Raw genomic sequence first — 72,089 nt, 5'->3', positions numbered from 1 at the left:
AAAATAGTCACTGAATTATATAGAAAATAAATTTCTGGAAACACAATCCTAAGGGCTGACTCATGCCATCCAGCTCACACGACAAAATCCATACCTAAGGGACAACTAAAAAGAATTAGGAGGATATGTACCAAAGATAGTGATTATCTAGACCATTCATTAAACCTAGTTCAAAGGCTTACCAATAGGGGATACGACAGAAACAAGCTTATGACAGCTAGAGCTGAAATAGCAAAAATCAAGAGACAAGACCTAATCAATAAAACTGATAAAAAAGCCTCTAAAGCTCTCACAAATTGGAAAAGTGACAATATAGTCTGTGTTACACAATACAGTAAACAATGTAATCAGATTAAAAATATAGTTAACAACAATTTAAAAATTCTTAAACTAGATGAAAAACTAGATAAATGCCTAAATAATGGGATTAAATTTGTATCAAGGAAAGCTCCAACAATTGGAAGTAAAGTTATCCAATATGTATACAATAATTCCACTATAAGATCTAAAGAAACATGGCTCTCTAAGAAAGGTTTTTTCAAATGTGGTAAACACCCTTGTAATGTATGCCAACATTGTCACCTTGCAAATACGTTTACATCCTCATCAAACAATACTATTTATAATATTAAGTACAGACTAACCTGCTGTTCTAAATATGTAGTGTACTTAATAACTTATCAAATTTGTAGACAACAATATACAGGTTGTACCAGTCGATTTCTGAAGGACAGAATACGTGAACATCTGACATCACTAGAGAAAGATCCACCCAAAACACCAGTAGCTAAACATTATGCGAACCATCGAGTAAATATTGAAGAAAGCAAAAAAGCATTCAAATTCCAAGCTATTGACTTCATCCCAGCCAATAAGAGAGGAGGGGACAGATTTAGGAAATTGTTGGATAGAGAGGCGAAGTGGATATTTAAACTAGCAACCAAAGAACCAAAAGGAATAAACTCTAGATGGGATCTAGATCTATATCAAGGGAACTAAAATATCACAATATAATACAATATAAATAAAATCAAATAATAATAAAAAATTGTAACAACATCAGATAATTTGAAGAAATGTATATATTCCCTAACAATCCGTTTTATTCATTCCTCATTTTCTATACCCATATCTCCTATAGCTATGAATTAAAATATCACTACTAAGATGAATGAACACAACTCAGGTTTGTAAGTTCATTATCTTATATACAAAAATAAGCTCTTAGAAATCTAACGTAGTGAAACAAATATTTAAAGAAATTTAATACTAAAGAATGAAGGTAGTAAATTAAACAAAATAATTTATTAATCAGGTGTAAAGTTTAAAAACTGTTTTTTCACACTAAATAAACAACTTTTAATATTGTAACATTTTAGTGTTGATATGAACCATCGGCTCAAAAAAACTTAGTTAACCCAGTCATGTAATAACAAAAGCTATTCTGAATTAAGAATGTATAACGCAATAATTCTAAACAGTGATGAAGGGGTTAATCATAGGTTTGGAAAGATTTCAGACAAACAAGGAGTCTAAAATAGTCTGAAAGCCTATATAGCAAGAGCAAAGAATTCATAAATATGAAGAAACAATAATATATATCCATGTACTATAAAACAATAATAGTTACTAAAAAAGTACCATTACAGTGAAAATTTAACAGAAGTAATGCATTACAATTTAACTGCTAAAAGTTTTCAGTCTCTTGCCATAGGATATGAACATCTAAGAGCCGTATAGTTTCATAGTTTACTGAGTTTTAATTCAATATTAATTCACATGAACTAATACACGTAATTTCCACGTTTATAAATATATACTTTTTTAACACTTTTTTAACACATTTTATCACACAAAATGTATTTAGTTAATTTTGAAAACACAGTCTGTTACTGTGACATCACATCAAGGGAGGAGTTTTTCAGGTAACCATTTAAAAGTATGCCAATTACACACACCTCCACATCTTTGACAAAGAGCCAGAAGGGCGTGAAATGCATCAGATAACGTCACACTCCACACACCTGTGTCTCCTGGTAGTCACACCGCTATTGTATGCTGAGTGTTTGTCCGACATGCCACAATAAAGGTATGATTGAATCACTTTACTTCGACTTATGTGCCTGTGTTGTGCCTTAAACAGTGGACATTTTATTTGGTCTGGGAGCATACTATAGGGGATATTCTTCTTTGTTTATATGTATATATATATATATATATATATTTATATATATATTATATATATATATATATACTCTATATATATCCTGTATTAGGCTACAATGTGTGATTTTGTAAAATTTTGGGATGGTGGTGTGCCACAGGATTTTTTAATGTAAAAAAGTGTGCCACAGCAAAAAAAAGGTTCACTGGGATAGAAGATACAGAGAAAGACGAGCAGAAAAACAACCTCCTGAGCAATATCCAAAGAGATATCATACCACACAACCTGAGAAAAGTCCTTCAAGTCCTATACCAATGGAAATAGGAACAATAAAAGGTTCGTTGTCTCAGGAAGAAAAGCTACGAAGACGAATCTTGAATTTATGCATGTATTGTGGGAACAAGGAGCATGCTGTCTCTACTATTTTGAATCGCCAAAAAAGGGGTAAGATTTTTATTGTTAACCCACAAAGTAACTTTACTCTAAAATCTCACCTTACCATTTCATTGTCTTTACAGTGGGATCAACATCATCTCAGGAATGAGGCAATGGTCGATTCAGGGGCTTTCGGAATGTTTTTGGACCAAAGTTATGTAACTAAAAATAAAATACCTAGGCCTAGATTTAGAGTTCGGCGGTAAAAGGGCTGTTAACGCTCCGCGGGCTTTTTTCTGGCCGCACCATAAATTTAACTCTGGTATCGAGAGTTAAAACAAATGCTGCGTTAGGCTCCAAAAAAGGAGCGTAGGGCATTTTTACCGCAAATGCAACTCTCGATACCAGAGTTGCTTACGGACGCGGCCGGCATCAAAAACGTGCTCGTGCACGATTCTCCCATAGGAAACAATGGGGCTGTTTGAGCTGAAAAAAAACCTAACACCTGCAAAAAAGCAGCGTTCAGCTCCTAACGCAGCCCCATTGTTTCCTATGGGGAAACACTTCCTACGTCTGCACCTAACACTCTAACATGTACCCCGAGTCTAAACACCCCTAACCTTACACTTATTAACCCCTAATCTGCCACCCCCGCTATCGCTGACCCCTGCATTACACTTTTAACCCCTAATCTGCCGCTCCGTAAACCGCCGCCACCTACGTTATCCCTATGTACCCCTAATCTGCTGCCCTAACATCGCCGACCCCTATGTTATATTTATTAACCCCTAATCTGCCCCCCACAACGTCGCCGACACCTACCTACACTTATTAACCCCTAATCTGCCGAGCGGACCTGAGCGCTACTATAATAAAGTTATTAACCCCTAATCCGCCTCACTAACCCTTTCATAAATAGTATTAACCCCTAATCTGCCCTCCCTAACATCGCCGACACCTACCTTCAATTATTAACCCCTAATCTGCCGACCGGAGCTCACCGCTATTCTAATAAATGTATTAACCCCTAAAGCTAAGTCTAACCCTAACACTAACACCCCCCTAAGTTAAATATAATTTTTATCTAACGAAATAAATTAACTCTTATTAAATAAATGATTCCTATTTAAAGCTAAATACTTACCTGTAAAATAAATCCTAATATAGCTACAATATAAATTATAATTATATTATAGCTATTTTAGGATTAATATTTATTTTACAGGCAACTTTGTAATTATTTTAACCAGGTACAATAGCTATTAAATAGTTAAGAACTATTTAATAGTTACCTAGTTAAAATAATAACAAATTTACCTGTAAAATAAATCCTAACCTAAGATATAATTAAACCTAACACTACCCTATCAATAAAATAATTAAATAAACTACCTACAATTACCTACAATTAACCTAACACTACACTATCAATAAATTAATTAAACACAATTGCTACAAATAAATACAATTAAATAAACTATCTAAAGTACAAAAAATAAAAAAGAACTAAGTTACAGAAAATAAAAAAATATTTACAAACATAAGAAAAATATTACAACAATTTTAAACTAATTACACCTACTCTAAGCCCCCTAATAAAATAACAAAGACCCCCAAAATAAAAAATTCCCTACCCTATTCTAAAATACAAAAATTACAAGCTCTTTTACCTTACCAGCCCTGAACAGGGCCCTTTGCGGGGCATGCCCCAAGAATTGCAGCTCTTTTGCCTGTAAAAAAAACATACAATACCCCCCCCCCAACATTACAACCCACCACCCACATACCCCTAATCTAACCCAAACCCCCTTAAATAAACCTAACACTAATCCCCTGAAGATCTTCCTACCTTGTCTTCACCATCCAGGTATCACCGATCCGTCCTGGCTCCAAGATCTTCATCCAACCCAAGCGGGGGTTGGCGATCCATAATCCGGTGCTCCAAAGTCTTCCTCCTATCCGGCAAGAAGAGGACATCCGGACCGGCAAACATCTTCTCCAAGCGGCATCTTCTATGTTCTTCCATCCGATGACGACCGGCTCCATCTTGAAGACCTCCAGCGCGGATCCATCCTCTTCTTCCGACGACTAGACGACGAATGACGGTTCCTTTAAGGGACGTCATCCAAGATGGCGTCCCTCGAATTCCGATTGGCTGATAGGATTCTATCAGCCAATCGGAATTAAGGTAGGAATATTCTGATTGGCTGATGGAATCAGCCAATCAGAATCAAGTTCAATCCGATTGGCTGATCCAATCAGCCAATCAGATTGAGCTCGCATTCTATTGGCTGTTCCGATCAGCCAATAGAATGCGAGCTCAATCTGATTGGCTGATTGGATCAGCCAATCGGATTGAACTTGATTCTGATTGGCTGATTCCATCAGCAAATCAGAATATTCCTACCTTAATTCCGATTGGCTGATAGAATCCTATCAGCCAATCGGAATTCGAGGGACGCCATCTTGGATGACGTCCCTTAAAGGAACCGTCATTCGTCGTCTAGTCGTCGGAAGAAGAGGATGGATCCGCGCTGGAGGTCTTCAAGATGGAGCCGGTCGTCATCGGATGGAAGAACATAGAAGATGCCGCTTGGAGAAGATGTTTGCCGGTCCGGATGTCCTCTTCTTGCCGGATAGGAGGAAGACTTTGGAGCACCGGATTATGGATCGCCAACCCCCGCTTGGGTTGGATGAAGATCTTGGAGCCAGGACGGATCGGTGATACCTGGATGGTGAAGACAAGGTAGGAAGATCTTCAGGGGATTAGTGTTAGGTTTATTTAAGGGGGTTTGGGTTAGATTAGGGGTATGTGGGTGGTGGGTTGTAATGTTGGGGGGGGGTATTGTATGTTTTTTTTTACAGGCAAAAGAGCTGAAATTCTTGGGGCATGCCCCGCAAAGGGCCCTGTTCAGGGCTGGTAAGGTAAAAGAGCTTGTAATTTTTGTATTTTAGAATAGGGTAGGGAATTTTTTATTTTGGGGGTCTTTGTTATTTTATTAGGGGGCTTAGAGTAGGTGTAATTAGTTTAAAATTGTTGTAATATTTTTCTTATGTTTGTAAATATTTTTTTATTTTCTGTAACTTAGTTCTTTTTTATTTTTTGTACTTTAGATAGTTTATTTAATTGTATTTATTTGTAGCAATTGTGTTTAATTAATTTATTGATAGTGTAGTGTTAGGTTAATTGTAGGTAATTGTAGGTAGTTTATTTAATTATTTTATTGATAGGGTAGTGTTAGGTTTAATTATATCTTAGGTTAGGATTTATTTTACAGGTAAATTTGTTATTATTTTAACTAGGTAACTATTAAATAGTTCTTAACTATTTAATAGCTATTGTACCTGGTTAAAATAATTACAAAGTTGCCTGTAAAATAAATATTAATCCTAAAATAGCTATAATATAAATGTAATTTATATTGTAGCTATATTAGGATTTATTTTACAGGTAAGTATTTAGCTTTAAATAGGAATCATTTATTTAATAAGAGTTAATTTATTTCGTTAGATAAAAATTATATTTAACTTAGGGGGGTGTTAGTGTTAGGGTTAGACTTAGCTTTAGGGGTTAATACATTTATTAGAATAGCGGTGAGCTCCGGTCGGCAGATTAGGGGTTAATAATTGAAGGTAGGTGTTGGCGATGTTAGGGAGGGCAGATTAGGGGTTAATACTGTTTATGATAGGGTTAGTGAGGCGGATTAGGGGTTAATAACTTTATTATAGTAGCGCTCAGGTCCGCTCGGCAGATTAGGGGTTAATAAGTGTAGGTAGGTGTCGGCGACGTTGTGGGGGGCAGATTAGGGGTTAATAAATATAACATAGGGGTCGGCGATGTTAGGGGCAGCAGATTAGGGGTACATAGGGATAACGTAGGTGGCGGCGATTTGCGGTCGGAAGATTAGGGGTTAATTATTTTAAGTAGCTTGCGGCGACGTTGTGGGGGGCAAGTTAGGGGTTAATAAATATAATATAGGGGTCGGCGGGGTTAGGGGCAGCAGATTAGGGGTACATAAGTATAACGTAGGTGGCGGTCGGCAGATTAGGGGTTAAAAATTTTAATCGAGTTGCGGCGATGTGGGGGGACCTCGGTTTAGGGGTACATAGGTAGTTTATGGGTGTTAGTGTACTTTAGGGTACAGTAGTTAAGAGCTTTAGAAACCGGCGTTAGCCAGAAAGCTCTTAACTCCTGCTTTTTTCAGGCGGCTGGAATCTTGTCGTTAGAGCTCTAACGCTCACTGCAGAAACGACTCTAAATACCAGTGTTAGAAAGATCCCATTGAAAAGATAGGCTACGCAAATGGCGTAGGGGGATCTGCGGTATGGAAAAGTCGCGGCTGAAAAGTGAGCGTTAGACTCTTTAATCACTGACTCCAAATACCAGCGGGCGCCCAAAACCAGCGTTAGGAGCCTCTAACGCTGGTTTTGACGGCTACCGCCGAACTCTAAATCTAGGCCCTAGTGTGCTTAAGCAATTTCCTGTGCATGCAAAAGTTATTGATGGGTCTACCTATCTAAAAGGACCAATAACCCACCACACCATACCTTTGCTAGTTACCTCTGGAAAAGGGCATACAGAATACATTACATTCGACATTCTTCCTAATTCTTTACACCCCATTATACTAGGTTTCCCTTGGTTACATAAACACAACCCAGCAATAGATTGACCTCAGAACACTATTCAATTTGGTTCTACTTATTGTACCTCCACTTGTTTTCCTTACATTCCTAAAAAGCATATACAAGCTCAAATACCTCCAGAATACACTGAATTATCCGATGTGTTTGATCTCAAAGAGGCAGAAAACCTTCCCCCTCACAGGCCATTTGATTGCCCAATAGATACAAAGCTGGCATAACAATCCCATTTGGGAGAATTTATCCCTTGTCTAAAAAAGAGTTACAACACCTCCGAGAATACCTTGATGAAAACCTCAGAAAAGGTTTTATTTCTACTTCCACTTCTCCAGCAGCTGCTGGAATGTTTTTTGTCACCAATAAAGATGGCACTTTACACCCAATCATTGATTACAGGGGTCTTAATGCTATAACTATCAAAAACAGGTACCCCCTCCCACTCATCCCCGAACTCCTTGAAAGATTGACAGATGCATGCATCTTCACAAAACTCGATTTAAAAGGTGCATACAATCTGATTCGTATGAGAAAGGGCGATGAGTGGAAGACAGCATTTAGAACACGTTATGGCCTATTTCAGTATATTTGACAAATGCACCAACAACATTTCAGTTTTTATTAATGCGATATTTAAATATTTAATGGACGTGTGCGTAGTAATTTATCTGGATGATATCTTGATTTACTCAAAATCTATGACAGAACACATCAAACATGTAAGATGGGTATTAATGAGGTTAAGAGAACATCAACTGTTTGCCAAATCTGAGAAGTGTGAATTCCATGTAAAGACAATTAAATTTCTGGGTTATATCATCACCCCAAATGGTATACACATGGATCCTGATAAGGTAAAAGCTGTCTTAAAATGGCCAACACCTACTTCTTTAAAGACTCTTCAGAAATTTTTAGGCTTCTCCAATTTTTATAGGAGGTTCATACAAGGATTTTCTTCTATTGTTCAACCATTAACCAAACTAACAGGCAAACAGAGGTTTGTATGGACAAACAAAGCACAACAAGCTTTCGATCACCTAAAAAGAAGCTTCACCACAGCACCCATTCTGCAACTCCCAGATCCTGATGCAGATTTCATTCTTGAGGTGGATGCTTCGAACATTGGTGTTGGAGCTATACTATCACAACAACGGATAGGGTCACGTAATCGCCATCCCATTGCTTATTTCTCAAGACTTCTGACACCAAAAGGAATTACTCAGTTGGTGACCTTGATATGCTGGCTATTAAAACCGCTCTGGAACACTGGAGGCACCTATTAGAAGGAACTGTCAAACCCTTCTTGGTTCTAACGGATCATAAAAACCTACAATACTTCAAGAAAAATAAAACTTAATCATCACAACAGGTGCGTTGGTCACTTTTCTTTGATCATTTTAACTTTCTAATACACTACAGACCTGGATCCAAAAACATGCAAGCTGATGCTTTATCAAGAACCTTCGATACAGTTCCAGAACGAGAAGAAGCACAACACATTATCCCTTCTCATAAATTCTTAGCTTCAGCTACATCTTTTCAATCAGATCTTTTAGCTGCTCAAAGCACAGATTCAACTGTCCCATCTACTTGCAACAAAGATCTGAACTCTGGGCTATTTTATTATGGAACTCACATTAATGTTCCTCCATCACTTAGAAAAGAGCTACTCCATCATTATCATAATTCACCTTTTTCTGGACACCCGGGTATTACCAAGACACATGAACTACTGAATAGAGAATACTGGTGGCCAAGGATGAAACAGGATGTCTATGAATATGTTAGAGACTGCCAAACCTGTGCCCGAAATAAAAAGGTTCATCATAAACCTTTTGGATTACTGAATCCTCTACCCGTTCCAGATACACCATGGCAAATGATTGCTATGGACTTCATAGTGGATTTACCACCTTCCAACAATCTCACATGCATACTAGTTGTTGTAGATCATCTCACACGCATGGGCCACTTCATCCCACTAAAAAAGGTACCCAATGCTACCACAACTGCTAACATTTTTTTTTCTCATATTGTCAAACTACATGCTCTCCCAGTCTTGATTGTAACAGATCGTGGAACACAGTTCACTTCCAGATTCTGGAGAGAACTGTGTCGTTTGTTAAAAATCTCCCCCAGATTGTCAACAGCCTTTCACCATCAATCGAATGGTTTAACAGAATGCCTTAACCAAACTTTGGAGCAGTACCTCAGATGCTATATATCACAGTTACAGGAAGATTGGTCTGACTGGCTACCTATGGCGGAATTCGCTTATAATAGTTCAATCAACACCTCTACTAAAATTTCCCCTTTTTATGCCTCCTATGGTTATCATCCAATAACGATACCCACCTCTGTAACCACTTCTTCATCACCATATGCTGTTGAATACTTCACTGAAATAAAAAAATCCTTGGCTTTGTTGAAAAGCCATCTGGAGAGTGCAAAGACGAAACAAAAGCTTTACTTTGATAAGAAACATGCATCCCCTCCTCAGTACAGACCTGGCGATCAAGTCTGGTTGTCCACAACAAATCTCAAACTTAAGGTTCCTTGTAAAAAGTTAGCTAACCAGTTTATTGGTTCTTTCAAAATAAAGAAAATGATCAATTCTAATGCTGTTGTTCTGCATCTACCGCCAACTTTAAGAATCCATCCATCATTTCATGTCTCCCTCTTGAAACCATACTCAGGGCACACTGACCCGAACCTTGGAGAACATGATTCCTCCATTACATTAGTGGCTGATCAGTCTGAGTATGAGGTAGAGAAGATTCTGGATTCCCGCATTTGTTGGAGGAGGTTGGAATATCTTGTTCGATGGACAGGATATGGACCTGAAGAAGACTCCTGGATACCTCTTCTTGATATACACGCTCCTGAACTGCTTTGTGACTTTCATACGCAATTCCCCTCCAAACCAGGGTTGGTGATCCCGGGTGGGTCACCTTGAGAAGGGGGATCTGTCATGTTTCACTGTACCTTTAAATCTATAGTAATCGCCTCTTTCTCTTTCCCTATAAATCAGTATCAGCAAGACCTGTGAGTTGCTTGATTATTACAATCTGTTAGCTGATGCTGGTATCCTTCGCTTCAACTCTGAATTGATTCTCAAGCCTATTATCCTCCAAATTCTGCAAAGCCTTATTACAGCTATTCCTTGAGCCTCCTTCACTCTGTTTCATGTAATCACGGAACCTGTTTTTCACCAAATATCTCTTCACGCTCATAAACTGGAACTCCTGACGTCATTTTCATACGACTCACAGCTGATCGTCTCTGCATTCACCGCCGGACGCTGTAAGTAGTTTTTTGTATCGGACTACGCTGTTATCCGCTCAAGTCTCCCTCTGCAGTAGCTCCTTGTCACAGACTGAACCCATCTAACTCTAAGCAACTTCAGAGATCAGCACACTCGTCCTAAGCTGAACCATCAAGTAAGTTACACTAACGGCTCTCCCTGCTTTCTAGCTCTGAGTCATGGATTGCATATTACTGAAAACACCTCCAGTTAAAGAAACGGATAATACGATACCAGACTATACTGCATGTAAGTCAATTTATCTCTCCTTTGAATTACCTAAAACTTTATATACTAACAACGAACTTGTATACCTTCATAAAGTAAATAACGGTTTACAATGATATCCAAGTAATCATTCATTCTAACTTTTGGGCAAGAGTTAACTCTATCTTTGCATTACAAATTATTGTATATATCAAGGAAACTACCTAGAAGCATTTAGAGTTTAACCCTGTACTCTATTCACTGTGATAAATACTAAAAGTATCAAGTGAAGTAAACTGACACTTTGTTTTTCATATGAACTGCTATTCTTTCGCAGCTTCTGCTCATTAACTCCATATGAGCTGGAATTAAGTGAATAGCTACAAAAACCATATAACTTGAATTCAACAGCTCATGATACTGTGTTGTAGGTTAGTTTGAATTTTACCATGGGATGTACATTGTTTAGTTCACCGAACCATTCTTGAAGGTCTTCCTCTGTTACCCTCCACAGCAGAAATCTATGTCATCTATGTACCTACGAAATAGTGCGATCCTACTGTCTTGGAACAAATAAGTGCCCATGGTTTCCAATTCAGCCATGAACAGATTTGCGTGGGCTTGGGCCACATTGGACCCAATAGCCGTCCCAGCAATCTGTAAGTAGTATACTCTTTCAAATCGAAAGTAATTTAATTCCAAATATGCCCTGAGAAGTTCAATCAAGGCATCCAATGGTGGTCCTATGTAAGGATACCCCGTCAATTGATTTCTTACCGCTGTTAAGCCCTCATACTGGGGGATGACCGTATAAAGGGATGTAACGTCCAGGGTCACTAGAATAGTCTCCTCATGTAATTCTGGTTATTCAAGTAGCAGTTGGATCATGCTTGTAGAATCCAGTAGGAATGAGCTGGTGTTACGTACCATTGACTGCAGTATGCTGTCTATCTATGTAGTCCTTGAGGTGGCAGGCCATTGAAATAGTATATCGCCCAAAACGATGAGGAGACAGAATTAAGGAATTAAATCACAGAGAGACCTTTTGGATTTTTAAATTGGGAACAAGATATCCTAGGGGCTTTAATTCTGTTTATGATATTATAAATCATTGGGAACAGTAACTGCATTGCATTTATATACATATTTTTCTTTACCCTTGATATATCAATTTAAGTCTTTAATATCTATCCTTTTTGATCTATATATTTTTCTTACTTAAATTCCTCATTTAGTTAGAAATAAATTGTCCCATCAGTCTATGTTGTTATTTTGCAGGTCCAATAAATGTGCTTTGTTGCTTGCTATTGGAAAATCTAGTTAACTATATAGCATAAAGATATGTTGTTAATGCAATAACTATATAGCATTAAGATACTATGTTACTGATTTTTCTATAACATTTGTCTTGTGTGTTTTTGATTTATAGGATATGTTTCTGTTTCCTCTATGGACCAATAGTCAATTCATATTGTTTGATTTATTTAGATGTTGAGTATTCATTTAGGTAAGATTGATTTTCATTTTTCATGCATAAATATTCAGCTCCCTTATTGTAAATGTATGCCCAGTAGAGCCGAATAATATCCTCCTTGGTAATGTTTAGCATGTATTCATCTTGGTAAGACTTGTTTTCATATTTCATGTATAAATGTGCAACTTTCTAACTGTAAACTGTATACCTAGTGGAGCTGATTAATAATATCAGAATGTTTAGCATGTACTTATAAAGTCTAACGGCTAGATTACGAGTTCGGCATTAGCTTTGAAAAGCAGCGTTAAGGGGTCCTAACACTGCTTTTTAATGCCCGCTGGTATTACAAGTCTGGCAAGTACAGGTGTACCGCTCACTTTTTTTCCGTGACTTCCCCTTACGTCAATTTCGTATCCTATCTTTTTATTCCAAGTTCTTTTTTATTGAAATAGTTTCAGCAAACATAATACAAGGATTAGTCAAGATATCAAAAATACAACATTCTTGAATTTAACATAATGACCGTTTACGTTTAACAACATTAACCAATCACTTAATGGTCAAAAGAATAATTTGAAACTAAACTAAACGGGGAATGGCCTTAACGGCCAGAGAAAGGGAAGGGGAGAACAAAAAGAAAATGAGAGAATTCAAGTAAAACAAAATGCAATACAATTGAGTTAAATTGGATTGAGTTGAAATGTACCAGCTGAAATAGTAAGAAGGAGTAGGTAATCTCTTATATGGGTAACAATATGAGAATTGTTATATTCACAGGGAAATAACTACTTTTGCAGGGGTAATTCACTGACTGATTTTACTGATTTCATATATTGTGTCCACATATCTTGGGCAATGAGAAATATGTCTCTGGAATCTAGCCTAAATGATCTATACTCTTCCAATTCTATAAGGTCAGTGACTTTGTGTCTCCATAGTATTAAATTTGGTGGATCCTGTGATTTCCAGGATTTAGCGATGAGGGATTTGGCGCTATTTGTAAGTATGCGGAACAAGATGCTGTGGGCTTTAGAGGGGAGCTTACTATGTTTGTTTAAGAGAAATACTAGTGGGTCTAGTGGTAATGTAAACTTGAAGATTTTTTCAATTTCCCCTATGAGGGCTCTCCAATATAAGTTTATGTTGTTGCACCACCACCACATGTGGCCCATGCCACTACCAACGTGGCCACAGTGCCAGCAACGGTTACTTGTTGTGGGGTACAATTTATGCAAACGTCTGGGGGTGAGGTACCAGTTATGGAGGATTTTATAGTTCATCTCCAGCAGAGCTGCTGAAGATGAGGAAGATTTGGTGTTTATAAAAATAGAAGTTGCTGTATGAGGTAGGATGATGACTCCTAGTTCCCTCTCCCAGGACTCAATAGTCCCCGGTAAGTTGCCAGGGGGAGGATGGGTTAGTATAGAGTATATTTTGGACAGGGTATGATTCAAGGAGATAGGGGATGACAATATCGTCTCCAGCTTAGTCATAGGTCTGAGCATATTGTAAGAATGTTTATGTGATGTGATATAATGGTGCAATCTCCTGTAATTAAACCAGTTATGGGCCCAGTTATAGTTTAATTCTTGTAGTTTTGCCTGAGAGTGTAGGTGATCTTTATCAGAGAGGTGGTGAACGGCCACATCAGGAGAGGGATCAATATGTGAGGAGTGGGTTCTTAGCTCGGTCAAAGAGAACTCTGGGTTGTGTAGTAACGAGGTGAGCGGGGAAGGCCTGGAAGAAAGGTATGGGTTGGTTCCGTTTGCCCTCTCCCATTGAATTAGGGTTTCCTTAGTGATAGGATTATCTATATTTTTAACGCTGGAAGCAGACCGGGGGGACCAGCAAATGGAGTGTAAGTGTGAGTCTTTATGGAAGTGTTCCTCAAGCGAGATCCACCTCTTCTGAATCTTATGAACCCTCCAGTCAAGAATTCGCTGGATAAATATAGCAGATCTATAGAGATGCGTATCCTATCTTTTTAATGGGATTTGCCTAACGCCGGTATTACAAGTCTTGGAAGAAGTGAGCGGTACAGCCTCTACCTCCAAGACTCCTACCGCATATAAAAGTCAGTAGTTAAGAGTTTTATGTGCTAACGCCGGAACATAAAGCTCTTAACTACAGTGCTACAAATTACACTAACACCCATAAACTACCTATTAACCCCTAAACTGAGGCCCCCCCACATCGCAAACACTAGAATACATTTTTTTAACCCCTAATCTGCCGACCGGACATCTCCGCCACCTACATTATACCTATGAACCCCTAATCTGGTACCCCTAACATCGCCAACACCTACATTATATTTATTAACCCCTAATCTGCCACCCCAACTTTGCACCACCTACCTACAATTATTAACCCCTAATCTCCCGCCCCCAATGTCGCCGCTACTGTAATAAAGTTATTAACCTCTAAACCTAAGTCTAACCCTAACACCCCCTAAGTTAAATATAATTTAAATAGATCTAAATAAAATCACTATAATTAAATAAATTAATCCTATTTAAAACTAAATATTTACCTATGACTTCCGGTGGGCGGGACTGCTGGGTGGAAGCAAGTGCTGGGAGCTCTGCATGTCGGAGCTACAAATAACGTTTATTTCTCACTTTTACACCGCCATCCAGCTCCCCACATTAAGTGTCTTGCTAGGAGACTTGGAAACTGTCATCGCTAGCCGACTTTTCGAAAGTGCAGGGCATTACACCGGCCCTAGCCCCCGGGAGCAACTCAAGAAACCCTCGTGGTCCGCCATGTTGGCGCATCAGTTCAGCTGAATCGGACACTGTTAAAACTGATCTACAGCTGATACTGGAATCCTGATTCATACTAATACAGTGGCTGCACCCCATACTAACATTATAACACCCACTGTGGTCGTATCATGCCTGTGCCGGCTTTCACTGCCCACGTGGCAACGACTACAGAGAGAGATCTTGCTGAGACACTGTTAGCCACCTTTGCACCCAAATTTGACCACCTACTTAACAGCTGTGAGAAACTAATACAGCTGGCCCATACTGCTGGGCGACAACATTTTACAGAGCCGGATCGCCAAGCAAAATGCCCTGCTCCAGAACCGCAAGCCCCAGAAAGTGAGGGCTCATGGATACACGATCAGCCCTGGGAACCTATCCACACTCCTACTATGGTACTGGATGACAAACTGGTAACCCGCCCTGTGGAGCACCGACCCTGGACTGCATGTAAAACGGACATGGGGGGAGTGATGCCACATTGTGGGATGCAGGTAGACCCAGCTGTCATGCTTGCAGCTCAGCCACACTGTTCGGACTTAGAGACGCTGCTGCAGGCCTTACTTTTCTATGATCCGATGAGTTTCCTTCAACGCCACACGGAAACATCAGCTAGCAGTGGCACTAGGCAAGGGGACTGTGCCGGTCAATCACCGATCTTCCTGTGTGGCGAGGGGGAGACGCTGTGGCTTAACTCCCTGGACACACCACAACCTAGGCAACCTATTCTATCCTGTACGCAGCAGTCTGGGGAGGTCGCCCTGAGTTTGATGCTGCTGCTTTCTCTGAACTCCAGGCAACATGAACATCGCCTTTGTACTGGAATCGGCTGAGTTGCCATCCCTTTACTTCTAATAACACCTTTTAATCTTAGTTTAAAATGCTCCCTAGTTAGTTGGATAGTGCATGGAATATTGCGATGTGTATCTCTAATTATGGTAGCAAGACTATCATGTTTACTTTAAGCCCTATAACTGTCTCTATGTGCTAAACACTTGCTACTGTTATATAACTGTTATTCTATGTCATAAATGTTAGAACTAATAGTTATCTATCTAAACTGACTTATTCATCCCTGCAAGAAATTCATTAACTGATACATGGCATTGGGAAAGCCGGATCATCCACTTATCCACTCTGACCTCCCCACTAACTATACTAACAATATTATATGTTTATTACAATCTCTTCGACCGAAAGTGCCCTGTCTCCCTGCTTACATGTAACTGCTACCCTTAGAGTAGAATTGGGTACCTCTGTGTGGTCTATTTGTTTGTTTGCTTTATGTTTTATTACTTTTTGTTAATTTGATGTAGGTTTAGTTTAATTAAGTTTAAAAATTAGAGGGTCTAAGAGACTAATGGCGAGAAATCCTTGGTAATGTAGTTATGAAATCAGCCAATACTGCTCATATTCTTGAAATACATGCCGCATTTTCTCTTTGGCTACAGATCACCTGCTTAGCTTGCAATATTTGCCGTAAACTCTGTGCAACTTTTGAACGCCTCTTATGAAAATTATTTACTTATCATATGCCCATCCTCTGCGACAGCCACTTGATTACTGACAATAACAAAAGCATATTAAGACACCACCACACTATTTTGAACTAATCTCGATATCTCAATGTCCTAAAGGTCCTAAAAGTCTTTAAGCACCCTTTTTGAATTAGCGCAAAGCCTCTGACTAGGGAAAGGCCTAGGCTGCCTCTCTCTTAACACAGCATCATAACTTGGAGGCACTTACTTGGCCAACTCCTACACTGACTTCATGGTAATCACCTCACCACCGTACTTACGACTATCAGCCCTAATTTTAGATCCTTAAAAAAAAAAAAGAAGCTGGTTGTTAATTAATCACCATGCAAAATATTTTTGGATGGCACCCCAGTAATAAACGACTAAATGGATTAAAACAAAGAATCGGACAAAAGTAACAGGTGCCATCTAATGTAAAACCAGGTTTAAATAATTGTTTGTTCTCCCTTGTTTCCCATGTTGGTTCCCCTGTTTTTTCTTTTTTTTCCTCCCTCCCTCCCTTCCCCCCCCTCCTTTTCTACCCCCTTAACCCCCCCCCCCCCCTATTCCCGCTCTACCCCTCCACTACCTAATTTCCATCCCATACCCAATTCTTCTTCTTTACCCTCCCTTCTTCTCTTCTTCTTTCCCCACACCCTCACCCCCCCCCCCCAAGTTATTTAGAAAATGTGAACAGACCCAGGAGGAAGAGAGCTGAGTACTACCAGCAGAAACTTTTCATCACTACTTGCTGCAAAATCAGTTTTGTAAAAACATCTCTGTACCATGTTTACTACGGTGATTTGTATTGTCTCTCTCTACTTGGATCTGTGAAAATAAAGTTATTTAAAAAAAAAAAAATATTTACCTATAAAATAAACCCTAATATAGCTACAATATAACTATTAGTTACATTGTAGCTATTTTAGGATTTATTTTTATTTTACAGGCAACTTTGTATTTATTTTAACTAGGTACAATAGTTATTAAATAGTTATTAACTATATAATAACTACCTAGCAAAAATAAATACAAATATACCTGTAAAATAAACCCTAACCTAAGTTACAATTACGCCTAACACTACTCTATAAATAAATGAATTACCTAAATTAAATTAAACTAATTACAATTAAATTAAACTAAATCACGAAAAAAACAAAACACTAAATTACTGAAAATAAAAAAGAAATTACAATTTATTTAAACTAATTACACCTAATCTAATCCCGCTAATAAAAATAAAAAAGCCCCCCAAAATAATAAAATTCCCTATCCTAAACTAAATTACAAAGTAATCAGCTCTTTTACCAGCCCTTAAAAGGGCTTTTTGTGGGGCATTGCCCCAAAGTAATCAGCTCTTTTACCTGTAAAAAAAAAGAAATACAATACCCCCCCCAACATTACAACCCACCACCCACACACCCCTACTCTAAAACCCACCCGATCCTCCCTTAAAAAAACCTAACACTACCCCATTGAAGATCACCCTACCTTGAGCCGTGTTCACCCAGCCGGGCACCGATGGGGCAGAAGAGGACATCCGGCAGACATCTTCATCCAGACAGCATCTTCTATCTTCATCCTTCCGGAGCGGAGCGGAGCCATCTTCTATCCAGCCAACGCGGAGCCATCCTCTTCAATCGAAGTCCTAACGAAGAATGAAGGTTCCTTTAAATGACGTCATCCAAGATGGCATCCCTCAAATTCCGATTGGCTGATATGATTCTATCAGCCAATCGGAATTAAGGTAGGAAAAATCCGATTGGCTGATTGGATCAGCCAATAGAATTGACCTTGCATTCTATTGGCTGATCCAATTAAATCAACCAATCGGATTTTTCCTACCTTAATTCCGATTGGCTGATAGAATCATATCAGCCAATCGGAATTCGAGAGACGCCATCTTGGATGACGTCATTTAAAGGAACCTTCATTCTTCGTTAGGACTTTGATTGAAGAGGATGGCTCCACGTCGGCTGGATAGAAGATGGCTCCGCTCTGGAAGGATGAAGATAAAAGATGCCGCCTGGATGAAGATGTCTGCCGGTCCGGATGTCCTCTTCTGCCCCATCGGTGCCCGGCTGGGTGAACACGGCTCAAGGTAGGTTGATCTTCAATGGGGTAGTGTTAGTTTTTTTAAGGGGGGATCGGGTGGGTTTTAGAGTAGGGGTGTGTAGGTGGTCGGTTGTAATGTTGGGGGGGGTATTGTATTTCTTTTTTTTTATAGGTAAAAGAGCTGATTACTTTGGGGCAATGCCCCGCAAAAAGCCCTTTTAAGGGCTGGTAAAAGAGCTGTTTACTTTGTAATTTAGTTTAGGATAGGGAATTTTATTATTTTGGGGGGCTTTTTTATTTTGTTAGGGGGCTTAGATTAGGTGTAATTAGATTAAACTTCTTGTAATATTTTTTTTATTTTTTGCAATTTAGTGTTTTTTGTTTTTTTTTGTAATATAGTTTATTTAATTGTATTTTATTTTAGATAATTGTAGTTAATTTATTTAATTAATTTATTGATAGTGTAGTGTTAAGTGTATTTGTAACTTAGGTTAGGATTTATTTTACAGGTAATTTTGTAATTATTTTAACTAGGTAGCTATTAAATAGTTATTAACTGTTTAATAGCTATTGTACCTAGATAAAATAAATACAAAGTTGCCTGTAAAATAAAAATAAATCCTAAAATAGCTACAATGTAATTATTAATTATATTGTAGCTATCTTAGGGTTTATTTTATAGGTAAGTATTTAGTTTTAAATAGGAATAATTTAGTTAATAATAGTAATATTATTTATATTTATTTAAATAATAATTAAGTTAGGGGGGTGTTAGGGATAGACTTAGGTTTAGGGGGTAATAAATTTTATGTAGGATTGTAAATTGTTATAAATCTTACTTGGTTTTCAGATTTTTTCGGTTTGGTTTCAAGTAATGTAGATCTTGGTGTGGTTCTTGCTCTAAATTCGGCTGATTTAATAGATCTTTTGCTGTATCCCCATGCTATTAGTCTCTCTTTCAGCTCTTTTGCTCTAATGTTGTAATTCTGTTCAGTGGAGCAGTTTCTTCTCATGCGTAGAAATTCCCCAATGGGTAATGATTTAATTGTGTTGGGGGCATGAGCACTTGAGCTTTGTAGTAAGCTATTAGTAGCTGTTTGTTTTCTATGGACATCTGTCATAAGATCTCCATTATCACTTTTGGTTATTGAGAGATCTAAAAAAGATATTGATTTTAAGTCTGCCTCATAAGTCAGTTTTATGTTTACTTTATTGTTGTTGAGTTCTTTCAGAAACAGATTCAGTTCTTCTTTCGATCCTTCCCACAGAAATAGCACATCATCAATGTACTGCAGCCATAATGGTATATGTTGTACATATTTGTCATTGGCGTCAGAAAATACCATCTTTTGTTCCCACCAACCTAAGAATAGGTTGGCGTACGTTGGAGCATAGAAACATAGAAACATAGAAACATAGATATTGACGGCAGATAAGAGCCATAGGCCCAGCAAGTCTGCCCGACCTTACCTAACAGTATAAACTTATCTAGTTCGTAGGATAGCCCTATGCTTGTCCCATGCATTTTTAAAGTCCCCCACAGTGTTTGTTGCTACTACCTCTTGAGGAAGTTTATTCCATAAATCAATCACTCTTTCTGTAAAGAAGTGCTTCCTCAAATTACTCCTGAATCTACTACCCTTTAGCTTGAGCTCATGACCCCTTGTTCTTGAATTTTCCATTTTATGTAAAATACCCACAGCCTCAGTTTTACTAAACCCTTTAATGTACTTGAAAATTGCTATCATATCACCTCTTTCCCTTCTCTCCTCTAAGCTATACATATTTAGGTCATTGAGCCTATCCTGGTAAGTTTTATTTTTTAGACCATGTACCATTTTGGTAGCCCTCCTTTGCACAGATTCAAGTTTGTTAATATCCTTCTGAAGATATGGCCTCCAGAACTGCACACAATACTCAAGATGAGGCCTAACTAATGATCTATAAAGTGGCATAAGAACCTTACTATTTCTGCTACAAATACCTCTACCAATACATCCAAGCATTCTGCTAGCCTTACTCGCTGCATTACTACATTGTTTACTAAGTTTTAAATCATCTGAAATAATAATTCCCAAGTCCTGTTCCTCGTCTGTAACAGTCAGTAAAGTGTCATTGAGTCTGTAATTAACATTTGGATTTTTCTTCCCTAAATCCATTATTTTACACTTTGCTGTGTTAAACTTTAGATCCCAGTCGTTTGTCCAATCCTCCAATTGTTGTATATCACTTCTCATTTTGTCTACCCCCCCTGGAACATCCACAATTTGTTGCAAATTTTTGTATCATCTGCAAAGAGACATACTTTCCCCTGTAGCCCTTTGCTGATATCGCAGATAAATATGTTAAACAAAACAGGCCCCAGAACTGACCCCTGAGGAACACCACTAGCAACAGCCCCCTCTGCTGAATGAACTCCATTTACTAAGACACTTTGTTTTCTGTCCTTAAGCCAGCATTCCACCCAGTTCACAATTTTTGAATCTAGACCAAGGAGATATAGTTTGTGAATAAGTTTATTGTGTGGGACGGTGTCAAATGCTTTGCTGAAATCTAGATATGCTACATCAACTGCTCCTCTCTTGTCTAATACTTTTGTTACATAATCAAAGAAGTCAATTAGATTAGTCTGACATGATCTCCCTGAAGTAAAACCATGCTGATTTTGGTCCTCTAAATTGTTTGTCTTTATGTAAGTCATAATTCTTTCTTTTAAGAGGCTTTCCATTCATTTCCCTACTACTGAAGTTAAACTAACTGGCCTGTAGTTGCCAGATTCTTCTCTACTGCCCTTTTTATGAAGAGGTATTACATTTGCTATTTTCCAATCATCTGGGACAGCTCCTGTTAATAGTGACTGATTAAACAGATCAGTTAATGGGACAGTTAGCACTGATCGAAGTTCTTTTAAAACCCTTGGATGAATATTATCAGGACCCACTGCCTTTGTAACATTTATTTTTGATAATGCTAACAAAACCTCATCCTCTGTAAAAAGATTACTGTTAAGCTTGTTTCTATTTTGCGTAGCATCCCTTAATGTAGACATTGTATCTTCACAATCTTTAGTGAAAACAGAACAGAAGTAATAATTGAGACAATCTGCAATCTGCTTATCTCCTTCTATTATTCTACCATCAACTGATTTCAATTTTACTATTCCTACCTTATTTTTTCTTCTTTCACTGATATATATATATACTGCAGTGCCCATCGCAGTTCCGCGGATTTGTAAATAGAATTGATGATTGAATGTGAAGAAATTGTGGGTTAAGACAAACTTCAATAACATGAGAATAAAATCATCATGGTCCATATTTTCTTCAGATCCCATTTTTAAGAAATATTCGGTTGCTTTTAAACCTAGATCATGGTGGATACTTGTGTACAATGACTCTATAATAACTATAATGCATCCCCCCAACATTCACTTAACTTCAACTTAGTGGTCATGATAATATATAGTTGCATATAGTGGCAATGTTAATAATCCCTCTAGTTAATCACTATAATAAGTTATGCACTATAATTCACAATTTATTTATTCACTAGTAATAAAATAAAATACATGTTTAATTTATTTTACTTATGCTGACATATATGAACTTATAACATATCTAGCTATGGCATAGGAGATTAAAGAGAATAACCTAAGATGAACAGACATTCCGTTTGCCATTTAATGGAGAGCCAAAATAAGTATGTGTTGAATAAATAAACGATATGACATTCATTAACCATATTTCAAATCCTATATTTATGACATTAAGAAATCTTGTTCAAAGTCTCTTATATATAGAGAACCAACACTGAACCTGCCCAAAGTCAGCACAATATCGTAGCTTGACGATATCTGCCTACAAGACCCAGAATTCTATCTACACACGCCCATCAATGGACGTGTCTTGAAGGGGTGGAGTCATACTCGGAAACGCTATAAATCAAGACGTTTATGGCCATACTCGCGATACCCTTTGAAAAAGCTGTGTGAAACGGCGAAACATGTTAGGGACTTAGGAGTTGAGGGGAACTCCTGTTTTTTAATGTGCTGCAATATTGACTTCATGAAAATTGAATAGTATCTATGTAAAATTTACCGTATCTGATACTTAATCAAACTGAGTATTACTAACAATAATGGCTGCTTAGAACTTCTGATATTTCTAATAATGGCGGCTTAGAACTTTAAAAACTATTGATAAATGGGAATTCGATTTTTCAGTATGGATGTAATTGAACGATTAGTCTAACTAATATTACAAAATAAGGTGGGTTTTTTTACGTAACAATACACAATAGCATAACTAAAAGGAAGATTATGCTATAAGATTATCCTTAAACCTAACACATAGAGACGCTGCATTTATTTCAAGGTGCTGTGACAGCAGTGTACAAACTGCAGCTCCAACGGTTATTAACTAAACAGCAAGCCGACTTTATCATACAGCTCATAAGGACTCTATATTAGTAGCACACACTAGCACAATTAAGATTGAGATTGTGCTGCAAGCTGACTTTACCATACAGCTCATAAGGACGCTATACCTAATTAGCAGCACACACTAGCACAATTAAGATTGAGATTGTGCTGCAAGCTGACTTTACCATACAGCTCATAAGGACGCTATACCTAATTAGCAGCACACACTAGCACAATTAAGATTGAGATTGTGCTGCAAGCTGACTTTACCATTCCGTTTAAAGGGACGCTACACTGACTTGCTTGTGTTTTATTGGCAGCAATACAACTGCAGCTCCGGTGGCCATTTATTAAACAGTATACACCAGCACAATAAAGAGGTGTATTGCACTATAAATAGACTTCAGTATACAGCTCACTAGTCTGCTATTTTGACTATATTATTTTGTGGTGGCAGCTCAGCTTACAACTTTAATATATATATTTAGTTAAATACATATGTTTAATATCATCTGCAACACTGTTGCTATATTTAGTGAGTAATATGGATATTACCATTTTATAAATTAATTGCAGCATTTCTGATTCCAAGTAAGGAATATTAAAAACTCAAAACCTAGATCTTAATATAATTTAAATTGCTGCCGTAATTGCAGCTTTAATATACAATTTTCTAGATCTAATATAAATATACAACATATTAATAGCTGCTATTTCAAACACTCTTTTGAAGACATATTTTGGAAGATCCATATAAAAAATATATACCTGTATATACACTGTGCATGATTAAATACATAGTTGCAACACTGTTACTATGTGCATGATTAAATACATAGTTGCAACACTGTTACTACTATGTAATATTTAATTTAAACAAATGTAGAAACTGAGCACAAACCGCAACACTTATATATGAACTACAAAAAACCAATACAGGTAGCCCTCAGTTTACGCCGGGGTTAGGTTCCAGAAAGAATGGTTGTAAATCGAAACCGTTGTAAATTGAAACCCAGTTTATAATGTAAGTCAATGGGAAGTGAGGGAGATAGGTTCCAGGCCCCTCTCAAAATTGTCATAAGTAACATCTAATACATTATTTTTAAAGCTTTGAAATGAAGACTTTAAATGCTAAACAGCATTATAAACCTAATAAAATAATCACACAACACAGAATATATAATTAAACTAAGTTAAATGAACAAAAACATTTGCTAAACAGCATTATAAACCTAATAAAATAATCACACAACACAGACTTCACTTGCATTTTTCTACAGTTCTTTCTATGCATTCCAATCTGGACTGATTTATAGACAGGAGGATCTTGTTCCTTTGAAATCTGCTCGATAGCTCAGGTCTGGTTAAACTGATTAATTTCAGCTTGCTTGGCTTTACTGCAACACAAGCGGACAGCTCTACCTACTGGCTATTTTAATAAATGCACTGCTTCTCAATGCTTTTTAATAGCAGTCACATGACTGGAAAAAAAAGGTTGTTATTCTGAAACGGTGTAAATTGAACCGTTGTAAAATGAGGGCCACCTGTACATGTGTACTACACAGACACTAGTGAAGCCCGAATTGCAATTCTAATATATACTCTCGTCATCCAAATAATTAAGTGCACCATTATATCAGTGGTATTATATTTAACAACATTACATAATTTTAAAAAATCAAATACAAATAGACTATGTATGTATAATGTGCACCACCACACTAATGGTGTTACCAACTAACATAAACAACTGAAATACTTTCGCTATTATTTAGCACAAAACATAATATCAGTATATATGTTACAACAAATATAGGTAATATCCTAGTCAGGTTGTTGACTTTTTGGGTGTACAATATGAATAAAGGATGTATACTTCTTAATGTTGGGATATTAAACACACTTAAATTAGTCATTTGACAGATGATAAGATTAATCTTCTTAATACTATTACAATATGTGCTCCAATATTCATACTAACATACCAATCCAATTTGTAGACTATAACTGGATACTAATATTTCCCAATATCATTCTCAGTTTAGATCCTTATAATGATCCTAACTTCATCCTCCGGCAACAGAGGGTAATTACATAGATATATATATGGTAGCTTTACATATTAGTCTATATATATTGTGAGTGTTTTTAAATTGTTTGCATCCCCCCATTTTAAAAGTAATTATGTAAATAAAAGTTATATTTAATTATCTCACTTTTCTCTCCCCTGCTACTATTATTCAATCATTTGTTGTGACTAACTGATAGTTATCTCATCACAATTTTGTTGTCATATATATATATATATATATATATGTATGTATATATATATATATATATATATATACGTACAAACAGCCTGTGAGTGCTATAAGTGTATTCTTTTTTGGAGGGTTTTCCCCAACACACCATTAATTTGCTTCAAGAGATCCGGGAATATCTGGAGATCCGGAAATTTATCTGTGAGTGCACCTTCTTTTGACGCTGCCCTCAGTAGTTTTTCTCTGAAGGTGAAGTAATGAAGGCGGATGACATCCCGTGGTTTATCACCTTCCATGCTGCAAGGCCGTAGTGCTCTGTGGGCTCTATCTATCAACATCTCTGAATCACTTGAGGGACCTACCAAGGCAGTAAAGAGTTTCAAGAGATAGTCCTTCAACTCAGGTGGGCCAACCGTTTCCGGTATTCCCCTGATTCTGACATTGTTCCTCCGGGATCTTTCCTCCAGATCAGTGAGTTTGGATTCTAGATCAGAGATCTGGTTGGCAAGATTTTGGGAATAGCTTACTAAACTCGCATGGTCCACTGTTAGATCTTCCTGTTTACGTTCCAGGGTGTCTGTTCTATCGCCAATACTCGCAATGTCCCTTTTCAGCTCTGCATGACTTTTATCAAAATGTTTAGAGAGTGATTCGTGATGGTTCACTAAGAGGGATTTGATAGAGTCCATGGTGAGAGGTTCATTATGGTGAGAAGGATCAGGTCTGGTCTTTATCGTTGGGCCCTTTCTTCAGATGAAGTGTGAGTGGACATTGTTTGATTGCGGAAATGTTCAACCACAGTGTGCTTTGGTGCAGAGGTCCCTTTTTGTTTTCTTTTAAATGCTTGTGACATTTCTACATGGGGATATACAGTAGGGCTGAGAAATATGCACAGAGGCGATCAATACTGAATGACTGTGTTCTTCCCCTGTGTGAGTATTACATCCCGGGTTCAGCAGGGCCTAGACATTAAATTTTACTCCATGGTGGCCCAGAGTAGGAGCATGAGAAGGAACAGGTGGGTTAAGCAAGCCAGGGGTGGCTACAAGCGAGAGCTTAATCTCAACACCCATACCTCAGGGATCTAGGGGATACGGCCTGAGTGAGAACAACTACAGGGAGGGGAAAAGGTAAGTGGAAGCGACCAGCCAAGAGGACCAGGCCAGAAGGGGTGAGGCTGGGTTTAGTGACAGGGACTACTGCACAGTAGTATTTAAAGGGTTCAGGATGAGTAATTTCTCTAGGAGTCACTCCTAGTCTCTATGCTGGAGGATCTTTAGGAAGTCCAAGATAGTATGTGGCAGGTCAGGTAAGGAGGGAGCTCAGGACCTTCCAGGCCCTTTGGACAAGGTATAGGTATCAGGGTTACCACTGCTAAGATTAGTGGTCTTTATTGGCGTAACTGCAAATGTGATTCCTCTATTAGAGAGCCTTCCTCACGGTGTGTGGGGTCTTAGGAGTTAATTCTCTTTTACTGGAGGAGTTCGTGAGCACCAACCCAAATAGTGGCCACTACATAGAGATGGTCTGCAGTGGACGAAGGAGGTAAGATCAGAACAGGGCTAGTGAGCATGTAATCTGTGGTCCTGTTTCCTAGGTTGTAGCCCACCTGAGATCACAAAGATTAACCTCTTGTAATTTACGTGTGGAGGAGGGGGGCTTCAATTTAAGTGTCCCACACTCTCAGACACAGTTGTCCCCAGTGAGAAAGTTCCAACAAACACACACTACCAGTGCTTCCTAGCAGTCCACTCCTGCTAATGTTCCCAGGGGTGATAGATTAAGTCCAGAATAATAGTGTACTGCTTCAAAGTGCCAAACAAGTAGTTGAGGTAGGTGTTTAGGGTAGATTAGGAGAGCTGGGGTAAGTTATATTCCCTGTGTGTGTGTGCACTTTCTATTGCGCACTTCTGAGATAAAATGGCGTTGTCCTCCCTTATGAAGTTCAGGGCTGTGTCTGGAGCTGCAAACCGTGGGTCCTGATATGCAGCTATTTTTCAAGAAGTATAGTTCTGCCTGCTTCTATTGTATCCTTTCCTGAAGATTTCAGGCTCTTTGATTTGCCGGAAAGATCAGAGGTAGGCTGAAGCCTCGGATTTTCCTGAAAATCCTGTGGTACTCTTTTCTGGGTAGATCGAAAATTAGCTCAAACTCTGCTGAATTACAGTTTAGGATTACTTGCAGTGAGTAAATACTGCTCCAAAGATTTTTATGGGTTGTTAGCCCCCAAATTGTGCTTTATAGCTAATAATTAAGTATTTTTATCAGGAGCTCTGCTAGATTGCGACTGTCTAGGCTGCTGGCTAGCTCCGCCCCCTCTTTATAAACATTTTAAATGGGTTGAGCTTGCTAAGAGATCATATCTTATTGTGTTATCAATCTATGTAAACACAAAGGCTTCCTTTTCTTATCTCTGTCCTAGATAACAATTAAAAATGAACATTTTAGTGCCTGTCTCCCCCCCCCCTGCAGTGTGATTTAAGACAACTTACTACTCACCAAGAGAAGTTAAAGGACTGGGGGTAGAGCACATGACAAATATAAAATGTGGAGTCTTTTAAGCATTGTACAAAATGGTCACAAGGAGGGGTTCCTATCCGGTACAGAAAGACTACAGATACAGTGTGTAGCTTCATGCGGTCTGTAACAACGGACTATCACACGCATAGTATCTGTGTATGTTTGTACCGGTTACCCTTAGTGATCTACAAGAGGTTTGTCTTTTGTTTTTAATAAATTGTACATTTGCTTTAAGCATTTGTCTGTATCCAGTCTGCCTGGGGTCTGCACAATAGAGCTGATTACCTTGTGCTGTTGAAGCTCTAACTAATGTGAGTATTCTGGGTCTGCCTTCCATCTGGGGAGTGAAGATTACACAGTATTATGCTATGATATGTTTATTTCTCTTCCTTCTGAGGAACATCGTATGGACTATTTGTATTTGTGGTTCTGTCTCCATTAAAAACTCTTGTCACTTTGGTTATATTGCTGCATATTGCTCTGTATTATTATCACTATTTGTGTGTCTACAAGAGGTTTCATGCGGTCTGTAACAACGGACTATCACATGCATAGTATCTGTGTATGTTTGTACCTGTTACCCTTAGTGATCTACAAGAGGTTTCATGCGGTCTGTAACAACAGACTATCACACACATAGTATCTGTGTATGTTTGTACCGGTTACCCTTAGTGATCTACAAGAGGTTTGTCTTTTGTTGTTAATAAATTGTACATTTGCTTTAAGCATTTGTCTGTATCCAGTCTGCCTGGGGTCTGCACAATAGAGCTGAGTACCTTGTGCTGTTGAAGCTCTAACTAATGTGAGTATTCTGGGTCAGCCTTCCATCTGGGGAGTGAAGATTACACAGTATTATGCTATGATGTATTTCTCTTCCTTCTGAGGAACATCGTATGGGCTATTTGTATTTGTGGTTCTGTCTCCATTAAAGACTCTTGTCACTTTGGTTATATTCCTGCATATTGCTCTGTATTATTATCACTGTGTGGTTTTTGTTACACATTTTATTTTTAGTAAATACAAATTGTCTGACAGTGAGGATCTGTAGAAAGTACAATATCAATACTGTAGTATTAGATTTAAATTACATTTAAACAACTCTTATTTAACATTTGTTTGAGTGCTGCTTTTTGATATAAATAATGGGGGGAAATGATTATAATATATTTGTAAGGTTGTGCTTTGTCCCACTCATAAATAGATTGTCTACAACTGAGCTTATAGAGTAACGTTCTGGAAAGATTAATATTTAAGGTGCAACTGTAAAACCCACAGAGCTAACTGTACTAAATGCTTGTGCTGAATCAATAGCACATATGTAATAACCTAAACAGCTGATCTGTATCACATGCAATGTAATTATAACACCCACAGCGCTAACTGTACTAAATGCTTGTGCTGAGTCAATAGCACATATGTAATAACCTAATCAGCTGATCTGTATCGCATGCAATGTAATTATAACACCCACAGAGCTAACTGTACTAAATGCTTGTGCTGAATCAATAGCACATATGTAATAACCTAAACAGCTGATCTGTATCACATGCAATGTAATTATAACACCCACAGAGCTAACTGTACTAAATGCTTGTGCTGAGTCAATAGCACATATGTAATAACCTAAACAGCTGATCTGTATCACATGCAATGTAATTATAACACCCACAGAGCTAACTGTACTAAATGCTTGTGCTGAATCAATAGCACATATGTAATAACCTAATCAGCTGATCTGTATCACATGCAATGTAATTATAACACCCACAGAGCTAACTGTACTAAATGCTTGTGCTGAATCAATAGCACATATGTAATAACCTAATCAGCTGATCTGTATCACATGAATTGTTATGTGTGCCTTTAATTATACCATACGTACAGTTAATCAGAACCATTATTTATTATTATCTGTCTAAACCATTTAATATACTTTTTACAGACACGGCCAGAGCACTGAGAGATATCAGGTATTGATGTAACTGGAGTGAATAAGGGAACCTTCTTCCTGAGCACAGACATTGGAGCCTGTTATCAGCATGAACTCATATGTGTTAGGTGAGTAAAATAGATATTATGCTGACTTTAATTACTGGAAAATAGAATAGATCACTCATTAAACAAATATAAACTATTATATTTATAGCCATACAGAGAGAAGCTCACTCACACGAACGAACAACTAGCTTAATACCATTGTTAGCCTATTCTATGGTGATTTACCACCTAGGTGCAGCTTCTATTAGCCCAGTAATGTTTTTCACAGAGTAGAGCTTTCCTGTAGTATAACAGTTTTATCCCGCCTATTACCGTCAGTCCAGCGCTGAAATACTAGGCAATTCCTTTCTGAACAAGGAACACATCATTGGGCCTCTTCAGTGAGGTGTAGCCATATTCCTCTAAGAACACTGAGCAAGGAGTCCACGTCTGGTTTCTCCTTTTTTTCTTAGGGAGACTAAATACATACAGAGAGAAGCGCACTTACAGGAATGAACAACTAACTCAATACCATTGTTATCCTGTTCTATGGCAATTTACCACCTGGGTGCATCTTCTTTTAGCTGTAATGCTCATGGGATATTTCCTTATCAGACCAATCCTGGCCAGTAGTCTTCTTATCCCAGTGGCAAGATAAGAAAATATCCCAGAAAAAAGAAGAAATAAATAAATGAGGATACAATCCAATACTCACAGTAGAGATGAGAAAACAGGTAAGTGGTCCCAAAAAGGGCAAGGAAGGCACCAGGTAGACAGTCCAATCCTTCAGGGAACCAAAGTATAATGCAGAGAGAGATAAATTAAGCATAGTAATCCAAGGAGTCAGCAATTCAGGGGTTGATCAATTGATTGGTCAGAGACAAGCAGAGTTCGGCAACAATAAGGCAATCCAGTAGTTCAGGGGTTAATCAGTAGAGTGATCAGAGACAAACAGAGTTCAGCAACAATAAGGCAATCAGCATTCGCAAACAAATAGAACTAAGCACCCAGGGAGCAGAAGACAACCTATACTTGGGCAAGATCTTGAAAAAGCCTGTAAAAGGTGAAACATGTTGATGATCTAAGGAACTTTTGTATTCAGTTACGAATATAGAAAATTATAAGCCTACACTCTGCGCAGAGTTAACCAAACCCTCAATAACGTAAAGTCCTTATTCAGCAAAAAGCCAGTTTTCTGGAGTCCCCATTGGTTGGAGGAGCACACGTGGTTCAAACTACACACGTGATAGGAACGGCAACGCTGAACGGAAAACGCCGCAACCCACAAGAAGAGTGGAGTAGCACACGCCGAGGGAGGTGTGTGAGAATACCACTGGACCAGGCGGGCTACCAACGGATACATATTGCAGGACTTAAAAGTAAGTGTTTTTACACTACGAAGACTCAATTAACCAACAAGTACATTAGTTTAATACCCTAAGAGACACAGTATACATATTTCCCTTATACCCACATAGTGGGGGTTTTGAATATTGAGTGACAAGTAACATTGCTGAGCGTTACTATAATTATCAGACCTGACGTAAGGGAATAATTTCCTATGACCTTAAAGGCAAATACTTGAACTTACAAAAACTATCATCAAATACGTTACAGCCTGGTATATGGACCTTACAAAAATCCACCATTTAGATCCAGCACTTGTGTATACGTTACATTTGCTCTAGTTAATGTTTGGAGCTTTAGGGTTCAGCAACAGTAAGGCAATCAGCAGTTCAGGGGTTAATCAGTAGAGTGGTCACAGACAGGCAGAGTTCAGTAACTGTAAGGCAATCAGCAGTTCAGGGGTTAATCAGTAGAGTGGTCACAGCAAGGCAGAGTTCAGCAACAGTAAGGCAATCAGCATTAGCAAACCGCAATAAAACATAGCACCCAGGGAGCACAAGACAACCTATACTTGGGCAAGGTATAGGAAGCAAGGAGGTACTTACATAAGCGCAAGTTTGCACCAAGGATAGCAGACAGGTGAGCGGCATCAGGAGAAAGACTCAGCGTGTGGCGATGATGTCATCCTGACATGCCACAACAGCCGCTGAAACCATGGCAACAGCCATGGAAGGAGAGTGCCAGGCCGCCGCTGAGACGAAGCGGGGTGACATTAGCCCAGTAATGCTTTTCACAGAGTAGAACTTTCATGTAGTATATAAGTCTGATCCGGCCTATAACGGTCAGTCCAGCTCAGAAATACCAGGCAATTCCTCTCTGATCAAGGAACACAGCAACCCCAGATGATCGTTTTGGCCTTCATTGGGCTTCGTCAGTGAGGTGTAGCCATATTCCTCTAAACACACTGAGCAAGGAGTCCACATCTGGGGTTGCTGTGTTCCTTGTTCAGAGAGGAATTGCCTGGTATTATGGCGCTGGACTGACCAGAATTGACGGGATCAGACTGATATACTAAAGGAAAGTTTTATTCTGTGAAAAACATTACTGGGCTAAAAGAAGCTGCAACCAGGTGGTAAATCACCATAGAACAGGCTAACAATGGTATTGAGCTAGATGCTTCTTCCTGTGAGTGAGCTTCTCTCTGTATGTATTTAGTCTCCCTAAGAAAAAAAGGGGAAACGAGACATGGACTCCTTGCTCAGTATTCTTAGAGGAATATGGCTACACCTCACTGACAAAGCCCAATGAAGGCCGAAACGATCGTCTGGGGTTGCTGTGTTCCTTGTTCAGAGAGGGATTTCCTGATATTTCGGCGCTAGACTGATATACTACAGGAAAGTTTTACTCTTTGAAAAGCCTTACTGGGCTAAAAACATAATTTATGTAAGAATTTACCTGATAAATTAATTTCTTTCATATTGGCAAGAGTCCATGAGCTAGTGACGTATGGGATATACAATCCTACCAGGAGGGGCAAAGTTTCCCAAACCTCAAAATGCCTATAAATACATGCCTCACCACACCCACAATTCAGTTTAATGAATAGCCAAGTAGTGGGGTGATAAAGAAAGGAGTAAAAAGCATCAACAAAGGAATTTGGAAATAATTGTGCTTTATACAAAAAAAATCATAACCACCATAAAAATGGTGGGCCTCATGGACTCTTGCCAATATGAAAGAAATTAATTTATCAGGTAAATTCTTACATAAATTATGTTTTCTTTCATGTAATTGGCAAGAGTCCATGAGCTAGTGACTTATGGGATATCAATACCCAAGATGTGGAACTCCACTCAAGAGTCACTAGAGAGGGAGGGATAAAAAATTTCAGCCATTTTCCACTGAGAAAATAATCCACAACCAAAATTATAAATTTAATTTTAATGACAAGAAAAACTTGAAACATCAGCAGAAGAATCAAACTGAAACAGCTGCCTGAAGAACTTTTCTACCAAAAACTGCTTCTGAAGAAGCAAATACATCAAAACGGTAGAATTTAGTAAATGTATGCAAAGAGGACCAAGTTGCCGCTTTGCAAATCGGATCAACTGAAGCTTCATTCTTAAAAGCCCACAAAGTGGAGACTGATCTGGTAGAATTAGCTCTACCTAATTCTCTGAGGCGGGGCCTGACCCTACAACAAATAAGCTTGATGAATCAAAAGCTTTAACCAAGAAGCCAAGGAAATAGCAGAAGCCTTCTGACATTTCCTAGAACCAGAAAATATAACAAATAGACTAGAAGTCTTCCTGAAATCTTTAGTGACTTCAACATAATATTTCAAAGCTCTCACCACATCCAAAGAATATAAGGATTTTTCCAAAGAATTATTAAGATTAGGACACAAGGAGGGGACAACAATTTCTCTACTAATGTTGTTAGAATTCACAACCTTAGGTAAAAATTTAAATGAAGTCCGCAAAACCGCCTTATCCTGATGAAAAATCAGAAAAGGAGATTCACAAGAAAGAGCAGATAGCTCAGAAACTCTTCTAGCAGAAGAGATGGCCAAAAGGAACTTTCCAAGAAAGTAGTTTAATGTCCAAAGAATGCATAGGCTCAAATGGAGGAGCCTGTAAAGCCCTCAAAACCAAATTAAGACTCCAAGGAGGAAAGATTGATTTAATTACAGGCTTGATACGAACCAAAGCCTGTACAAAACAGTGAATATCAGGAAGTTTCGCAATCTTTCTGTGAAATAAAACAGAAAGAGCAGAGATTTGTCCCTTCAAGGAACTTGCAGACAAACCCCTATCCAAACCATCCTGAAGAAACTGTAAAATTCTAGGAATTCTAAAAGAATGCCAAGAGAATTTATGAGAAGAACACCATGAAAATTAAGTCTTCCAAACTCGATAATAAATCTTCCTAGAGACAGATTTATGAGCTTGTAACATAGTATTAATTACTGAGTCAGAGAAACCTCTATGATTTAGCACTATGCGTTCAATTTCCACACCTTCAAATTTAATGATTTGAGATCCTGATGGGAAAACGGACCTTGAGACAATAGGTCCGGCCTTAACGGAAGTGGCCAAGGTTGGCAACTGGACATCCGAACAAGATCCGCATACCAAAACCTGTGAGGCCATGCTGGAGCCACCAGCAACACAAACTTTTTCTCCATGATGATTTTGGAGATCACTCTATAAGAAGAACTAGAGGCAGGAAAATATAAGCTGGTTGATAACACCAAGGAAGTGTCAACGCATCCACTGCTTCCGCCTGAAAATCCCTGGACCTGGACAGGTATTTGGGAAGTTTCTTGTTTAGATGAGAGGCCATCAGATCTATCTCTGGAAGACCCCCACATCTGAACAATCTGAGAAAACACATCTGGATGGAGGGACCACTCCTCCGGATGTAAAGTCTGACGGCTGAGATAATCCGCCTCCCAATAGTCTACACCTGGGATATGTACCGCAGAAATTAGACAGGAGCTGGATTCCGACCAAAACAAGTATCCAAGATACTTCTTTCATAGCTTGGGGACTGTGAGTTTTACCCTGATGATTGACATATGCCACTGTTGTGATATTGAACGGTTCTCTCTTCAACAGAGGCCAAAACTGAAGAGCTCTGAGAATTGCACGGAGTTCTAAAATATTGATTGGTAATCTCGCCTCTTGAGATTTCCAAACCCCTTGTGCTGTCAGAGATCCCCAAACAGCTCCCCAACCTGAAAGACTCACATCTGTTGTTATCACAGTCCAGGTTGGCTGAACAAAAGAAGCCCCTTGAACTAAATGCTGGTGATTTAACCACCACGTCAGAGAGTGTCGAACATTGGAATTTAAGGATATTAATTGTGATATCTTTGTATAATTCCTGCACCAATGATTCAGCAGACAAAGCTGGAGAGGTCTCGTGAAAACGAGCAAAGGGAATCGCGTCCGATGCTGCAGTCATGAGACCTAAAACTTCCATGCACATAGCCACTTAAGGGAATGACTGAGACTGAAGGTGCCGACAGGCTGCAACCAATTTTAAACGTCTCTTGTCTGTTAGAGACAGAGTCATGAACACTGAATCTATCTGGAAGCCTAAAAAGGTGACCCTTGTCTGAGGAATCAAGAAACTTTTTGGAAAAATTGATCCTCCAACCATGTTTCTGAAGAAACAACACTAGTTGATTCGTGTGAGATTCTGCAGAACATAAAGACTGAGCTAGTACCAAGATATCGTCCAAATAAGGAAACGCTGCAATACCCTGCTCTCTGGTTACAGAAAGCAGGGCACCGAGAACCTTTGAAAAGATGCTTGGAGCTGTTGCTAGGCCAAATGGAAGAGCAACAAATTGGTAATGCTTGTCTAGAAAAGAGAATCTCATTAACTGATAATGATCTGGATGAATCGGAATATGAAGGTATGCATCCTGCAAGTCTATTGTAGACATATAATATCCTTGCTGAACAAAAGGCAGAATAGTCCTTATAGTCACCATCTTGAAAGTTGGTACTCTTACATAACGATTCAAAATTTTCAGATCCAGAACTGGTCTGAATGAATTTTCCTTCTTTGGGACAATGAATAGATTTGAATAAAACCCCAAACCTGTTCCTGAAAAGGAACTGGCATGATTACCCCTGAAAACTCCAAGTCTGAAACACACTTCAGGAAAGCCTGAGCTTTTACTGGATTTGCTGGGATGCGTGAGAGAAAAAATCTTCTCACAGGAGGTCTTACTCTGAATCCTATTAGATACCCCTGAGACACAATGCTCTGAATCCATTGATTTTGGACAGAATTTATCCAAACATCCTTGAAAAACCTTAAAATGCCCCCTACCAGCTGAGCTGGAATGAGGGCCGCACCTTCATGCGGACTTAGGGGCTGACTTTGGTTTCTTAAATGGCTTGGATTTATTCCAATTTGAGGAAGGCTTCCAATTGGAGGCAGATTCCTTGCGGGATGGATTAGGTTTTTGTTCCTTATTTTGACGAATGGAACGAAAACGGTTAGAAGCCTTAGATTTACCCTTAGGTCTTTTATCCTGAGGCAAAAAAATTCCCTTCCCCCCCCAGTAACAGTTGAAATAATAGAATTCAACTGAGAACTAAATAAATTATTACCTTGGAAAGAAAGAGATAGAAATCTAGACTTAGGTGTCATATCAGCATTCCCAGATTTAAGCCATAAAGCTCTTCTAGCTAAAATAGCTAAAGACATGGATCTACCATCAATTTTGATAATATCAAAAATGGCATCACAAATAAAATTATTAGCATGTTGCAGTAAGCGAACAGTGCTAGATAAGTCAGAATCCAATTCTTGTTGCGCTATATTTTCCAACCAAAAAGTTGATGCAGCTGCAACATCAGCTAAAGAAATTGCAGGCCTGAGAAGATGACCTGAATATAAATAAGCTTTCCTTTGATAAGATTCAAGTTTCCTATCTAAAGGATCCTTAAAAGAAGTACTATCTTCCAAAGGAATAGTGGTACATTTAGCAAGAGTAGAAATAGCCCCATCAACTTTGGGGATCTTTTCCCAAATCTCTATTGAAATTGCTGGTAAAAAATAAAAAAATTTAAACCTTGAAGAAGGAATAAAAGAAGTACCCGGCTTATTCCATTCCTTAGAAATCATATCAGAAATAGCATCAGGAATAGGAAAAACCTCTGGAGTAACCACAGGAGGTTTAAAAACAGAATTTAAACGTTTACTAGTTTTAATGTCAAGAGGACCAGTTTCCTCAAAATCCAAAGTAATTAACACTTCTTTTAACAAAGAACGAATATACTCCATTTTAAATAAATAAGTAGATTTGTCAGTGTCAATATCTGAGGAACGATCTTCTGAATCAGATAGATCCTCATCAGAGGAGGATAATTCATTATGTTGTCATCAATCTTATGAGAAGTTTTAAAAGACCTTTTACATTTATTAGAAGGCGGAAAAGCAGACAAAGCCTTCTGAATAGAATCAGTAACAAATTCTTTAAAATTCATAGGTATATCATGTACATTAGAAGTTGAGGGAACTGCAACCGGCAATGTACTATTACTGATGGACACATTATCTGCATGTAAAAGTTTATCATGACAACTATTACAAATGACATTTGGAGATATAAGCTCAATAAGTTTACAACAAATGCACTTAGCTTTGGTAGAACCGATATCATGCAGCAAAGTTCCAACAGATATTTCTGAGACAGGATCAGATTAAGACATCTTGCAAAATGTAAAAAGAATAAACAACATTTAAAGCAAAATGATCAATTTCCTTATATGACAGTTTCAGAAATGGGAAAAAATGCAAATAGCATAGCCCTCTGACATAGAAAAAGGCAAGAGGCAAATAGCAAATGGGTGACAAAAATAATGAAAAATTTGTCACCAAGTATGACGCACAGCGTAACTGAAAATTTTTTGGCACCAACACCGTCCGGATACTCGCGTCACTAACGACGCAACCTTGTGTAAGGAACTCGGCATCAACTATGACGCCAGAAATGACGAACTTGCGTCAAACGGACGTCAAAACGAACGCACCAAGAATGACGTAATAAAGTCTAGCATTTGGCGCACCCACGGGCCTAATCCTGCCTGCAATTTGCAAAGAAAAATGTGGTCAATTTAAACCCCAGGTAAGAAAAATGTTTCTTAATATGTTTATTTTCCCAAATATGAAACTGACAGTCTGCAAAAAGGAAATACATGAACCTGACTCATGGCAAATATAAGTACAATACATATATTTAGAACTTTATATTGATGCATAAAGTGCCAAACCATAGCTGAGTTGTCTTAAGTAATAAAAACATACTTACCGAAAGACACCCATCCACATATAGCAGATAGCCAAACCAGTACTGAAACAGTTATCAGTAGAGGTAATGGTATATGAGAGTATATCATCGATCTGAAAAGGGATCTATGAAATAGATCTCCCATGAGGAAAACTATTGCATTCAATAGGTGATACTCCCTTTACATCCCTCTGACATTCGCTGTACTCTGAGAGGAATCAGGCTTCTAAATGCTGAGAAGCGCATGTCAATGTAGAAATCTTAGCACAAACTTACTTCACCACCTCCATAGGAGGCAAAGTTTGTAAAAACTGAATTGTGGGTGTGGTGAGGGGTGTATTTATAGGCATTTTGAGGTTTGGGAAACTTTGCCCCTCCTGGTAGGATTGTATATCCCATACGTCACTAGCTCATGGACTCTTACCAATTACATGAAAGAAAAAAGCTTCACCAAGGTAGTAAATCACCATTCCATTCCTTAGAAATCATATCAGAAATAGCATCAGGAATAGGAAAAACCTCTGGAGTAACCACAGGAGGTTTAAAAACAGAATTTAAACGTTTACTAGTTTTAATGTCAAGAGGACCAGTTTCCTCAAAATCCAAAGTAATTAACACTTCTTTTAACAAAGAACGAATATACTCCATTTTAAATAAATAAGTAGATTTGTCAGTGTCAATATCTGAGGAACGATCTTCTGAATCAGATAGATCCTCATCAGAGGAGGATAATTCATTATGTTGTCATCAATCTTATGAGAAGTTTTAAAAGACCTTTTACATTTATTAGAAGGCGGAAAAGCAGACAAAGCCTTCTGAATAGAATCAGTAACAAATTCTTTAAAATTCATAGGTATATCATGTACATTAGAAGTTGAGGGAACTGCAACCGGCAATGTACTATTACTGATGGACACATTATCTGCATGTAAAAGTTTATCATGACAACTATTACAAATGACATTTGGAGATATAAGCTCAATAAGTTTACAACAAATGCACTTAGCTTTGGTAGAACCGATATCATGCAGCAAAGTTCCAACAGATATTTCTGAGACAGGATCAGATTAAGACATCTTGCAAAATGTAAAAAGAATAAACAACATTTAAAGCAAAATGATCAATTTCCTTATATGACAGTTTCAGAAATGGGAAAAAATGCAAATAGCATAGCCCTCTGACATAGAAAAAGGCAAGAGGCAAATAGCAAATGGGTGACAAAAATAATGAAAAATTTGTCACCAAGTATGACGCACAGCGTAACTGAAAATTTTTTGGCACCAACACCGTCCGGATACTCGCGTCACTAACGACGCAACCTTGTGTAAGGAACTCGGCATCAACTATGACGCCAGAAATGACGAACTTGCGTCAAACGGACGTCAAAACGAACGCACCAAGAATGACGTAATAAAGTCTAGCATTTGGCGCACCCACGGGCCTAATCCTGCCTGCAATTTGCAAAGAAAAATGTGGTCAATTTAAACCCCAGGTAAGAAAAATGTTTCTTAATATGTTTATTTTCCCAAATATGAAACTGACAGTCTGCAAAAAGGAAATACATGAACCTGACTCATGGCAAATATAAGTACAATACATATATTTAGAACTTTATATTGATGCATAAAGTGCCAAACCATAGCTGAGTTGTCTTAAGTAATAAAAACATACTTACCGAAAGACACCCATCCACATATAGCAGATAGCCAAACCAGTACTGAAACAGTTATCAGTAGAGGTAATGGTATATGAGAGTATATCATCGATCTGAAAAGGGATCTATGAAATAGATCTCCCATGAGGAAAACTATTGCATTCAATAGGTGATACTCCCTTTACATCCCTCTGACATTCGCTGTACTCTGAGAGGAATCAGGCTTCTAAATGCTGAGAAGCGCATGTCAATGTAGAAATCTTAGCACAAACTTACTTCACCACCTCCATAGGAGGCAAAGTTTGTAAAAACTGAATTGTGGGTGTGGTGAGGGGTGTATTTATAGGCATTTTGAGGTTTGGGAAACTTTGCCCCTCCTGGTAGGATTGTATATCCCATACGTCACTAGCTCATGGACTCTTACCAATTACATGAAAGAAAAAAGCTTCACCAAGGTAGTAAATCACCATAGAACAGGCTAACAATGGTATTGAGCTAGTTGTTCATTCCTATGAGTGCGCTTCTCTCTGTATGTATTATATTTATATCTGCATCTTTCTTTTGTAATTGGCAAGAGTCCATGAGCTAGTGATGTATGGGATATACAATACTACCAGGAGCGGCAAAGTTTCCCCAACCTCAAAATGCCTATAAATACACCCCTCACCACACCCACAATTCAGTTTTTACAAACTTTGCCTCCCTATGGAGGTGGTGAAGTAAGTTTGTGCTTGATTTTCTTCTGTAATATGCGTATCTCAGCATTTTGAAGCCAGATTCCTCTCAGAGTACAGTGTTTGTCAGTGGGATGTGAAGGGAGTATCACCTATTGATTCAATGGTTTTCCTCACGGGAAATCTTTTCATAGGTTCTCTGTTATCGGTTTTAGAGATTCATCTCCTACCTCCCTTTTCAGATCGACGATATACTCTCATATTCCATTACCTCTACTGTTGCTGTTTCAGTATTGGTTTGGCTATCTGCTATATGTGGATGGGTGTATGTTTTCATTACTTAAGACACTCTCAGCTATGGTTTGGCACTTTATGTATTAATATAAAGTATTAAATATATGTATTGTACTTATATTTGCCATGAGTCAGGTTTATGTATATTTCCTTTTATAGACTATCAGTTTCAAAATTGAGAAAAATTTTAGGAAGTAATTTTCTCTTACCTTGGGTATAGTCTTTTCTTTAAATTAACTGCTCTCATGGATACCAGACCCCCAAAGCTAACCCCATCCCCTTACTACCTCACCCCTGTTGTTTCTCAGTGGTTTTGGGCTCCACAGAGCAACCGTGGTCTCTGGAAGCTTTTGGTTGCTTGTTTTGTCACCAGTACTTTGTCAGAGAAGAGTTGGCCTCTGACCGCAAAAACCCTCCTAGGCTGGCCGGGCTCCTGGAACTCCCGGTTGGCCACAGAACAGCAGGACACCCGCTACCTTTAACCCTGGTCGCTCCAGCGGCCCTTTGTCCCAGAGCTCTGCTCTTTTGGGGATTGGTAACTCCTAGGGAGGACAAGAGATGGTGGAATTGCCGGAGGGGTGCTACTTGGGGAACTGGGGGTTTTGGACACCCCTACCCCCAAATTTTTTACCTGTCTGTAACTCCAGTTCTCAGTAACGAATCACGCATCTTTTTGGACTGTGGCATCTGGAAGTGCCGCCACTCCCCTGGGATCACCCTGAAACCATCACCCCTGGGTCCTGGGATTCTGTGGGACTATGGCTGCTATGGAGGCGCCTGTCTGTCTGGAGGGGCGGGAATGGCGGGAAAATTGTGGGATTGTCCAGTGTCTAATCAAGATGAGCTTTGTGTATAAAAGAGTGTGTGTTTTCCAATAAAATCAGTTCCTGTTTCACCTGAATGCTAGTATGTCTAGTTATTTGGGTGGGCTCCTGCTAAAATCACTTTCCTGGGCTACATAGCAGCCTGTTCCAGGCAGACGAAGGACCCTCTGGCACAGCCATCTATTCTGCCACAGGGTAGGACCATGAGTACTGGTGCTGTCGGGCATCAAGGGTGGCTACAGGTTGTGGCCACTTGCCAGCTACATAGCTGCACTTGGCAGGGAGGAATCAGCACCTCTTTGGAGGAGCTACCCAGTCGGGGTAGCTGGGGTATCGGTCACAACTGCTTTTTCATTAAATTTCGTGGGCAAAATTAGGCTTGCAAGGTCGCAAAATGCTGATATTTATTGTGTCATTCATTGGCGCTAGAATTTGTTTGGTGCAAAGGTACGTTCGGTGATGCAAATTCATCATTTCTGGCATCTTAGTTGATGCCAGGTTTCCTTGCACAAGGTTGTGTCTGTCATGACACGAGTTGCATCATTTCTGGATGTTGTTAGCACCAAATAAATTTCATTTTGCATTGTGCGTCATACTTGGCACCAAATGATTTATTTATTTAAACCCCACTTCCTATATGCCTCTTGCCTTTGTTTTATTCTCAAAGGGCTATGCTGTTTGAAACTGCCATATAAGGAAATTGATTATGCTTTATATGTTGTTTTTTTTCTCTTACATTTGCAAGCTGTCTCAATCTGATCCTGTCTCAGAAACAACTGTTGGAATCCTGCTGCCTGATAACAGTTCTACCAAAGCTAAGTGTATCTGTTGTAAGTTAGTGGAGATTACATCTCCAGCTGTATTATGTAACAGTTGTCATGATAAACTTTTACATGCAGAGAATGTATCCATTAGTACTAGTACAATGTCTGTTGTTCCTTCAACATCTAATGTACATGATATCCCTGTGAATATAAAAGATTTTATTGCTGATGCAATTCAGAAGGCTTTGTCTGCTTTTCCGCCTTCTAATAAACATAAAATGTCTTTTAAAACTTCTCATAAAGTTGATGAATTTCCAATTGACCGACAACATACTGAATTATCCTCCTCCAATGAGTATCTGATTCAGAAGATCCTACCTCAGATATTGACACTGACAAATCAGCTTATCTCTTTAAAATGGAGTATATATGATCCTTGTTAAAAGAGGTGTTGATTACTTTGGATATAGAGGAATCTAGTCCTCTTGATACTAAAACTAGTAAACGTTTAAATACTGTTTACAAACCTCCTGTGGTTACTCCAGAGGTTGTTCCAGTTCCTGATGCTATTTATGATATGATTTCAAAAGAATTGGATAGGCCTGGTACTTCTTTTATTCTTTCTTCTAGGTTTAAAAAGTTGTATCCTTTGCCAGCAGCTAGATTGGAGTTTTGGTAAAAAATCCCCAATGTTGATGGGGCTGGCTCTACTCTTGCCAAACGTACTACTATTCTTATGGAAAATAGTGATGTTGCGAACAGTTTGCCGGAGAACTGTTCCCGGCGATCTTAGCTTGTTCGTGTTCACCGCGGTGGGCGAACATATGCGATGTTCGATCCGCCCCCTATTCGTCACCATTGAGTAAACTTTGACCCTGTATCTCACAGTCTGCAGACACATTTCAGCCCATCAGCAGCAGACACTCCCTCCCAGATCCTCCCAGCTCCTGGGCAGCAGCCATTTTAGGTTCATTCTGATCCTGCATTCTTAGTGAGAGGAGTGATATTGCTGTTGCTGGTGATTTTATAGGGAAATTGATAGCTAGGTTAGTGTATTCAGTGTCCACTACAGTCCTGAAGGACTCATCTGATCTCTGCTGTAAGGATAGCACCCAAAAAAGCCATTTTTAGGGCTAGAACTTCAGTCGTTTTTTTTTTGGGGGGGGGTTGTAATCTAATTGCATTTGCCTGCCTGTCAGCCTGTGTGTGAGGCTCACAGCATATACTGTGCCTACTTGCTCACTGCCACCACTCATATCTGGTGTAACATTAGTGTAAATTTAAAAAAAAAAAAACTTTTACATCAGTTTGCTAGTGTAATCTAATTTCATTTTCCAGCAGGCCTGTGTGTCAGGCCCACAGCATATACTGTGCCTAATTGCTCTGTTTTCCACCACTCATATCTGGTGTAACATTAGTGTAATTTTTTTTAAAAAAAAACTTTTACATCAGTCTGCTAGTGTTATTTAATTTTAGTTGCCAGGCCAGCCTGCCACTAGTGCCAGCCTGTGTGTCAGGCTCCCAGCATATACTGTGCCTACTTCCATCCTCAGTGCCACCACTCATATCTGTTGTAACATTAGTGTAATTTTTTTAAAAAAAACTTTTACATCAGTCTGCTAGTGTTATTTAATTGCAGTTGCCTGCCTGCCAGCATGTGTGCCAGGCCCACTTTCCAACTAGTGCCACCAATCATATTTGTTATAACAGTAGTGTAAATATTTAAAAAAAAAAAACTTTTTTGACTGTGAAACATCAGTCTGCTATTGTAATCTAATTGAAGTTGCCTGCCTGCCAGCGTGTGTGCCAGGCCCACTTGCCAAGTTAGTGGCACCACTCATATTTGTTGTAACAGTAGTGTAAATATTTAAAAAAAAAAACTTTTTTGACTGTGAAACATCAGTCAGCTAGTGCAATCTAATTGCAGTTGCCTGCCTGCCAGCGTGTGTGCCAGGCCCACTTGCCAACTAGTGCCACCACTCATATTTGTTATAACAGTAGTGTAAATATTTTTAAAAAAAAACTTTTTTGACTGTGAAACATCATTCAGCTAGTGCAATCTAATTGCAGTTGCCTGCCTGCCAGCGTGTGTGCCAGGCCCACTTGCCAACTAGTGCCACCAATCATATTTGTTATAACAGTATTATAAATATTTAAAAAAAAAACTTTTTTGACTGTGAAACATCAGTCTGCTAGTGCAATCTAATTGCAGTTGCCTGCCTGCCAGCATGTGTGCCAGGGCCATTTTCCAAGTTAGTGGCACCACTCATATTTGTTGTTACAGTAGTGTAAATATTAAAAAAAAAAAAAAAATTTGACTGTGAAACATCAGTCTGCTATTGCAATCTAATTGCAGTTGCCTGCCTGCCAGCGTGTGTGCCAGGCCCACTTGTCAACTAGTGCCACCAATCATATTTGTTATAACAGTATTGTAAATATTTTTTAAAAAAAAACTTTTTTGACTGTGAAACATCAGTCAGCTAGTGTAATCTAATTGCAGTTGCCTGCCTGCCAGCGTGTGTGCCAGGCCCACTTGCCAACTAGTGCCACCAATCATATTTGTTATAACAGTAGTGTAAATATTTAAAAAAAAAAACTTTTTTGACTGTGAAACATCAGTCAGCTAGTGCAATCTAATTGCAGTTGCCTGCCTGCCAGCGTGTGTGCCAGGCCCACTTGCCAACTAGTGCCACCACTCATATTTGTTATAACAGTACTGTAAATATTTTAAAAAAGATATTTTTGACTGTGAAACATCAGTCTGCTATTGTAATCTTATTGCATTTGCCTGCCTGCCTGCCAGCGTGTGTGCCTGGCCCACTTGCCAAGTTAGTGGCACCACTCATATTTGTTGTAACAGTAGTTTAAATATTTAAAAAATAAACATTTTTGACTGTGAAACATCAGTCTTCTTTTTTGTGTCAGGCTCACAGCGTATACTGTGCCCACTTGCCCAGTGCCACCACTCATATCTTGTTTAATAGTAGTGTAAGTGTACATTTACAAAAAAATAAACTTTTTGGATTGTGAAACATCAGTCTGCTTTTTTGTGTCAGGCTCACAGCGTATACTGTGCCCACTTGCCCAGTGGCACCACTCATATTTTGTTTAATAGTAGTGTAAGTCTACATTTAAAAAAAAAAAATGACAGGCAGAGGCAGGCCACCCCACAGGTGCCGTCGTGGTTGTGGTGCTGGGATTCCCTTTGACCCTACAATAATGCACAGTGCTCAGGGGCCACGTGCCATGAATGCGAAAAGTTCTGAGGAGGACCTAGTTGACTGGCTAACACAGGAAACCCAATCTTCTACAGCTTCCGCTCGTAACCTTGATGCACCATCCACCTCCAGCTTAGCTTCGGGCACCTCTCAAGTGACCAGTGCCACTCGCCTGCCTGCCTCCACCACCAACACTAGCACCACAGCCGCTTCACTTGATTTGTCAGAGGAGTTATTGACACATCAGTTGGAAGAAATGAGTGATGCGCAACCATCATTGACAGAGGATGTAGATAACAGTGATATGTCTCAGTCAGGCAACATTACAGACATGGACGTACGGTGTGATGATGATGGTGATGTTGTACCCGCTGCTGCTTCCTTTGTTGATTTGTCAGATACAAGTGAAGCGGTTGATGATGATGCGTCCGTGAATGTCACGTGGGTGCCCGCTAGAAGAGAAGAAGAAGAGGGGAAAAGTTCAGATGGGGAGACAGAGAGAAGGAGGAGGAGACGAGTTGGAAGGAGATAGTGACACAGTCAGACAGCATGCATCGGCACCTGGGGTCAGCCAGACAGCACGTCAATCAATGCATGCTGTTGCCACCACCAGAATGCCGTCATCGCAGAGCTCAGCAGTGTGGCATTTTTTGTGTGTGTCTGCCTCTGACAACAGCGATGCCATTTGCAACCTGTGCCAAAAGAAACTGAGTCGTGGGAAGTCCAACACCCACCTAGGTACAACTGCTTTGCGAAGGCACATGGTCTAACATCACAAACGCCGATGGGATGTCCACATGAGTAGAAGCAGCACACAAACTCAAAGCCGCCATCCTCCTCCTGGTCCAGCATCTTCAGCATCCAAAGCATGGTCAGGGCAGGTATATCACCTACACTGCGCATTGGGTAAACCTGCTGACGGCTGACAAGCATGGAATGCGTGGCTCTGCAGAGGAGTTGGTGACACCACCATGACTTGCAGGCAGGCCTGCTGCTACCTTCCTCAACTCCTCCTACTCCATCCTCTTCCACAACCTCTTCTTCGGCTAAGTCCTCTTCTGCTGCTGCGTCTTGCTCCACATCAACAGCACCCCCCCCCCCCAGCTCCCCAGGTACTATTCCACATCCCGTATACGGCAGTGTCACGCCGTCTTGGTGTTGACTTGCCTGAAATCAGAGAGTCACATCGCAGCAGCACTCCTGTCCGCCCTGAAAGCACAGGTGGATCAGTGGCTGACTCCGCACCAACTGGAGATCGGCAAAGTGATTTCTGACAACGGAAGTAATTTGGTGGCGGCATTGAAATTGGGCAAGTTGACACATGTGCCGTGCATGGCACATGTGTGTAATCTGATTGTACAATGCTTTGTGCATAAGTACCCAGGCTTACAGGACGTCCTGAAGCAGGCCAGGAAGGTGTGTGGCCATTTCAGGCATTCCTACACGGCCATGGCGCACTTGTCAGATATCCAGCGGCGAAACAACCTGCCAGTGAGGCGCTTGATTTGCGACAGCCTGACACGTTGGAATTCAACACTCCTAATGTTCGACCCCTTGCTACAACAAGAAAAAGCTGTTAACGAGTATTTGTATGACCGGGGTGCTAGGACAGCCTCTGGGGAGCTGGGGATTTTTTTGCCACGTTATTGGACGCTCATGCGCAATGCCTGTAGGCTCATGCGTCCTTTTGAGGAGGTGACAAACCTAGTCAGTCGCACCGAAGGCACCATCAGCAACATCATACCATTTGTTTTCTTCCTGGAGCATGCCCTGCGAAGAGTGCTGGATCAGGCCGTAGATGAGCTTGAAGAGGAAGAGTTGTGGTCTCCATCACCACCAGAAACAGCCTTATCAGCATCGCTTGCTGGACGAGTGGCAATGCAGGAAGAGGATTGTGAGGAAGAGGATTCAGAGGAGGAATGTGGCTTTGAGGAGGAGGAGGAGGAGGAACACCAAGCACAACAGGCATCCCAGGGTGCTCGTTGTTGTCACCTATCTGGTACCCGTGGTGTTGTATGTGGCTGGGGGGAAGAAGATACCTTCAGTGAGATCAGTGAGGATGAGGAACGGGGCAGGGGAAGTCCAACACCCACCTAGGTACAACTGCTTTGCGAAGGCACATGGTCTAACATCACAAACACTGATGGGATGTCCACATGAGTAGAAGCAGCACACAAACTCAAAGCCGCCATCCTCCTCCTGGTCCAGCATCTTCAGCATCCAAAGCATGGTCAGGGCAGGTATATCACCTACACTGCGCATTGGGTAAACCTGCTGACGGCTGACAAGCATGGAATGCGTGGCTCTGCAGAGGAGTTGGTGACACCGCCATGACTTGCAGACAGGCCTGCTGCTACCTTCCTCAACTCCTCCTACTCCATCCTCTTCCATAACCTCTTCTTCGGCTAAGTCCTCTTCTGCTGCTGCGTCTTGCTCCATATCAACAGCACCCCCCCCCCCCAGCTGCCCAGGTACTATTCCACATCCCGGATACGGCAGTGTCACGCCGTCTTAGGGTTGACTTGCCTGAAAGCAGAGAGTCACATCGCAGCAGCACTCCTGTCCGCCCTGAACGCACAGGGGGATCAGTGGCTGACTCTGCACCAACTGGAGATCGGCAAAGTGGTTTCTGACAACGGAAGTAATTTGGTGGCGGCATTGAAATTGGGCAAGTTGATACATGTGCCGTGCATGGCACATGTGTGTAATCTGATTGTACAACGCTTTGTGCATAAGTACCCAGGCTTACAGGACATCCTGAAGCAGGCCAGGAAGGTGTGTGGCCATTTCAGGCATTCCTACACGGCCATGGCGCACTTGTCAGATATCCAGCGGTGAAACAACCTGCCAGTGAGGCGCTTGATTTGCGACAGGCCGGCACGTTGGAATTCAACACTCCTAATGTTCGACCGCTTGCTACAACAAGAAAAAGCTGTTAACGAGTATTTGTATGACCAGGGTGCTAGGACAGCCTCTGGGGAGCTGGGGATTTTTTTGCCACGTTATTGGACGCTCATGCGCAATGCCTGTAGGCTCATGCGTCCTTTTGAGGAGGTGACAAACCTAGTCAGTCGCACCGAAGGCACCATCAGCAACATCATACCATTTGTTTTCTTCCTGGAGCATGCCCTGCGAAGAGTGCTGGATCAGGCCGTAGATGAGCTTGAAGAGGAAGAGTTGTGGTCTCCATCACCACCAGAAACAGCCTTATCAGCATCGCTTGCTGGAGGAGTGGCAATGCAGGAAGAGGATTGTGAGGAAGAGGATTCAGAGGAGGAATGTGGCTTTGAGGAGGAGGAGGAAGACCAAGCACAACAGGCATCCCAGGGTGCTCGTTGTTGTCACCTATCTGGTACCCGTGGTGTTGTACTTGGCTGGGGGGAAGAAGATACCTTCAGTGAGATCAGTGAGGACGAGGAATGGGACATGATTAGCTCTGCATCCAACCTTGTGCAAATGGGGTCTTTCATGTTGTTGTGCCTGTTGAGGGACACTCGTATAAAAAAGCTGAAGGAGAACGAACTGTACTGGGTGTCCATGCTACTAGACCCCCGGTATAAGCATAAAGTGACTGAAATGTTACCGAATTCCCGCAAGTTGGAAAGGATGGAGCAGTTCAAAAATAAATTGAAAAGTATGCTTTACACAGCATATAAGGGTGATGTCACAGCACAACGGGAATCTAACAGGGGAAGAGATGAAAGTAATCCTCCTCCTCCCACGACCACGCCAGCAAGGACAGGATGCTTTCCAGACGTGTTGTTGATGGCGGACATGCGGACCTTTTTAACTCCTATGCATCGCCACAGCCCTTCGGGATCCAGCCTCAGAGAACGACTCAACTGACAGGTAGCAGACTACCTCGCATTAACTGCGGATCTCGACACTCTGAGGAGCGATGGACCCCTTGACTACTGGGTGTGCAGGCTTGACCTGTGGCCTGAGCTATCCCAATTTGCAATCGAACTTCTGGCCTGCCCCGCTTCAAGTGTCCTGTCAGAAAGGACCTTCAGTGCAGCATTAGGTATTGTCACTGAGAAGAGAAGTCGCCTAGGTCAAAAAAGTCTTGATTATCTCACCTTTATTAAAATGAATGAGGGATGGATCCCAAAGGGACTGACATTGTGCGATACAGTCGAGTAAAAAAGGCCTGATGAGATGAGTTGCTACAAATGGTACACACGCTGCTGTATTTTATCATCGAATGCCGGATGACTTGCGTGACTTATCCGCCAACAACTAGGGTTCAAGCCGCAATGTTTTAGGGCACTTTCTAACTGTCAAACAAACATCAATTTTTCTGGCCGCTGCTACAGCAGCGTCTGCAACAATAGCTAATTTTTCAGGCATTTGAACATGCCTAATTTTTCTGGCCTCTGGTGCTGCGCTGTGGCTACAAAACCCAAACCAAAAAAAAGGCACATAACAGGGATTAAACTGTTGAGAATAGTACTACTTAACACACCACTCATATCTGGTGGCACAGTAGATTGCACGTGCAGTGCCCCAAATTTGAAGTAGGAGGACCGACCAAGCATCTTTTTCCATCTCCCGGTTCCTAAAAATTATCTCCGGCATCCTAAAAACAATGCCATACCTGTACTCGATTGTGCAAAAGGAAGTCATGGCATATGGGATCTTTCATGCTTTCGTGCCTGTTGAGGGTCGGGGACCCTCGTATAAAAAGGCTGAAGGAGAACGACCTGTACTGGGTGTCCAAGCATCTTTTTCCATCTCCCGGTTCCTAAAAATTATCTCCGGGTTCCTAAAATCGATGCCATACCTGTACTCGATTGGGCAAAAGTAAGTCATGGCAAATGGGGTCTTTCATGCTGTCGTGCCTGTTGAGGGTCGGGGACCCTCGTATAAAAAGGCTGAAGGAGAACGACCTGTACTGGGTGTCCAAGCATCTTTTTCCATCTCCCGGTTCCTAAAAATAGTCTCCGGGTTCCTAAAATCGATGCCATACCTGTACTCGATTGTGCAAAAGTAAGTCATGGCATATGGGGTCTTTCATGCTGTCGTGCCTGTTGAGGGTCGGGGACCCTCGTATAAAAAGGCTGAAGTAGAACGACCTGTACTGGGTGTCCAAGCATCTTTTTCCATCTCCCGGTTCCTAAAAATTATCTCCGGGTTCCTAAAATCGATGCCATACCTGTACTCCATTGTGCAAAATTAAGTCATGGCATATGGGGTCTTTCATGCTGTCTTGCCTGTTGAGGGTCGGGGACCCTCGTATAAAAAGGCTGAAGGAGAACGACCTGTACTGGGTGTCCAAGCATCTTTTTCCATCTCCCGGTTCGTAAAAATTATCTCCGGGTTCCTAGAATCAATGCCATACCTGTACTCCATTGTGCAAAAGTAAGTCATGGCATATGGGGTCTTTCATGCTGTATCTATCAAATGTATATTGAATCTATTGATCTATGTAATCTATGTATCTAGCTATCAAATCTATCTATCTCATGGCTGGACTGTTTTGTGACAGCCACTTGTGTTTCGGCCAAATTTGAAGTAGGAGGACCGACCAAGCATCTTTTTCCATCTCCCGGTTCCTAAATTCCATGCCATATACACCTCCCCTGATAGGGGAGTAACAGGTATTAAACTGCTAAGAATAGTACTACTTAACACACCACTCATATCTGGTGGCACAATAGATTGCACGCGCAGTGCCCCAAATTTGAAGAAGGAGGACCGACCAAGCATCTTTTTCCATATCCCGGTTCCGAAAATCCATGCCATATACACGTCCCCTGGCGCCGCAACTGCCTCTGGGAACCTTACCATGGGTCCTAGACCGCACGTCTTGTAATTCTCTGTCAGGGAAATTATATATCTATCAAATCTATCTATTTAACGAATCTATCTATCAAATATATATTGCATCTATTGATCTATGTAATTCGTATCTATCAAATGTATATTGAATCTATTGATCTATGTAAATCGTATCTATCAAATGTATATTGCATCTATTGATCTATGTAATTCGTATCTAAAAAAATTATATTGCATCTATTGAACTATGTAATTCATATCTATGAAATGTATATTGCATCTTTTGATCTATGTAATTCGTATCTATCAAATGTATATTGCATCTTTTGATCTATGTAATTCGTATCTATCAAATGTATATTGCATCTATTGATCTATGTAATTCGTATCTATCAAATGTATATTGCATCTATTGATCTATGTAATTCGTATCTATCAAATGTATATTGCATCTATTGATCTATGTAATTCGTATCTATCATATGTATATTGCATCTATTGATCTATGTAATCTATCTATCAAATCTATCTATCTCGTGGTTGTGCAAATGGACTGTTTGCGATTGTTTGCGGTGCGTTACACGGGGAGTTTGGTCTGTCACTGTCAAGCGGGCGTCACCCTTACACTACCTGATCGATACAACATCATACCTGATGTTTTAAAGCACGTTATTCCAAACAATTTAGGAATGTTAGGTGATTTAGGCCCTTTATGGCTTAAAACCAGACTCTGCATCAACTATGTAATTTTCCGTGGGAGTTTTGCCATGGATCCCCCTCCGGCATGCCACAGTCCAGGTGTTAGTCCCCGTGAAACAACTTTTGAGCCTATGCATTCTTTGGATATTAAACTACTTTCTTGGAAAGTGTTGTTCTTTTGGCTATCTCTTCTGCTAGAAGAGTTTCCGAGTTATCTGCTGTTTCTTGTGAGTCTCCTTTTCTGATTTTCCATCAGGATAAGGAAGTTTTGTGGACTTCATTTAAGTTTGTACCTAAAGTGGAGAATTCTTACAACATTAATAGGGAAATTGTTGTTCCCTCTTTGTGTCCTAATCCTAAGAATCCTTTGGAGAGATGCTTACATTCTACATGTTGTAAGAGCTTTGAAATTTTATGTTGAACCTACTAAAGATTTCAGGAAGACTTTTAGTCTATTTGTTGTCTTTTCTAGTCCTAAGAAAGGTCAGAAAGGTTCTGCCATTTCTTTGGCATCCTGGTTAAAGCTTTTGTTTCATCAGGCTTATTTGGAGTCGGGTCAGGCCCCACCTCAGAGAATCACAGCTCATTCTACTAGATCAGTTTCCACTTTGTGGGCTTTTAAGAATGAAGCTTCAGTTGATCAGATTTGCAAAGCAGCAACTTGGTCTTCTTTGCATACATTTACTAAATTCTACCGCTGTGATATATTTGCCTCTTCGGAAGCAGTTTTTGGGAGAAAATTTCTCCAGGCAGCTGTTTCCGTTTGATTCCTCTGCTTATGAGAAAAAATGTATTTATTTGGATGTGGATTTATTTTTTTTCAGCGGAAAATGGCTGTTTCTCTTGTTAAGTGTGTTCAGTCCACGGGTCATCCATTACTTATGGGATATATTCTCCTCCCCAACAGGAAGTTGCAAGAGGATCACCCAAGCAGAGCTGCTATATAGCTCCTCCCCTCACATGTCATATCCAGTCATTCTCTTGCAACCCTCAACAAAGAAGGAGGTCGCGGGAGGAGTTGGAGTTTTTACTTAATTATTCTTCAATCAAAAGTTTGTTATTTTAAATGGCACCGGAGTGTGCTGTTTTTTCTATCTCAGGCAGTATTTGGAAGAAGAAACTGCCTGCGTTTTCTATGATCTTAGCAGGCGTAACTAAGATCCACTGGCTGTTCTCGACATTCTGAGGAGTGGGGTAACTTCAGAACATGGGTCCACCGCAAATGAGGTATGTGCAGTACAATATTTTCTGGGAATGGAATTGACTAAGAAAATACTGCTGTTACCCGTATGATGTAAGTACAGCCTTAAATGCAGTAGTAGTGACTGGTATAAGGCTGATAAATGTATGCACAGTAGAGTTATTTTCTAGAGACTAGAATTTGACTGTGAAAATACTGTTAATACTGAAATAATGCTTAAGCCTTATCTGCAGTGGTAGCGACTGGTTGCAGGCTTAGTAATAACTTTGCATGACATTTAAAGAAGTTTATTTTCAAAACGTTTACTGGCATGTTATTCGTTTTGTGAGGTACTTTGGTGATAAATCCTTTGGGCATGAATTTCTTTCCACATGGCTAACGTATATTTCTGCATAGAAACCGTTATATCAGGTCTCCCACTGTTGTAAATGAGCGGGAGGGGCCTCTTTTTAGCGCCTTGTTGCGCAGTTAAAATTCTAGCACAGTCTTCCTGCTTCTTCCTCCTTGATCCAGGACGTCTCTAGAGAGCTCAGGGGTCTTCAAAATTCGTTTTTTGAGGGAGGTAATCAGTCACAGCAGACCTGTGACAGTGTGTTAGACTGTGATAAAAACGTTTTATATTAATTTGATATCCGTTTTTTTGGGTACTGAGGGGTTAATCATCCGGTTGCTAATGGGTGCAATCCTCTGCTAATTAATACATTTAAAGAATTGTTGACTATAACTGAATTATTCTTTAGTTACTCAACTGTGTTTTTTAAAAGCGCTGCTGCGTTTTTTATATTGCTTGCAAACTTATTGAAAGTATTTTCCAAGCTTGCTAGCTTCATTGCTAGTCTGTTTAAACATGTCTGATACAGAGGAATCGGCTTGTTCATTATGTTTAAAAGCCGTTGTGGAGCCCAATCGAAATATGTGTACCAATTGTATTGATGTTACTTTGAAAAATCAATCTGTACCGCTTAAAAAATTATCACCAGACAACGAGGGGGCAGTTATGCCGTCTAACTCTCCTCACGTGTCAGTACCTTCGTCTCCCACTCGGGAGGTGCGTGAGATTGAGGCGCCAAGTACATCAAGGCCCTTACAAATCACTTTACATGATATGGCTAATGTTATGAAAGAAGTATTATACAATATGCCAGAGTTAAGAGGCAAGCGCGACAGTTATGGGTTAAGGACAGAGCGCGCCGATGACACGAGAGCCATGTCTGATACTGCGTCACAATTTGCAGAACATGAGGACGGAGAGCTTCATTCTGTGGGTGACGGTTCTGATTCGGGGAGACCGGATTCAGAAATTTCAAATTTTAAATTTAAGCTTGAGAACCTCCGCGTGTTGCTAGGGGAGGTGTTAGCGGCTCTGAATGATTGTGACACGGTGGCAATCCCAGAGAAATTATGTAAGCTGGATAAATACTATGCAGTGCCGGTGTGTACTGACGTTTTTCCTATACCAAAGAGGCTTACAGAGATTATTAGTAAGGAGTGGGATAGACCCGGTGTGCCTTTTTCCCCTCCTCCGATATTTAGAAAAATGTTCCCTATAGATGCCACCACACGAGACTTATGGCAGACGGTCCCTAAGGTGGAGGGAGCAGTTTCTACTTTAGCCAAGCGTACCACTATCCCGGTGGAGGATAGCTGTGCTTTCTCAGATCCAATGGATAAAAAATTAGAGGGTTATCTTAAGAAAATGTTTATTCAACAAGGTTTTATATTACAGCCTCTTGCATGCATTGCGCCTGTCACTGCTGCAGCGGCATTCTGGTTTGAGTCTCTGGAAGAGGCGATTCGCACAGCACCATTGGATGAGTCTCTGAGCAAGATTAGAACCCTTAAGCTGGCTAATGCATTTGTTTCGGATGCCGTAGTGCATTTAACCAAACTTACGGCTAAAAATTCCGGATTCGCCATACAGGCGCGCAGAGCGCTTTTGCTTAAATCCTGGTCAGCAGATGTAACTTCTAAGTCTAAATTACTAAACATTCCTTTCAAAGGGCAGACCTTATTCGGGCCCGGCTTGAAGGAAATTATTGCTGACATTACTGGAGGTAAGGGCCACACCCTTCCTCAGGACAGGGCCAAATCGAAGGCCAAACAGTCTAATTTTCGTGCCTTTCGTAATTTCAAGGCAGGAGCAGCATCAACTTCCTCCACTCCAAAACAGGAGGGAACTACTGCTCGTTACAGACAGGGTTGGAAAGGCAACCAGTCATGGAACAAGGGCAAGCAGGCCAGAAAGCCTACTTCTGCCCCTAAGACAGCATGAAGTCAGGGCCCCCTTTCCGGAGACGGATCTAGTGGGGGGCAGACTATCTCTCTTCACCCAGGCTTGGGCAAGAGATGTACAGGATCCCTGGACGCTGGAGATTATATCTCAGGGATACCTTCTGGATTTCAAGACTTCTCCTCCACAAGGGAGGTTTCATCTGTCAAGGTTATCAACAAACCTAGTAAAGAAAGAGGCATTTCTACAATGTGTAGAAGACCTCTTAGTGATGGGAGTGATCCACCCAGTTCCGCGGACGGAACAGGGGCAAGGGTTTTATTCAAATCTGTTTGTGGTTCCCAAGAAAGAGGGAACCTTCAGACCAATCTTAGATTTAAAAATCTTAAACAAATTCCTAAGGGTTCCATCTTTCAAGATGGAAACCATTCGGTCCATCCTACCCATGATCCAAGAGGGTCAATATATGACCACAGTGGATTTAAAGGATGCCTACCTTCACATACCGATTCACAAAGATCATTATCGGTACCTAAGGTTTGCCTTTCTAGACAGGCATTACCAGTTTGTAGCGCTTCCCTTCGGGTTGGCTACGGCCCCGAGAATTTTTACAAAGGTTCTGGGCTCTCTTCTGGCGGTACTAAGACCAAGAGGCATAGCGGTGGCTCCGTACCTAGACGACATTCTGATACAAGCGTCAAGTTTTCAAAATGCAAAGTCTCATACAGAGATAGTTCTAGCATTTCTGAGGTCGCATGGGTGGAAAGTGAACGTGGAAAAGAGTTCTCTGTTACCACTCACAAGGGTCCCTTTTCGGGATTCGGTTATTGATACATTAATACAGGCTCGGAAACCTGTCACCAGAAAAATTTACCACAAGATATGGCGTAAATATTTATATTGGTGTGAATCCAAGAGTTACTCATGGAGTAAGGTTAGGATTCCTAGGATATTGTCTTTTCTACAAGAGGGTTTAGAAAAGGGCTTATCCGCTAGTTCACTAAAGGGACAGATTTCTGCTCTGTCTATTCTTTTACACAAGCGTCTGGCAGAGAATCCAGACGTCCAGGCTTTTTGTCAGGCTTTGGCTAGGATTAAGCCTGTGTTTAAAGCTGTTGCTCCTCCGTGGAGCTTAAACTTGGTTCTTAAAGTTCTCCAGGGTGTTCCGTTTGAACACCTTCATTACATTGATATTAAGCTTTTATCTTGGAAAGTTCTGTTTTTGATGGCTATTTCCTCGGCTCGAAGAGTCTCTGAGTTATCTGCCTTACATTGTGATTCTCCTTATCTGATCTTTCATTCAGACAAGGTAGTCCTGCGTACTAAACCTGGGTTTTTACCTAAGGTTGTTTCTAACAAGAATATCAATCAAGAGATTGTTGTTCCATCCTTATGTCCTAATCCTTCTTCAAAGAAGGAACGTCTTTTGCATAATCTAGACGTGGTCCGTGCTCTGAAGTTCTACTTACAGGCAACTAAAGATTTTCGACAAACTTCTTCTCTGTTTGTCGTTTACTCTGGACAGAGGAGAGGTCAAAAGGCTTCGGCTACCTCTCTCTCTTTTTGGCTTTGTAGCATAATACGCTTAGCCTATGAGACTGCTGGACAGCAGCCTCCTGAAAGAATTACAGCTCATTCCACTAGAGCTGTGGCTTCCACCTGGGCCTTTAAGAATGAGGCCTCTGTTGAACAGATTTGCAAGGCTGCAACTTGGTCTTCAAATTTATTTCTCTTGTAGTGTGTTCAGTCCACGGCCCGCCCTGTCTATTTGAGGCAGGTTCTAAATTTTAAATTATAACTCCAGTCACCACTGCACCCTATAGTTTCTCCTTTCTCATCTTGTTTCGGTCGAATGACTGGATATGAAATGTGAGGGGAGGAGCTATATAGCAGCTCTGCTTGGGTGATCCTCTTGCAACTTCCTGTTGGGGAGGAGAATATATCCCATAAGTAATGGATGACCCGTGGACTGAACACACTACAAGAGAAATAAATTTATCGGGTAAGCATAAATTATGTTTTTTATTCTTATCTCTACCTCTCTAGTGACTCTTCTGTGGCGTTCCACAATTTGGGTATTACTATCCCATACGTCACTAGCTTATGACTCTTGCCAATTTCATGAAAAAAAAACATAATTTATATAAGAACTTACCAGATAAATTAATTTCTTTCATATTGGCAAGAGTCCATGAGACCCACCCTTTTTTATGGTGGTTATGTTTTTTTGTATAAAGCACAATTATATTTCCAGTTGCTTTTTTGATGCTTTTTACTTCTTTTTCTGTCACCCCACTACTTGACTATTCATTAAACTGAATTGTGGGTGTGGTGAGGGGTGTATTTATAGGCATTTTGAGGTTTGGGAAACTTTCCCCTCCTGGTAGGATTGTATATCCATACGTCACTAGCTCATGTACTCTTGTCAATATGAAAGAAATTAATTTATCAGGTAAGTTGTTACATAAATTATATTTTTAAGAACATTTGTGTCAACACCTGCTCTCAAAACACCTGCAACTCTACCTTCCCCTGACCCAGCTCATGGAACTCCCATAACTACACTTTTGCCTACCTTGTTTCCATGTGTGGAACACTCACAACTCCCCCAGTGAGTGTTCTCCACTCCAGAACCACCACTGATTTGTGTGCTTAGTTTAACAGTGAGTATTATTAAAAGTAAGTTTGGGCTGATTATATAAATCAAACAACCACAGCCCAAAGCTAAACATCATCATAAGATCACTGCTTCTTAGCCTTTCAAAACATCTCACAATAATTATTAGTCTGTGATGATTAAGACCTCAGGGCCGATTTATTAACAGTCAATGCTACTTATTCCACGTGAGCCTTCTGGCTCACCGGATTTAGGAGTTAAAAAGCAGCGGACCCCCCCCCCCCTGCTAGTGGTTGATTGGCTGTCTATGTGCAGGGTGCAGCATTGCACAAGCATTTCACCAGAAATAGTTGTGCAATGATAAATACTGACAGTTTGCTGTTGGCATTTAGTAATGTTGGGCCGACATGTCTGCTACAGAGGATCATGTCCGTCCGACATTTAATAAATCAACCCCATCATATTCTCACACCACTAGGTGATCATGAACCGGACAGGGCTGTATGTGCATTTGCTTGTGCAATGTTAAATGAGGATGGTGGATGCCACCTCTCGACTGAAATACAGATGTACTTGTTCCCTGGCTGAGAATATTATTCACCTGCACATTGTTTAATGTGGCCCTATAAATTGTTTTCATCAGTAATCAGTGGTTTAGTTTATTATGATGTAGAAATATTTACATTATTTGTCTTTTGTTGTTTTAGTTTGTAATTTACAGAGTAATCAATTTAAAAATGAACACAAAACAGAAGCCACTTTATGGAGTGTACATAAATAATATGATTATTGTATTAAGATAGATCCCATTATAAAGAATACATGTTATTTATTGTCTTTCTTCCTTTTCTTTTTATGTAGACAATCACTTGAATAGTTCATATCCATCCTTCACTACAGGAAGCATCAGAATGATACCACAAACTCCAAAAGTCTTAGACACTAATGACTATTCACAAACATTGGGGAAATCACAGCAGATACTTAAAGAAGATGATGAATGGGCAGGAACTGGGCAGCAATCATTATGTACAGAGAGTAATTTAGTCATCAAACAAGAGGACAACATTTCTGCCTTATCTAGTGAAATGATTATCCCAGAGAAGAAACCACACACATTTACTGAATTTAAAGAAGGGAAAAGTCTTAAATTTAGCCAAATGATTCATACAAAGGAGAAACCTCACATGTTTACAGAATGTGGGAGATATTTCATATCTAAAGGAAGCCTTATGTATCACAAAAAGAGCCACACAGCGGTGAAACCTTTCACTTGTAATGAGTGTGGGAGATGTTTCACATCCAAGGGAAATCTAATATCTCATGAAAAAACCCACACAGGGGAGAAACCTTTAACATGTACAAAATGTGGAAAAAGTTTTACAAACATGAGTAATCTGAAAACTCATGTAAGGAGTCACACAGGAGAAAAAACGTTCACATGTACAGAGTGTGGAAAACGTTTTACAGAAAAGAGAAGTCTAAAAACTCATGTATGGAGTCACACAGGAGAAAAGCCTTTCACATGTACAGAGTGTGGAAAATGTTTTACACAAAAGAGTAATCTAAAAACTCATAAAAGGAGTCACACAGGAGAAAAGCCTTTCACGTGTACAGAGTGTGGAAAAAGTTTTACAAAAAAGAGAAGTCTAAAAACTCATGTATGGAGTCACACAGGAGAAAAGCCTTTCACATGTACAGAGTGTGGAAAATGTTTTACACTGAAAAGTAATCTGAAAACTCATGAAAGGATTCACACAGGAGAAAACACGTTCACATGTACAAAGTGTGGAAAATGTTTTACACATATAAGTCTTCTGACATCTCATGAAAGGAGTCACACAGGAGAAAAGCCTTTCAAATGTACAGAGTGTGGGAAATGTTTTACAGAAAAGAAAAGTCTAAAAACTCATGAAAGGAGTCACACAGGAGAAAAGCCTTTCACATGTACAGAGTGTGGAAAATGTTTTCCACAAAAGAGTAATCTAAAATCTCATGAAAGGAGTCACACAGGAGAAAAGCCTTTCACATGTACTGAGTGTGGAAAATGTTTTACACAAAAGAGTGATCTAAAACCTCATGAAAGGATTCACACAGGAGAAAAACCTTTCACATGTACAGAATGTGGAAGATGTTTTCCACAAAAGAGTTATCTAAGAACTCATGAAAGGATTCACACAGGAGAAAAGTCTTTCATATGTACAGAATGTGGAAGATGTTTTCCACAAAAGAGTCATCTAAAAACTCATGAAAGGTTTCACACAGGAAGTAAACCTTTCACATGTACAGAGTGTGGAAAAGGATTTACAGTAAAGAGTACTCTGAAAACTCATGAAAGGATTCACACAGGAGAAAAACCTTTCACATGTACAGAGTGTGGAATATGTTTTACACAAAAGAGTGAACTGAAATATCATGAGAGGATTCACAAAGGAGAAAAGCCGTTCACATGTACAGAGTGTGGAAAATGTTTTACACAAAAGAGTAATCTAAAAACTCATGAAAGGTTTCACACAGGAAAAAAACCTTTCACATGTACAGAGTGTGGAAAAGGATTTACAGTTAAGAGTAATCTGAAAACTCATGAAAGGATTCACACAGGAGAAAAACCTTTCACATGTACAGTGTGTGGAAAAGGATTTACAGTAAAGAGTAATCTGAAAACTCATGAAATGATTCACACCGGAGAAAACCCTTTCACATGTTTATAAAGTGGAAAAGGGTATCCCATGCCAGTCAGGTATCACAAAACACCAAATATTTACTCAAAAAATAAACTTTATATGCACAGTGTAACGACCTTTTAAGAATTATCCTAAAGAGGACAAACTCTCTAAATAGAAGAGTCAAAAAAGGACAAAAAATGACATCCTATTGTAAATAATACTTTCTAATTCCCAGTTACAAAATCTCCATATTGGAAGTGCTCTCCTGCTGTCCTTTGTTCCTCTATATATGTGCATCTCAGTTTCTCTCATATCAATGTGATAGAATCCAAACACCACACAGGATTATACAACTTTGTCCTCATACTGACCAGTTTACACAAATATTCACCACCAAAGCACCCCCAGTGTTGTTTATTAATATGCCAGTGTTAGGCGTTGTACGTTTTGTTTTACATAGGGGAGGAAATAATTACATTTACAGAATAAAGAGTCTTTATATGAATAGAGTGTTAGAGAATTATATAAACAAGAACATCAGTCTCAAATGATTGACACATGGGAGATATATTTAATGTGCACATCATGTAGATAAACCTTTTCTTATAGCAATAGATTTGTACATGTTATATACCAGAGGAATTACTGAGGGGGAACTGATTTTACTTAATGAGACACAATATCAGTAACAGGTACATACGTGATCATAATCAGTTTAATTTAAAAGGCTATTATAAGCTACATGTATACTGGGTATGTAATATGTGTGTCATGTGATCATAATCAGTTTAATTTAAATGGCTACTATAACCTACATGTATACTGGGTATGTAATATGTGTGTCATGTTCTGTAACTTGATATTATGTCTGTTAGATGTTTTCATGTTAGTTAGAAGCCACAAGAACTAATAATAGCACATACTGTATATATAAAGGGAACATTATATGTCTGATAAATCCCTTTGTATCAAGAGCACAAGTGTTAGGTATATTTATACCATGTGTGCATATATCATGTAATGCTGCTGTTTACTATATAATTATATACAGTTTGTTTTTTCAAAATAAGAAAAAACAGTTCACAGCGTGAAACAGAAAGACTAGGGGGAGCTGTTACCATGCGCAACTGGCAGGGAGTGTATGAGAAATAAACACTGTTCATTCAGGATTTCAACTACCAAGCCAAAGTAAAATAAAACCGTTATGTCCCACACAATAATAATGGCACACTGGTCCTAATATGGTAAAACTCTGAAGTAAGGATGATATTGCAAGTCACAATGAAGACACAACATGCATGAAAGTGATAATAGCCACACTTCAGTGACTTATATGATTGCATGTATACCGCTTTAAATATCCAGGCTGTATCAGCTAAAATTGCTGCATGACGTATTCAAAGTCAGCTGTCAGCAAAAAGCACAGTCTGCAGGTAATTCACAGCCTTAAACACAATATTGTCAATAATTCAAAAGAATGCATGAGAAATTGCTGTGTTAAACGTTACCGTATGATTTCAGTGCCTCTTCTCTTGTGTGGGTGTAGTCCGGTGTAAGCAGTTCATAATTGGCTGGAGTCACAATAATTATTCATATGCTCACTCTGCGCGGCTCCTCACTAACAGTCCAATGCCTCCCAAGCAAGTAGTGACGTGTCAGGCATCCTGAGCTCCCAAACAATCCTGTAGTGCTAGGAAAGGAAGGAATCCCTGATTTCCTTATGTAATGAAACAAGAAAAAAAGAACCCAGCACATAGAAGGTGGGATCCAAATGATGAATAAAAGTTCCAGTGAAAAAAAGGATAATAAAACGTAGCCTTTATTCAAGTCAGTAAGACTTATACATAAAACCTGCAAAAACACATCTGACCGGTTTCGGGGTGGATAGCCGTAATCCACATCTAGGATTACGGCTATCCACGCCGAAACCGGTCAGATGTGTTTTTGCAGGTTTTATGTATAAGTCTTACTGACTTGAATAAAGGCTACGTTTTATTATCCTTTTTTTCACTGGAACTTTTATTCATCATTTGGATCCCACCTTCTATGTGCTGGGTTCTTTTTTTCTAGTTTGTTTTTTCATGCAAATAAAAAGTGATTGGAATCCAGACCAGTATTTTGTGTTTTTGGTCTAATTAAAAACTAAATATCACAGAATAATTAGGAATAAATCATCAAAAACAGAAGCCAAATCTGACAGTAAAAGATAAACGCTGATAATTCAGATAGCGCAGCAATTTTACCCACCTGTCTAATTTGCTTTGTTCTTTTGGTATCCTTTGTTAAAGAGTAAACCAAGAAGGCTAATATGAGTTTAGGGGCATGCACATGTCCTTAACACTCTGCGTAGCAGTGCTTGTAACTATGTAGAAGATTGCTATTAATGTTTTTGCAATTTCTGCAGGCTGAAGACATGTGCTCGCTCCTGAGTTCACCTAGGATTACTCTTTAACAAAGGATACCAAAAGCACAAATTGATCATTTAAATAAATTGGAAAGTTATTTGAAATGTCATGTTCTTTCCAACCCATTTAAGTTTAATATTGACTTTACTGTCCCTTTAAGAGTACATAAAATAATATTAAATTAACCCCCGATCTACTCCAAACCAGATTATTAATCACCACCAAGACTTTATACACAGACATTTTCTGTTACTTAAATCATACTTAAAGGGATAGGAAATTACACTTTCATGAGTCAGATAGAATGTGTCATTTTATATCACGTTTAATTTCACTTCTGTTATCAAATGTACTTTGTTCTTTTGGTATCCTTTGCTGGAAATATTTACATATTGGTGGCTACACACATGTTGACAGACAAAAAGAAATGAGTAGCACTTAACAAACTCCTAAATGCTCTATTTAAAAGACCTGTTTGCACTCACAGATCAAAAAGGTGCTAAAGGAAGGAGAAAGGTTAAAAATAGAGCGCTCTAGGCTAGGGGGACGATAGGATAAAAAAAATCTAAATTGAAAAAGCACCGAAAGGTCTTAAATTAAAATGTAATATTTTAATTCCAACAAATAAATCCAACAAATAAATTCATAAAATGTCATAGGTTCATAAATTAGCAGTTATTGCATCATATGATAACATAACAAAGCAATGCACACGTGTTATAAAATGAATAAGATCCACCCTGTTTATAGGTTTGTAGAGTGAAAATCTGTGAGGACACTCTCTGTCTTCTCCTCTAAGAGTGCTGCCTCACCTTCCGAGTGTACTGTTGGCTCAAGAATATCCTCATCTTTGCGATCACTCCTTGGTCAAGCCTCATTTCATCATTTGCGCACCTCCATGAGAGTCCACTTTCTCTTTCTCCCATTTTATAGGTTTGTAGAACAATTAAGTTTTAAGAATAATGTAAAAAGGCACTGCTCTCCTGCTTGCTGTAAGTGTGGGCAAGTCAGCAAGTTCCGATGGATTGACTTCCAGGATGAGGCGGAGCAAGCATGTTGCTTGCACTTGTGCGCCTCTTCATTTGAGCTCCTACTATCAGCTCCCTGTTGGCACAGTGATTCTTGGCCGCCAGCCCGCGGCTTGGATTAGCAGGTTCTGAAGCACCACGGAAGACCAGATTACAAGTAGGCTCTCATAGAAGGAGCGACCACATGACCTATGGTGAATCACCTGCTAGGGTGACCCGAACGAGCACGGAAGACGCCGGAGATGCCGCATATGGGGAGAGGCTGAAAATTTGCCGATGGCCCCATAACACAGACGAGTATCTGATTAAAAAGTTTCCTTATTACTCCATGCTGACTGGTGCTGGGGGCCTATGTTCGGACTGCTGCTGCAGAAACGAAGATCATTTGGAGTTATAGCTTTTGCAGGTATTGGCAGTTACTTGTCCTTTCTCCCCTGGTGTGGCGCTGAAGCACAGGCAGGTAATCCTGTAGACCAACTTCAATGCTGGATATACCCCAATTGTATTTACTAGTTAAGGAGAGACCAATAACAAACTGGGGAAAGGAATAATTGTCTGTTTCTAAGTCAGGCCTGACATACTAACCAATTGCCTAAATATTTAATATTGGGGAACATCATTAGTGGTGACTATAACATTATAATAAAACTCCCATAATCCTCCGGGTAGGAGTACTGTTCCGAATAGCTCCCATAACCCACGGGTAGGAGCGGCAATTTGATCAGAAGTAGACTGTGTTTATAATTGTTTGAGCAAATTCATAGTTGCTCTGGGAGTGAAGCTACAAGTATCTACATTCTTTTCCCCTTATAATTCTATCAAGTGGGACTCTGGGATCTCCAATAACCCTTAGGTAGGAGCTCAATAGGAAAGATCCCCACTAAAAACAAACTGGGACTTTCAAAATTCCTTATGCCCAGGACTATTCGACTTAAAATCATAAGAATGATGAGCTGGAAATGACATCGCTAAATAATACACCTTTTGTGCAAGTCGCTATCCATATGGTTTAATATTATATAAATTTAGTTGTGGTTCAAAATGTAACAAATAATTTTTACAGCATAAAGTGTTATACCCTTATGTCAATAAAGGATATACAGTAGACAATATTTAGGTGTGCGAGTAAAAGATCCAGTATAAAAGATCTCTTTCTGCTAAATAGTAGAACTTGACGTATCTATGCTAAAGGAGACCACCTTACATATAATTGTTTGAGTCAATTAATAGTTAAAAATGTAACAAATAATTTGTTCTAACATAAAGGCCCCAAGTTATCAAAGTCTGGCGGACCTGATCCGACAGTGCGGATCAGGTCCGCCAGTCCTTGCTTAATATGGCAAGCAATACGCTCTCCCTATTCAGCATTGCACCAGCAGCTCACAAGAGGGGGTGTCAATCAACCCAATCGTACTCGATCGGGTTGATTTCCGGCAATGTCTGTCCGCCTGCTTAGAGCAGGCGGACAGGTTATGGAGCAGCGGTCTTTGTGACCGCTGCTTCATAACTGCTGTTTGTGGGGAGCCTGAAGACTCGCCAGAAACATGGGCCATCAAGCTCCAATCAGAGCTTGATAACTATGCCCCATTGTGTTATATCTTTTTAGGATATACAGCAGTCAATTGTCAGGTGTGCAAGCCCCCTTGTAGTATTCTTTGGGCAATAAGGAGTAATAAGAAATACCCTGCTGCTAAATAGTAGAATTTGATATGCGTCTGTGAAAGGAGATTTTTACATATAATTGTTTGAGTCAATTTATAGCGGCTCTGTGAGTGAAGTTATAGGTATATACACGTTCCTTCCGCTGTAATTCTATCTTTGTGCAAATCTTTATTCTTATGACTAATATTATATAAGTATAGCTGTGGTTAAAAGGCCAACAAATAATCTTTCCTGCATAAAGTGTTATTTCCTTGTATTCTTATGTTAATTTAGGGTATACTTTGATGTTATGCAGGTGTGCAAGTAAAGACCTAGTTTAAAAGTTTGTATATTAGCTCTTTCTGAACTGTATCCTTGGGCAATAAGGAGTAATAAGTATTTTTATCTGTTAAATAGCAGAATTTGATATGTTTATGCTAAATACAGGTCTGGGTAGACACTGAAGTGTTTTTTTGGTTTAAGATATAGGAAATATTATTGGTTGGATTTGACTGTATTAAAAGGTACAAATTGTTAAAATTGGATAGAATACGTGAACAAAACTTCTGTAGGAATTGTTCTTTAAAGCGATACATACAGTTTAATAACTTCACAAATATAATATATAACAATAGTTAATTTTGTATGTAAAGTGTGGAATCTGATTTATTAAGATTCAATATAGACTTTTGCAGGATCTGAATTATTAATGGTAATTTTAATACATCTAAGGTTAACTGTAACCTGAATCAGTGTTTTGGAGACGAGGCAATAAGCACTCTCACTTCACTATTATGTGTGTGTTTCCCTCATATTGACATGTACACGCACTGAACTACCCTAATCATTAGGCAGCAAAGAAGCAACAAAGAAGCTATTTGGTAGCTGATAAGATACACATTTCCCCTTTTTTTTTTAATAGAGTTATATGAACACTTAATACCTTGCACTGAGTTATTTCACGTGTTCCCTACTTGTCACTACATTTCAATGGAAAGATATATGTCTGCATCCAAACGGAACTCCCCAGCCATGCCTCAGAGACATAGAGACAAGAAAAATACCATTAAAAACACAGAATCAAGTATAGACTGCCCGCAATCAGACACTATGACCCAATTCACTATAAGTAATGCATCTGACATAGTTACACAAATATCTAAAATGCTTTCCTCCCAATTAAATTCCTTAAAATTAGAGATCAAACAAGACATTAACTCATTATCAAATGAAGTCAGACAGTTTACCTCTAGACTAGACAAGATAGAAACTAGGGTCTCGGACCTAGAAGACAGACTAACGCAGTTAGAACAAATCAATTCACTATTACAAACAAACAAACACAGGTAATATGCAAAAAAAGTTAGAAGATCTTGAAGACCGGGCACGTCGTAACAATATAAGAATTATAGGCCTTCACGAGTCCACTGAATTTAAAGATTTAGTACATTTTATTACTAGCACTCTCCCAAAGCTGCTGAATATGCACTCGGATATGCAACCTATACAAATAGAGAGAATACATAGGACTGGGATAAATCGTAAGAACACTGATGGCACACTTCAACCCAGACCCATAATGGTGACATTTTTAAAAGTTACAGACAAAGTTAACATGCTGAGAAGTTACAGAAAAGCGAGCCCAGTATTATTAGCACAAAGTAAACAAATGTTATTTCAGGATTTTTCGGCTGAAACTTCGGCAAAAAGAAGACTAATGTCTCCTTTTTGCACAAAATTGATTAAAGCAAAATTACAATGTACGGTTAATATACCCAGCTAAATGAATACTGTTAATAGATGGAGAATCCAAGGTCTTAGATACACCTCAAGAAGCTAAAGCACTCTGTAAAGATATGGGCATTGACTAAAATAATGAAAAAAAAAGTGTATACTATAAACTACCTAGGTAGGAAATGTGGTTAGTATTCTATGTTTTTGTGTTTAAAGATGTTATGTAATTTTATTCCTAGAATTGTAAATTAGATGGTGTTGTTTGGTTCTATTTCTTTCATGAAGTATGCTAAACAACAACAAATATCAAACTACAATAAAGTAGCCAGAGTCGAAAATACTTCCATTTTTAAGATTGTTACACTCTATGATCATTTGTATGGTGCTGGTTACCGGGGGTGGGGTGGGGAGGGGATAGGGTGTTCTTATTTTTTTTTTTTTTTTTTTCTCTCTTTCTATAAAATAGCTTTCTTTTGTTTTTTGTTCTTTTCTTTTTTTCTCTCCTTCTACAAAAGAGCAAGCATTTAATTATATTCTCGGGATCGTAAATGAGTAAATATATTGATAAGAATTGCCCTCCTTGTAGCGATCCATTGGGAAGTTTATATATTTGTTGTAGATGAATGAGAACTTAAATATACGGGGCCATCTTGTTGATTGTAGACATAGTGGGTTGACTGTAGTTTGTATGGCTGATTTCTATATGTTGAGGATAAATGAGTGAGAACCTAAAAATAGTGTCATGGAATGTGGGTGGAATTTCATCTCCAATAAAACAAAAATCCATAATTAAACTTTTAGGTTCCCACAAACCTGATATAGAAAGAAAAAGAAGCTTTAAAATTAAAAATTAAATGGGTGGGTGAAGTAATTACCTCTGATTATGACAATAGGAAAAATGGAGTAGCAATCCTAATAAATAAGCAGCTACAACATAGAATAATTTAAAAAATAATAGATCCAACAGGTAGATTTTTGATCTTTCATATCGAAATAAACAATATATTATTTATTTTATGTAATCTATATGGTCCCAATAAGGTGGATTCTCAATTTTGGGATTCACTAGCAGCAAAATTACTGGTTTATAGAGATCAAAATTTGATAATAGGTGGAGACTTCAACTTGGCTTTCTCTCCAAACCTGGATAGATTAAACAATAAATATGAGAATAAAAGAGATAGGAAAACACGTATAATACATAAATTCTGCCATAAAACTGGGACAAGAGATATTTGGAGACTCCAAAATCCAGATACTAAGGCTTTCACTTGTATCTCTAAATCACATCAGAGTTTTTCACGAATTGACATGTTCCTAATAGCTGATATAATGACTGGTAAGAAAGTAAAAACAAAGATATGTGACATAATGATATCTGATCATGCTATAATCTTATTAGATGTAGAATGAAAACCTTATCAAAGACATCCTACTAATGAGGTATTCTTCCCCAGGCATTTATCACAAAATAATTCATTTCAAAATTGGCTTAAGAGCAGATGGCAAGAATATACAACAAATAATCATACATATAAAAAAAAATTAAATTATTTTGAGAATGTGGGAAAGCAGTTTTAAGGGGGGAGATAAAGGCTTATCTCTGTAAGATCAAAAAGAAAAATAAACAGCAGGAGGAACAGTTCTCTAATTCTGTGAAGAATGGCTTTAATGCTTATTTAGCACAGCCAAATAAAGTTCATTGGGATAAGTACATAAGCCTAAAGATGCAGAGAGATTTATTTTTAAAACATGATACAGGAGGATGTACGTATGAGGGCGCTTTATGGAGGCTTTAGGGGAAGATCTGCCAAATACTTAGCACATAGAACAAAAAATAGAACAAAAAATTCAATTCTTCAAAACGTTATATACGGCAGGTACAATTAATCAAGAGACGAAGAATAAATTTCGGGATAAAATTAAACTACCAAAATTATCACAAAAGATAATGAGAATTATTAATGCCCCAGTCTCACTAAAAGAAATTGAACAGGGAATAAAAACTCTTAAAGCCAATAAAGCTCCAGGGCCTGATAGATTACCTGCAGAATTCTATCAAATATTAATAGAAGAAACTTCTCCAATATTACTTAATTTATATAATAGTTATTTTGTACAATATAATCAATGCTCGACTGGCTTTGCCACATCCAACATCTCACTTATTCTCAAAAAAGTTAAAGATCCAGAAAATCCTGACTCATACCGTCCAATATTCCTACTTAATACAGATTACAAGCTATTGACCTCTATAATTGCCAATCGGCTGAAACCACATTTATCAGATATTATTCATGAAAACCAAACCGACTTTATGCCGGGGAGGAATCCTGTTAAAAATATACGGAAAACAATGTTGATAATGGAATATATTCAAGATAAAATTAAGAATAGGAATGGGGGAGGGATGTTGGATGCGGCAATCCTTTCAGTCGATGCTGAAAAAGCTTTTGACTATATCAGTTGGGACCATCTACTCACGACACTGGACAAATTTGGATTTAAAGATAATATTACAATTTAATAAGAGTTTTATATAATAACCCAAGGTCAGCGGTTGTAGTTAATGGGACAACGTCAGAGAACTTTGGGCTCCAAAGAGGGACCTGTCAGGGATGCCCCTTATCAAGAAATCAGCTTTTTGGTGAGGTATCGGGATACACAATTAATTATGGGAAAATCGGAATTGTTATGACTATATAAGCCCCATGATTTTAAAAAGCCATTACCCTTCAAGGAAATAGTACAAATTAAGTATCTAGGTATTATATTGTCTAAAAGTATGAAGGATTGTTATGAATTAAACTACCCTAAAGTATTTGAAGATTGCAAAAGGAAATTATTGATTTGGTCCAATTTACCTATATCTCTAACAGCTCGAGTAATGCTAATTAACGCCTTGATTTAGAGTTCTGCGTTAGCCGTCAAAACCAGCGATAGGGGGTCCTAACGCTGGTTTTGGTCTACCGCTGGTATTTAGAGTCTTGTAGGTAAGGGTCTAACGCTCACTTTCCAGCCGCAACTTTTCCATACCGCAGATCCCCTTATGTCAATTGCGTATCCTATCTTTTCAATGGGATCTTTCTAACGCCGGTATTTAGAGTCTTGGCTGAAGTGAGCGTTAGAATTCTAACGACAAGACTCCAGCCGCAGAAGAAAGCCAGGAGTTAAGAGCTTTCTGGGCTAACGCCGGTTCATAAAGCTCTTAACTACTGTGCTCTAAAGTACACTAACACCCATAAACTACCTATGCACCCCTAAACTGAGGCCCCTAACATCGCCGACCCCTACATAATATTTATTACCCCCTAATCTGCCCCCCCCCCAACATCGCCGCTACCTACCTACAATTATTAACCCCTAATCTGCCGACAGGACCTCACCACTACTATAATAAATGTATTAACCCCTAATCCACCTCACTCCCACCTCAAAAACCCTATAATAAATAGTATTAACCCCTAATCTGCCCTCCCTAACATCGCCGACACCTAACTTCAAGTATTAACCCCTAATCTGCTGACCGAACCTCGCCGCTACTCTAATAAATGTATTAACCCCTAAAGCTAAGTCTAACCCTAACACTAACACCCCCCTAAATTAAATATAATTTAAATCTAATGAAATAAAATAAATCTTATTAAATAAATTAATCCTATTTAACACTAAATACTCACCTGTAAATTAAACCCTAATATAGCTACAATATAAATAATAATTATATTGTAGCTATTTTAGTATTAATATTTATTTTACAAGCAACTTTGTATTTATTTTAACCAGGTACAATGCTATTAAATAGTTAATAACTATTTAATAGTTACCTAGTTAAAATAATTACAAAATTACCTGTAAAATAAATCCTAACCTAAGTTACAATTAAACCTAACACTACACTATCAATAAATTAATTAAATAAACTATTTACAATTATCTACAATTAAATCAACTAAACTAAATTACAAAAAAACAAACACTAAATTACAAAAAAAAAAACCCCACTAAATTACAAAAAATAAAAAAAGATTACAAGAATTTTAAACTAATTACACCTACTCTAAGCCACCTAAAAAAATAACAAAGCCCCCCAAAATAAAAAAATGCCCTACCCTATTCTACAATACCCCCCCAACATTACAACCCACCACCCACATACCCCTAATCTTTCCTAAACCCCCCTTAAAAAACTTAACACTAAGCCCCTGAAGATCTTCCTACCTTGTCTTCACCACGCCGGGTATCACCGATCCGTCCAGAAGAGGGTCCGAAGTCTTCATCCTATCCGGCAAGAAGAGGAGATCCGGACCGGCAAACATCTTCATCCAAGCGGCATCTCCTATCTTCTTCCATCCGGCGCGGAGCGGGACCATCTTGAAGCAGCCGACGCGGATCCATCCTCTTCTAACGACGTCCTAAGTCCGAATGAAGGTTCCTTTAAATGACGTCATCCAAGATGGCGTCCCTCGAATTCCAATTGGCTGATAGGATTCTATCAGTCAATCGGAATTAAGGTAGGAAAAATCTGATTGGCTGATTGAATCAGCCAATCAGATTCAAGTTCAATCGGATTGGCTGATCCAATCAGCCAATCAGATTGAGCTCGCATTCTATTGGCTGATCAGAACAGCCAATAGAATGCGAGCTCAATCTGATTGGCTGATTGGATCAGCCAACCCGATTGAACTTGAATCTGATTGGCTGATTCAATCAGCCAATCAGATTTTTCCTACCTTAATTCCGATTGGCTTATAGGATCCTATCAGCCAATCGGAATTCGAGGGACGCCATCTTGGATGACGTCATTTAAAG

The 72,089-nt window shown here is 39.2% G+C and overlaps 1 protein-coding gene across 1 annotated transcript; it reads left to right on the top strand.

Moving 5' to 3' along the window:
• Window positions 1-27,109: 27,109 nt before the first annotated feature.
• LOC128661251 (gastrula zinc finger protein XlCGF26.1-like) lies at window positions 27,110-60,514 on the top strand. Its single transcript, XM_053715529.1, has 2 exons — window positions 27,110-27,161; window positions 59,274-60,514. The coding sequence occupies exons 1-2, from the start codon at window positions 27,110-27,112 to the stop codon at window positions 60,512-60,514; spliced, it is 1,293 nt and encodes a 430-aa protein (XP_053571504.1).
• The last annotated feature ends 11,575 nt before the right edge of the window (window positions 60,515-72,089 follow it).

The sequence above is a fragment of the Bombina bombina genome, chromosome 5, assembly GCF_027579735.1.
Source record: "Bombina bombina isolate aBomBom1 chromosome 5, aBomBom1.pri, whole genome shotgun sequence".
Classification (NCBI taxonomy): Eukaryota; Metazoa; Chordata; class Amphibia; order Anura; family Bombinatoridae; genus Bombina; species Bombina bombina.
Note: the sequence above shows the minus strand (reverse complement) of the source record. Positions and strands in the feature narration are given on the sequence as shown.

What these genes read in the sequence shown, in the direction of transcription:
- LOC128661251 (XM_053715529.1), top strand. Translation starts at nt 27,110, where the DNA reads ATGGCGTTGTCCTCCCTTATGAAGTTCAGGGCTGTGTCTGGAGCTGCA. An exon ending in TGTGTCTGGAGCTGCAAACC is followed by an intron (nt 27,162 to 59,273) that starts GTGGGTCCTGAT and finishes AACGTTTTACAG; the next exon opens with AAAAGAGAAGTCTAAAAACT.